This window comes from Phaethon aethereus (assembly GCF_964289735.1).
Source record: "Phaethon aethereus genome assembly, chromosome: 16".
Classification (NCBI taxonomy): Eukaryota; Metazoa; Chordata; class Aves; order Phaethontiformes; family Phaethontidae; genus Phaethon; species Phaethon aethereus.
Window position 1 is genome coordinate 11,413,058 of NC_138592.1, and position 60,275 is coordinate 11,473,332.

Consider the following 60,275-nt stretch of genomic DNA (forward strand, 5'->3'; position numbering starts at 1 on the left):
CACACACAGCTCAGATCAGGGTGAGGTAAGACATGAATCCACATGTCTACCACCCATTAGAAATGCTGCTGCGGGCTGCTGCTGTCTAGCTCCTTGATGCAGAGCCCCCGCAGCAAAACCGAACTCTAAAAAAGCTCAGCAGCAGTTACTACTCAGCCTTGAGGTGTTCAAACTGAACCTACAGCTCTGCAAGAGTTTAAGGAGATCCCTGTGCATCAGACTGAGCTGTCACTATGTTTGAATTCAATGTGCCATCCAGTGGCTCTGAACTCCACCATGGCTACAGTTACAACTGTAAATGTTTTCAAAGAAGTTATTAACCCAGTGATCTCATACAGCTTCATAGAATCATACAGAATTACAAAATGTTAGAATCTTTGGGTTGGAAGGGACCTTTTAAGGTCATCTAGTCCAACCCCTGCAATGAGCAGGAAGGGTACTTCCTTCCCTGTCACCCCAATTCTCCTATTGTTTGTGTAATAATTATGTCTTCAGAAATGTGAATAACGTCAGGATGGGGTCTGCTTTCCCATCATCAGTGGGAAATGAAAGTTGTTCTAAATAAACCTGTCCAACAGCAGGTCAAAATGGCTTGTTGTCTATTGAGATATTAGTTTCTCGATTCTGGGCCGAGAATGGAAGATGCTGCTCAAAGACAGCGGTCAAATGCACCAAGGACTCAGAGCTGTGCTAACAATGGCACCAGGTCCAATGCCAAGCAACTCAAGACCAGGCTGCAATACAGGGGCATGCAAACATATATTAAGGCCTATGAGATCATCCCTCCTTGTACCTGAACAATTCCTTAATAGTCTTCAGTAGGTACCACCTCATTTTTCCTCAGGTGACCATATTTTAGGACAGCTGGCTCCACGCATGTGTGGAAAAAGAGTTCATACTTGCACCAAATCCCTATGGATTACATTCTCTCTGTTCACATCTTACAATTTTAGTACTATGAAAATATTACTAACTGCCCAGCAGGATGGGAAAGCAACAAGGGGATGTTGAGGGAGACAGTGAAGCTGTCACAGCTGCAAGTGCACTAGTGGGTAATCTGTTACCCTTCCACAGGCAGGCAGCTGTCACAGTGAGACATAAGTCATCCTTCTGCTTCACAGTACAGCTGGACAGAAAACCTGCAAAAGATGACACCTCAGTAGGCCTGTTTCAAAATGTGTTTGTAAACCTGTTCTGTAACAACTAACATGCTTGAAGCCATTTGGACTTACTTGCTCCAAGGAAAGGAACTATAAAAAACAATCAGCTTCTTGAAGTAGTAAGTAAACATGGCAGCAAAAAAAAATTTAAAATTCTGTTAAGTGGCAAAAGAGCTATATACAAACACTACGTTAGATACACCAAATAAAATCAGAAAGACTTATCAAAAACACTTTGGAAAGACCTAAGTCTGTATGACTAAACAGCTGGGTGAATGAAGCTATTTCGTATAACTTTGAAAGTTCAGTTTGCATGAAAGTGAGGAAACAAATGCTCAAAGGCTGGGAGATTAAATATAAAAACAAATAAAGCAAACCAGATGTCTGAGGAATAAAAGGCCAAAAGAATAAAAATCTTTCCTAATGCATAGCCAAGGAGGTAGAAGATCAATAGCAACACGCACAGCTTAGAGAAGATACATCACAGTAGCACTCTTCGACTTTCTTTTTGCATCTGTGCTCTCCTTGGATAATGTGCCAAAGCTCTACAGGGAAAGTACTGGAGGATCTGTCCTAGCATAAAGCATCAGTAGAAAAATAAGTTATGAACCAAAGCTGATGAGTGAGCAGTAATAAAATATGAGGCTCAACAAGAACTGAGTGAAAAGGAGTTCCAGGGTAAAGTACTACAAATAGTAGCTTAACTATTTCTTGCTTAAAACTCCTTTAGTCCCAGAGGACTTTAATGCGGCATGAGATCAGGTTTTTGAAGGAGTACAGAGGAGGTTAAAGGAGTTCATTAAATCTCTATGGCATCCAGTACAATGTTCACAATGAACAAATGGGTAGGAACTATTATGAGGAACAGAAAAAGTGAGCTAAGTGTGAACAATTGCAGTGGAGAAGAGGAAAGATGGCTTTTATAAAGTGGAGTCATCTCTCACACATGTGAAGTTCTTTGGAGCATTTGGCTCCACACCCTTTATCCACATGCTTGCTGGCTGATATAATTTTCTTGGCTCTCCAGAAGACATTTGATAAAGTACCTTTGCCAAAAGGCCTTTAAAGAAGCTAGTCTGACATGGGACAAACAGGAGCCAACACAGATGCAGGGGAAGGAGCAGCCGTTAAGTTTCCCATGTGGAAGTTGCTCACCAGGAGGAGATTTTGGCCTTTGGTTATCATCATCAGTGTGTCCTTCAATAAAGCCCAAGTCTGCTGCTTCAACACTGCTTAGTGGTCTTGAAGGTAGTAATTAATTGAGAAGTTAAGAGCTCAGGTAACTCAAATGTGGCCACATGGCAACCAGCAGATTCCTGGCATTCGGTTTCATAGAAGAACAGAGAAAATAACCTCCTTATTTGGAGTGAAAAGGTTACTTTCAGAGGCTGGAGAGAAAGCGAATCAACTTGAGGGACGTGCCAAACCTGCCGGGGTCAGCCAGCCAGGCACACCAGCACCGCAGCTGGCTCCCCACAGAGGCCAGGCCCCAAGGACTCCTGCCTGAGCCCCAAGGGCCCACGGCAACTCAGCACAGCCCAGCCTGAAGTCAGAGAGAACAGCCATTACCAGAGTAATGCAGATGACAGTGTCACACAAGGGAACAGGCAGGAGTGGAAAATCCCCCCCAATAAACAAGTCCCTCTGGGAAAGGACATGAAAGAACAGGAAGCTTCACGTAGCAATGACTCATATACAAAATTACCCACCAGAAAAAGCTCTTTTCATTCTCATGTGGGCCCAACTTCCAATCACAGCCTCTGAGACAGCTAAGAAACAAAATTCAGGACCATTCTTTCCTTTTTATTCACAAATCACTTAAGATGAGGAGGGGGCACCTGGGGAAAGGCAGAATTATATTTTCTTTTTCCTCTTTTTCTAAAGGAAATTCACATGTCCTGGGATAAAAAGGGGGGAATATCCAGGGAAGAACAGATTTTCTGGACTCATATGAAAAGCACTCAAGTAGCAGGAACACAACGATGAAAATCATATTTTAAAAAAGTATAACTGGCACCCTTTTGACTTAAAGTCTGCTTCCGCCTTCCTTCTTCTGGTCTTTCAGTTAGTTATTCACTTCTGTTCTGAAGGCATTTGCTTTGTTTTTTCCCATTTCTTCCATTCTTCCAGTACTAGTGTGTCCTGGAAAGAAAAATCCAAAAAATTAACTCTTCCAGGCAACAAAGCACTTCCTTGCACAGTAGAAGTGTCCCCAAACCTCTCATTCTCTCTCAAAGGAACCCTGTCAGATAAGCTTCGCAAAGGAAGCTTTGGAGTGATAAAGGAGTGATAAAACCAGTACTGCAATGGAACAGAGGACTGAATTCAAGGAGGATGGAAATGGTCAGACAAAATGAAGGTTAATTTCTGGTGCAAAAGGGATGAGTGAGCCTTGTAAAATACAGAACTGAACAAAAAATCATGGCTGAACGCAAAGCCTGCAGGTACCTGAACTGATCTTCTACTTTAAACAGGGCAAATCTATCCCTTTGGAATCAGCTGGTCCATGTAAACACAAAGAAAAGATCTTCACGTCCCCAAGATGAAGTAATCTAATGTGGGCACAGCAGACCCATCTTTTCGGGCTCCTTCTCCCTTCTAAGACGGCAGACACAGGCATAGCTATGGATGCTGAGCGCTTGTCAGTCCAGCCCTACAAGCTGGTAACAATAAAAGTTGTAACTGACATATCCAGGGCATCAGAAATCCCAGCAATAAGGAAATGCTTGTGACTGCACAGGGCAGCAAAACCTAAGTTATGTTTGTGGATAATAAGTTATTTGCAGGATCTTCCAGGATTACTCACAGCCCAAAGGGGAATTAAAGAGTTAAAATACCAGGCTGAGAAAAAGAAAACATGCCAGCTGTGGAGAACACATTTGTGAGGCATTTGTTACCAGGCCAGTGAAAGCTGAAAACCACTGGCCCAAAGCTATGATAAAAAGCAGCATCCAGGGACCAGAACAGCACCACCAAATACAGCCAGGGTGTAGCCAGCATCCATCCACTAGAACAAGCAACAGCCATCTCCAGTTCCTCCCCGGTTACTTGTGATAGCTTGTCCTGTGCTCAAATACCTCAAAACACTGCAGGGAGAGAAGAGATAGTAACAGGGTACTTTTCTATGGGACACGATGCCAAATTCTCCATAGGTAATTTTCATGAAACCATCCTCCATACTATCTGATCTGCAGACAGGAGCTTATACCACAGTGCGCATCGTTTCTGCGACACAGCCATCTACACACTGGCTTTGTTTTGCGCCACAAAACTGAGCTCCAACGCACTGTGTGCATGTGCCTGGAGCACTGACTATGAACATGGGAGAAAGCAGATGCTCATGAGATGTATCAGTGCAGCACGTTGTGCAGTGATTTCAGTCTCATCACAGGACTTGTCCCAGATGCTCCATCCCTTCCCCAAAATAAAACGGCACCAAACAAGAAATGAAGCCACACACGCACATTCAGAACTGGGCAGCATGCAGAGCAGCAGGCAGTCCTGCCTCCTATGCCACCATGGATATAGCAAACTGGGACCTTACCTGCTCAGAATGAAGGAAACGGAGGCTTTTGCACTGGTAAATAGTAACAGGGACCTATCAGATGATTGTATTGAATGGAGGGGGCTGGCTGCTGCTGCCACCGCTGGCTGAGCCATCGTGACCAGTTCAGTCTAGTAAGAGGGTGAACCCTGGATGAGGTTGTGTTCTCATCCGAATGAGGTGGTGCTGACCTGGCTTCTGCTGCACATAGAGCTCTTGCCACCCCAAGCAAGGATGTAATTCAGCAATCAGAATGCCTGGCAGCTGAATAACCAGAATACTGCAGATGGGGACAGGGAGTACCAAGAGCAGGATGGGAACGGCTCAGGTATCAGCCATTTTCATCATCTCCTCCGGCCAACATTACTAATAATTTATTTACAGGAACAATACTGCTTAAACTAGGTTTATTTCATCACACGATAGCTGCTTGGTGCCCAAGACAGCATATTCACATGTGCATGTATTACAATACAGACTTCAGATGATTAAGGAAATCAGACAAAGGCAATGTAGTCTCAGAGGACACATACTGATTTAAAGCCCAATAAGCAATGCTGGAAGGAAGCAGCTTCAGGTCAGCTATCTTTTTGTATAAGGAACGAGTGATGAAGTGAAATGAAGCAGGCAGCATGCCCAGGAAAGGCAAATTCCAAAAAGGCCCTTACTTCTAGAAGAGATGGTCACTAGCAAAAACCACTTTTACCGCAGTGTTCTATACTTTGCCAACCTACTGCTTTGCTCTGCAGCGATCCTGCCAAAAGGAGAGAGGAAGAAAGGTTCAGAGAAGATAGGAAGGAGGAAAGCAGCCCTGCTCCAGGAACCAGAGCCAGTGACAGAAACACAAAAAGCAAAACCAGGCCTTCTGGTAACTTCTGTAAAAAGATCGTTTACGCAGTCCCCTTTCCCACCCCCACCAGCAGTCTCCATAGTGGAACAGCAGCTTTGCCTCAAAGTGCAATCTAGTTAATTATCACTGCACTTCAACATCTGAGACAGGCTGGCAGCACGTTAACAAAAAGATGTCTCTCTGAACTTTAAAGTCATGTACAAAGTGTTTAACTTTAGCCTAAGGTAGAAGTTTTACTTTCAAATTTGCCATTGTAGTTGTAGCTTCATGTCATCTACAGTGAAAAAGCATACAGACACCCCCTGCAGTGTTTTGAAGTAGGAACCAACCACCTGCATTTATGTGCTAACAGAAGCCCTGGTTGAGCAAAGACACTTAGAAGTAAGCTTCATTGTATTCTTTTTCCCCAAATCTGTATCCTAGGCAATCTGTAATCAATAATGATTTTATCATTACTCTTTTAATTTAAAGGGAAACATTATTAAATGACATAACAAAGCCCCACTGGCAACAAAATCCCAGTAGGAAGTGTTATGCTAACAAGAGAAAGTGCCACAGTGGAGAGGGCTGGACATCCAAGGCAGCGAGGCTGAGAAAGCTGGGAGGATGGTATGGAAAGGGTTGATTACAATAATCATCCTCCCTGCTACAGCCATTCAAGTAGAAATGTTTTAAAGACACAAATCAAAGCAAAATCCCTGAAAATTATATCCTTGTGGGGTTTTTTTAACAGCTCTTATCCTGATTTTAATACAGTGTAATAAAAAAAAAAAGTGAGAATCCAGGCATATCTATGCAAGTAGGTATGCAAGGATAAACAACCCCTAGTGGCTCAAAAAGGGGAAAGTAAGAAAAGCACAGGTTCGATGGCAAAGCAGGTCAGTAAAATCATCTTCGAAGCCAAACGACATTAGTACAAAAGGGCTAAAACTTAAGTCTCACATGGAAGCTCCATGTGGCAGAAGTGAAGGAGAGGGAATGGTTCAACCTCTAATTAATGCACTGTATTGGAAGCTTGGGTCAGCAAACTGTCTGAAGGTTGCCTAAGCCATGGCACGTTCACAAGACACTGCATGGCAGAAGAGAAAAGTGTGAAGAATCAGTCCAATGCCAGTACAGAAGTGAATGCTGTATCCCTATCATTTACCAGAATTTTCCCTGGTCTTGCTTACATGTGTTGTCCTTCATCTGTTGCTGCACACCTCTGATAAGCATCTTCCCTTGTCTCTATAATCCCCCGTTAGGTAGGGGAAGGAAGAAGTAAGATATCCCTGCCTTACCTTCCTCCTCTTAAAATTTCTCACAGGCTCAGCTACAGAAGAGTTGGGCCTCTTCTGCATTTATAGTGGCTTTCATTATCTAAGAATATTTTAAGAGCTTGATATACCATGTAGTAAACCAAATTTGTCAGCGAATGCATCTCGCCAAATGTGGGTTTCCCCTTGTCAAAGTGCACATACTTCCACTCTCTGCTTTCCCCGTGTGCCTGATCACTTCAGCAAGTAGCCACATGGACCACTCTTTCTGAAGGAGCAGTTAGCTGTACCTCAGTACCTAGCTGTACTGGCTCCTCGCCCTAGCCAGTTCAAGCCCTTACTCTGAAAAGAGGCACGAAAGGGGGACCAAGCAGTCCATCCCCACACACAAGATCCAAGAACCAAAAGCGGCGTTCATTACTGTATCAGTTACTGATGCACCATAGCATCAATGTCATCTCCTCACCTCTAATTTTAAAAGCAGCTCCCACCAATGCATCCGTCCCTGGCTTACCGTTTTACTGCTTTCTGAGCCAGCATCCTATTGCCTGCCAGGAATGTAACGCCACCCAAAATGGCCAAGTACTTCAGAGTCTGGAACATATTGAGCTGTGTCCAGTAGACATACATGAGTCCCAACATTGCTGTGAAAAAAAGACAGAGCCCATGGCTGAAATTGCATTTCAAAGACCAAACATTTGTTATCCTCAGAACAATTGTTACGTTGCACTGCCAGACCTAAGCATGGGGTTTCTATCCCATCTCTGAAGCTCTGAAATGGCAGGTCTAAAGATTATACATTATTTGCCAGGGGAAGAAGGTGTCCGGGTCTCCATACTGGAGAAAAATGTGAGACTGATGGCTTGCAACCAACCCTCTTGTGGCAGAATTACAGACATGTTATAGACATTGAAAGATATTAAAAGAAGGAGGATACTCTGGATTTCAATAGAGGATATTAACCCTTGCACATTTGTAGGAGCTTACAGCTTTACAAAGCTTCCAAGGAAACTGGCTTGTATTAAGCAACACACTGTCATTTGGGAAACAGTAGATCCAACGTTCTCCCAACCTGCTATGCTTTTGAAATTCTGTCAAGACAGTAAATAACAGTGCAACCAAGGGCACAATAAAATTGATGAAAAATTGGTCCAGCCAAAGAACAAAAGCAGCTTTCACAGGAAGAGCTTTAAAGAAAAGATGTAGATGGCAGTCCTGCAGGTTTCATCCCCACAGAAACTCCCTGCTTACAAAGGATAAACATGCAATCAAGAAAGCGTGACCTCTGGAAATAAGAAGTTCTATTAAGTATAGATAAATGGTGTGTGAGAGGAGTCCAGATAATGTCCGCTGTTATAAGCTGATGGCCAAAATAGGTTTATCACCATATTAACAATCATGAAAAGCAGGAAGGCAGATGAAAACAAGAGAACAAATGTTATGCTATTATGTCATTATAGTTAATAAGACTGCAAGCCCATTAACCACCAGGGCTCTCATCTGTAACTCCAAGGTGAGAAGGTCAAACAATGCAGAAAGCTTCTGACACTTACCAGCATGTCCCATGTGAAAAACAATAGTGCTGGGAGCAAAGCTGAAGTTAGAGATGTTGGCACCAATCTTTATCCACTAAAAGGAAAAGAAACAAACGTGAGTTACAACAGCCTCGTAAACACAAGCTTTTATTTTAAACTTCAGTATCTTTCAAGCCTGTTTAAGTTCTTCAATGAATACATGTAATCTCTACAGAGATTTTTCATTAGAGTGTCATCAGCATGTATACTGTGAACTCCAGAGACCAGTGGACACAGCTATCTGAATGCCAGCTTTCAGCGAGACTAGCTAATGGGAAATTACTGCCAAGGGATCAAGTCTCATCCTCCAAATAAGGAGCAATTTAACTTGCCTAGATGAGATTTTGTATTGCATTAAGTTAAAAAACACTGATTTGATGATACAGTGGGTAGCAGTAGATGTTTCAACTACAGACAAATACCAATTATGTCCATAAATAGGAATCACTCTGATAGAAGTAACACAGATGTTGCGATGGGATCTATTAAGTGCAGAATCACTTTTTTCCTTGTGGAAGTCTAATGTTAGTTGTCACTTAATCTGCCCACTGTTATTCAACATCCCTAGCAGAAGCACACTGAAGAAACTCACCCCACCTACTTCTACTTGGCAGCAGTGTTTTTCTGTTTTGACTATAAACTCAAAAAAATAAACCCCAGAGTTTAGGAAAGAGACCATACCAGACCAACACTCTGCACTGACATTTGCCAGCTACAACTGCAGCACTGCTGTGCTAGTCATTATCATCCTAGAGTTTTAACAGGAAGTTTAGCTGGACAACCTCCTCAGTGACCTTGCGAGTGGATGGGAAAAAGTTTTCTTCTTCTGTGGCCCAGTTCACTCACCAGAATGAGCAGCAAAAGCAGGGGGGAGAGAATCAATGCTGTGAAAGTGTTAGATACCACAGTGGGAGGCCTCTTCTCAGGTTCCCTGAAGAGGTGCTGCAAACAAACAAAACCACCTTATAAGTAGAAGTATTCCAACAGAGCAGCTTCTCTGCTCCCCAGAGGACCAGCTGCAGCCCTGCTGCTGTTCCCAGATGTTCCTTTGGATGATAAGCATTCCTCTTAAGGCAAAGACTGACTCTTTAAAGCAGTGTCTATTCCAGTCTCTGCACATTTGATCTCTTGCACAGTTAACTTCTCCTTGCACTCACAGAAGCACTCGTTAGCTTGCCATCAGCACAGATAGCTGGAATGAAGCAAAAGAAATCTTAAGCAGCAGAGAGCTTTCTCTGGTGCTTACCCTTGTCAAATTTATATGTTTGAATCTTCTCAGTGACACCAGTTGCTCTCTCATAGGTAGGACACACAGCTTATTTATTCATACTCCAGAGGACTGGAACAAATTTCTTTCCATTAAACAGTAACTCTGGTCTTCCTTTAATTACATTACCTACACAGTACTTTTTTTTTTCATGAGAGATGTCTTTTCAACAATTATGATGAGAATAAGTAGTACTAGTAGGACTAGCCCCCCATCTCCGCACATAATTTTTGGTTTTGACTGTACCTGGATTTCAGGTTTGGGAACAAAGAGGTTCTTGGACTGGACTGTGGATGGTGCATCCTCTTCTGGAAATTTGATCACAACATCAGCCTGAAATGAAATCGTGCAGCTTCATGAAGTTTGATCTTAATGTATTAAAAGTTTTATAAAACCTATTCCATTACTGTGGCCTATTTCCTTATTTGTCAATCTATGATTGACACTATTTTTAAAGGAAACTAAAAGCCACCTGATTTTCTTAAGTAGTATTTTCTCCTAAACAGAGACAATAATGCCATTCACCCATCACTACGAGTTGGACTTATTTCCACCATAGCAAGCACAGAAAGGCTAAACTTTGAAGTGCTTGCTGAGAAATTACAGTCAAACCCATAAATGTTCTGACATTTCTTTCCACCACATGATGAAATGAATGTTCATTTCAGTCTTGCTTTGATGCTTACTTAAAAACCTAAAATGAACAGCAAACCTCAGAGTCCATAAATGGCCAAAAGGATTCTAGTTCACTGCAAAGAACAGACATTTGAGCTTTTTTCTTCCAAGCCTGTACCATGCACTCCTGTTAGACTGTCAGTAATCTAAAAACCACATCACTACACTTCCAGTTACATACCACATTCCACAGGATTGGATTTTCCAGAGTGGCATCTCCAATTATCAAGTAAAGGGTGTAGGTACCAGACGCAGAGTCAAATTCAGTCTTTCTTTCAGAGGTATCCAGTTCAAACTTGTATATGTTCTTGCTATCTGGTTCTGCAACAAACACAACCTCCTGGCCAGTCTTTTGGTTGTGAAGTCGGACAAAAGTCTGAAAGGAAAGGTTGTAACATTTCTGGAATATCTCATTGTGTGTTTACAAATGCCAGCAAAATGAAAGATTTATCCCCGAAATCAAAAACCACAACATTAACAAAAGTTGGAGAATAAACTGGGAGCCTAGGTGTCTAGACCCCTGCACATCAGCAAAGTTCAATGTCTCCTCGACTAACTACATTAACACAGGACTAAGACCATCCAGTGGCCTACCTGGGTACAGGGCAATATATCGAATGTTACTTGGCAGTGTATATGGAACAGCACACAACAGGGATGTAGGCATATGTGGGTTTTCTCAGGGTTTTTTTCCCTTTATTTTCTATTTTGTAGAGAAAAAATAAAATTTTAAAGAAAGTCTACATTCAAGGACTTTTTCAGCAGACAATCTATATAAAAAGAAAAATCAAAGGTGTACTTTTTACAGTGCAGGCTACCTGCACTCATTTTGTTGAGTTAAATAAGACACAGTACCAGAGCCAGAAGAGGTTTCATTTAACATACAGCCAAACCAAATTAACTGAATCCATTTCCCATCTACCAAGATCAGTGATGTTTCACAGTCCATGTCAGAAACATAAGGCTTCTCAAAACCTACCAAATCTTTTCAAGAGCAACTGTCACCTCAGATGCTTCAAGATGGAACATCTCAGTGACACAGTAATGACAAAAATTTGTCCTAACCTGGTGAGGGATGAGTTCAGCTCCACTGTTCACGTCTATCAGCTGGAAGGATAAAGCAAAATTCTGATGGCTGTCAGCAGTGAATGAGCCCTTGGCTTTGGCTGGGTAAGCTACCCTAGGAGGAAAAAACCAAACAGAACTGAGGTGATCTTCCAAGAGAAGGTCTGGTGTTCAAAGAAACTGAGGCATGCAAGCCTGCTTAGCAATACTGCAGACTGCTCAGCATAGATGAGTTATTTTACCAAAAAGTCAGGTGAACTAACACATGTTTCTCTTCCACCATAAATTTAGTGAAATGAATGGAATTTTTAGTAGGATTTTTGAGCGCTATATACCTTGCCCATTTTCAGGTAAAACATTTGTTTGTTGTGAGGTTCAAAGGAACACCAGAAGATTTTGTAATACTACACCCCACATTCCATTTAGCCAAGGCTATTCTACAACTAAAGGTGTGATGGCAGCAGAACAGAAAAACCAGACACTCAGACTTCAGCACAGGAAGGCTGTATCAACACAGAGGGGCCTCAGTGAGGCTGTGCAACCTCAGTTAAATTCCATACAGTATATTCTAACTGATGTCAGTTAAAAACTCAATTACATTAAGTTCAAGTACACCCAGCAATGGTACAGCCACACCCCCCAAATATAGTGTACATGTTGCTTTAAGGCATCTCTACCAAAACCAAATAATACCAGAAACATTAACACAATTCTTTTAACTTGCTTTTGCTATGGAGAGGTGCCAACAAAGGAACAGAAGACTCAGGTTGCCTGGCTTCTGTTAGTACTTATTTCAGTATTAAGGAAAACGACCTATAAAAATAATCAGTATTCTCCCAATGAAGTCATAGGTTTAAGACAAACAGCATGGGTATAACTCTGTAGTTGGTCCAATACAAGATTCCTCTGGTTTAGCTGAAGTAGGCAAAGCTCAGAAGGGCTCCAGTCTAGAGCCAGAGTTGCCCCTTAAAGGATCACGTGTGATCAGAGTCATTTTACCTGGTCGTTTTTGGCGCAATGCTCTGATCTTTATCCACAGTAGAAAGATCGACATTAGTAATCCCAACTTCTGTGGAAACTTTCACTTTCAGCTGCAACAAAGTACAATACAAAATTACACAGAGCTCTACATGTACTAATTGTGGTCAAGTTCACTGCAGAAGCTTTACATCTTCTGTTCCCTTCTCCAAAGAGGGTCTTATGCTAAGCTAAAGATGGAACCTAAGCTGAACAGAAGGATCTACAGCAATTTACCTTCTGGCAAAGCTCCTGCATCAGTCACTAACACCAACCCATCCCCTTCCTCCCTGCACAAGCAGACAGCTCTGAAGACACCAGCTTCTCAGTCACGTTGGAGTTAGCTGCCCTTTGAAGAACTGTTTTTAATGAAACAGTCCAACTATTCAGATCCAACTAGTTTTCCTTTTAAAATAGCAGAAGCTAGCTATTAAAGATTACATCATATATGATAAAACTTCACATGCATATGTACTTCTGCTTACTGGATAGCAATTTGAGATGAGAAAGTCTCTGGACAGCAACCAGCTATGCTTTGCTTGGCTCCTAAAGCCTAACAGGTTTCTGTTGATTTTATTACCAGCAGGCAAAAGCCAAAGCATTCCTGCAGACCTGCACTTCGTTCAGCAAGCCTTCCTTCGGAGTCACAGCATTTATCACTTAGTGCAGGGCAGCCAATAAAGCCCTGCCATTTATCACTCTCCTCTGTGCTAAGTGCAGTATAAGCCCCGAGCAGAGAAATGACTTCCTGCCCTCTCCCCTGTCCAAACCACAGACCATCTAGGCAGTGAACCTCGGTGGGTTTGACTGATTTCAATCCTTCTCTCAAACACAAGCAGTTACTGCAGTCTGTAGTTTTTAATTAGCACATTTGTTCTCAGAGCTTACAAGTGCTCCCCTGGAGAATTAAAGTTTCATTGCCAAGGTATTTTTCATCATATACTACAATTTGTTATTACAGGTTTGCTCATGTGAACCAGCCCCACACCCTCATGCTGAAAAATAATTCACAGGCAACCTGTGGGAAAAATATGTAAAAACATAAATCAAACCATTCAGGTCAGACTTCAAACACAATAATCTTGGCAGTTCCTTTACAACAAAAAGTGTAATTTAACATAGAGGTTACCCTGAAAATGGATCCATTGACATGTAGATTATTCAGGCTAACTCTAGTAAAGCCTTAGTTTGCTCCAAGATGGGAGCAAAGACAGAATAATGAAATATGCTTTTTAAAAAAGTTACGTGAAGGCAGCTCAGAGCTGCTGCCCACAGCCCCTCCAGCTGAACGGTACACAAACATCTCTCAAATATTTTAATGCCAGGAAATGTAGTCTCTGCCTGGAGTAATAACCCACTGGTTTAGCTCATTACTGTCAAAACGATGGTGCATTAAGGACAATTAATGCTAATAGCAGTAAGGAAAAAAAGCAGTTCCCCCAGCAGTCCTCCCCCATAACAATGTGTCTTATTAGAAGCGGTTCACACAAAGCCACCCCAGCGTTAATGCATTCCTACCGGTACCTCTGTGTGCCAGCAGCGAGCTTAAGCAGGACCAATCAATCCCCTTTTGACACTCGTAAGTGCCATTACTACTACAACGACAACATCAATTTGACACACAGAGTAAAGGTCAGCAGTTGTAAATAAGTGTCTTCCTCCACTCCAAGCTGGCTATGTTGGAAGACTTCAAAAGCTAATCGTTTATATTTAAATAGGGGATTGAGAGCAAAAGCCGACCCTGGGAATAGACATCACTGGAGAAGAACATTCTCAGCTGTTAACACTGGGGCGACTATATGAATAGTCACAGAGGTCACATTCTCCTCACTGTAACAAACTTGAGGAAAGTCAAGCTCTGAGCGTTATATATAAAACTCTCCTTCAGAAAGGTGTGGTATAACAGTTTTTGCCATCAAAAAAGGGGTATGTATACATGAAATTAAGACTTCATTTGCATTTGCTTTGGTCACTGTTTCTCCATCACAAAAGCATCACCATATAAACAGTCAGGAGATGCCAAAAGACCCCTTTGACTCTTTCCTAGGGCTCTAGACCTGATATAAACAGACAACAAATGCTCAGCTTCCATACATGAGGCAATCACCAGAAAACTCCTAGCTAAGCCTTGACATTTACAGACTCAAATCTTGGAAGTCAGACTCAGAAGAACTAACATTCTTAGTAATCTTTTTGCATAGCTACTATATAAACACTTCCACTGTTAGCCTTATATGCCGACAGGTCAGTGTCTGAACAAAGTGATAAGTCAGTTTTTAAATTTACACAGATCTCTTATCATATATTAATCTGGTTACTTGTCATAATCCCAAGTCAAAGTCTACTTCATTACAGAAAACTGTGTGATAAAAACGCCATACAACTGGCAACATCCTCAACAGGTATAAATAAAAAGCAGTTTCAGTGAACAGGCACAGAATTAAAATGCCATCAAAAAGCATACCCACCTCAACTTTGTTAGCAATAAATCGCTTATCTCCATCAACACTGATAGAGAAATCATAATATCCACTGGCAGGTTTCACGTTCATGAAGTTCAGCTCAAAGGCATCTCTATAAAAGAAAAAAGAACATGTTAAGTATCCTCTAGGACACTAACAGCAGCCTACAAATAGGTAACATCTTGCTACCAAGAAGTCTCCAAAAACACTAGATTAAGCAGGCAAACAGACAAATGCAGCACAAAACTAGCATGGCTAAGTGTGGCAGGAAAAGAATTCTTCAAAGTGCCCCCGAAGTCAGAAGAACATTGCAATTCCTCACTCCCAATCAAAAGAAAAAGCAATAGAAATTCACCATCACTACCATACATGCTCAGTCACCCATTACCAACCAAAGACTACTACAGCATTTTGAATTTTCCATCATGCAAACATTTTTCTGGTGGAAGAACACATACGGAAAATAAGTCCAACACTGTTGAAGTAACAGCTGTTTGCCTTACAAACTGTAAAAATAAAATTATGTTCTTACCCTGACAGAGCAAATGCTGTCTGTTGAAGGATAGTGGCTTTGCTAGATGCAGACTTGGCGTAATCAAGCTTTACAGAAGCTTGAGTCAGTGGCTGGGACATAACATCGGTCACTTGTAGCTACAGGAGAAAAATAAGAATTTGTGAAACCTGTTGTCCCTGAAGGAATGCAGGAGCACAGACAACTCATGACCCCTCTGCATTATACACCCAGAATTCTCCCTGTTCAGCATCCCAGATTCACCTAGTTCTCTCTAAGATAACCGGGAAAGCTAAAGTTTGTAACCAGCAGAGCTGACTTCCACAAAGTGTCTTCTCAAGGTAGTGTCTGGTAAGCCCTGGGTAAGCAGAGTTTCCTTAGAATTCCTTCATAAAAGCACTAAAACCCCAGATCTACTGGAGCCTGAGTCCTGGCACAAAAAATGAAAGACATCACCTTACAGTCAGCCCAGACCTACAGCACTAAAGGCTGAGCCAAGAGGTAAGATTTGGGGTGAAGGACTCACCCTGAGTACGGGCTGATGGTGAGACACAGCTGCAGGCCCATCAGGGACAATCACGACAGGCAAGTGGTAGCGGTTCCGGGATAAAGAGCCTGCAGCACAAGCAACACTGAAGGCCTCTGAGAGTGTCTCGAAGTTTTTCTTGCTAAAAATTGCATTCATCAACTGGATAATTTGATCCTGAAAGAGGAAAAGCAAATCACATATAAGCACCAGCAGCTTACCACAACATTGCAAACTGGCTCAGTATAATATTATTAATAAAAACATCATTCATAAAGACACTTTAATTTCCCATTTGCTTTAAAAATAACTCAAGTTACGAGGTAACCCAAAATTAGCTACCTTTTGAACGTCACATTAGCATTCTTATTCTTGGCCAGGAGGTTCCAACCACAATCACTGTAATTGTGCTGAAAACTTGCAAAACCAGAATTTGGGTCTACCTCTTCAAACTATGTGTTTCAGAATGGAAGATGCCGTCAGCTCAACTATCCAGACTGCGTGCAGTTGCTAAAAGACAATTTGGCTCCAAGAGCCATACAATTGTCTTCACACAGTGGAGGAGGACTAGGCTAGATGTCCTGGCTGCCTGCCAAGCTGGGAAGGCCACGGAGAGGTGATGCAAAGCATTCTAATGGCTCTGGAAGGAGCCAGTCTAGGCCCATGCAGGCTTATACCCTCAGGCTCAGCAGTGTCCTCAAGCTAAGAGGATTAGCTTTAAAGCAGTACCACCAGGAGCACAGAGCCAGCTCTGGCTCTGGGATGTGCCAAAGCTAATTTGTTTTCTCCGAAGTAGGAGTGGGACTGCGTCCCCCAGCTGGTTTTGCAGTCTGACTTTGTAGGGTTGGTGTATCCGAGCCATACTCCGCAGGGTATGCCGTATTATTCAGATTCTTCCATTACTCCCTGCTAGTCTGGAAAACAGAGTTTGGTTACCTGTACTATGATCCAAGCAAAGCATTGTGGGCTAAATTCTAATCAGAAATTAGAATAATCAAAGACAATCCCAAATAAAACAATAGGCATAGAATTTAGTAACCTAGAAAGAAAACTTTCAATGAAATCAACTACATCTCAAATTTTCACCCTCCTACTTGTATTAATGAGCACCAACGTACATGACATAACTAGAGAAAGCATCCAGACGGATGCTACAAAACTCCCGTGTAGTGCAAATTCTGCAGTGTTTTTCATTTATATGGAGGGCATGGCATAACTCCAGACCTTAATCAGCAACTGACAGTCTCATTTAAATTGGAGGGGAGAAGCTATTTTTTCAAAACTACATGTTAATTTTTAAAGAGAGTTTTGTGGCATTCTGGAGGCACTCTCACGACTCACAAGAGACAAAGCTTTAAGCCCCAACAATAGCACTTCTGACAGCACAATTCTGAAACAACAGTAAACAATTTTCTTTAATTGGTCTTTTTTTTTTTAAACATCATTTGGACGCTGACAGTTTGAATTGTGTGTAGCAGAATCACCACCTCAAAAATGACATCAAAATTACTTTGCATTAGTTTGTTTGGCAGCAGCATGGAAGAGAGCCAGGAATTGAACTCAGATGTTTTACACTGGCTTCTGTGTCAATGCTGCCACTTTGGCTTGTGCTTTAGGGAGCTGCCATTCTCAATCAAAAGTACATCTACTTCAGTTAACTTGTTGTGGAAAAAAAATACTGAATGCATAGCTTGCAGTAATGATTTCTAGCTTAATTAAGCTCAAAAGGAATTTCCAACTGTCTTTCATTTTAGACAAGTTTTTGCATCTGGATTCATGTAGGCATACTGCACTGATGATGTCTCCTTTTCGGGCCCCCCAAACTAGGGTGCCTGCGCTTCCTCACAGGTAAATAATATTTGCAAAACACTTTGAAATGCTGGAAAGTGCTAGACAAGTGCCAAATACCAGAACAAACAAGAGGGTTTTTTCCCCACAGCTTGTCTCAATAAACAAAGAAAAACTAGGCCTCACTTGCAATTTCCTTCTGTACATATGAAAAAGTAAAAAACCGAACTAAATTCAGCCTGTGATCTTGAAGGTGGAATTTCCTCCTACATTCTGTTACTTAGCATTTCCTCTGAGATGTCCCTTTTCAATGAGTGTGCTCATTATTTTTCCAGTAGAAACTCTACCCAGTTATACTGGCTGCTTGCACTGCGCAACAGGGACTGGGCCAGTCCTATTTGTGAGCTACAGTGCGCAAGGGAGGAAAAGGCAGATACAGACCTCCTTCATTGCTGGCTCTGTACCCACGTGGTCTGACAGCTTATAGGCAGCAGCAACAAACAGTGCAGTAGTCTCAATTCCTTCTTCAAACTGCAGATAAATTCCACCCAAGTCATCTAGGCGAGCAACAAGATCCTGACAGAAAGAATTATCACAATTTAAATTACACACTAGTAGAGCCACAGAAGTTAATTCTGTTAGACTTACAATCAAGAGTATCTGCATGAGATCCCTGAAGTATTTTGTAACAGTCATTTAGAAGCAGGAAGAAAAAGAAACCTTCAGCCTTTAATGGATTTAATTCTATTTAAAAGTCACGACTTTCTGTGTCTCATTCCACTGTGAAATATTTCAAAATCCAGAAGAAATTTCTGCTTGAAGAGAGGAGCCAAGCCAACCCACTTCATGCAGGCATGGAATTAGCCAGGTTGGTTTTTCATTCTGTGTTTCACATTAATACATCTTTTAGTACTACAGAGGTCTAACAAATTCCTGAATAATTACAGAACATAGCATGTTCCTACCTCTATCTCTTCAACAATGCCACTTAGATCTGCCTGCTGGGACAAGTAAGAGGCCGTCTCCAAAGCCTGGATGGTTCTTAAAAAGAACAAACAAAACCAAACAATTGTATAATTTTCCTTCCTTAAAAGCCAAACATCATTCAAATCAAAGCAACTACAGTTTCTATTCTGAATGAAGTGTAAAACAGCTGTTACTGCATTCAGTTGACTCAAGGCAATGAATGTGAAATGATTTAGTGGAAACTTAGAATTCATTAGGGAACGCCACTTTAGCTGCATCAGTACTGCAATAAACTCATAGATTCAAAGGCAAACGAAAGAAACCAAGCTTTGGTCCCTGCACAGCACAGATCCTCAGACTTGCTACTGAGGCTTCCAGGAATCCATTTTTTTCATCAACAAAGCAAGTTTTAAAGTTTCCCTTTCTTCCCTAGCTTCTAAGGAAATCTCTATTCTCCCTTTTCACAGTAAAACTACTTAATTCTTTGGTGATAAACGCCAACATTCCTTCTGCTTACTGGCATGTTTTTTTCCACCTCACAGTACAGGTATCCCAACCTACAAACAACAGGGCTGAGGAAGAGCAACAAGTCTATTGAAACTGTAAATGACAAGGAATCATGGCTGGGATTTCAGGCAAAAATTTGTTGCAAGTCTTTTAAAAAGAGGAGGCTTCTTCGGGACACGTCCTGTTTACTGATCATTGTTCTTGAACTAAACAGAATACATAAGCTCATTTGCAAAATCACACAGAAAAAGTGTATTTTTCATTCCCCCAGAGGGACAATAATGAACTGGACAAATACATCAAATGAGAACACAGCAGCTAAGTGTTAAAATACCCTTTACTCCCAAAACTGCCTAGACGATAAACATGCAACAGTGCATCATTTCCATCTGAAAGACTTACGCCAGCACGTTTTCTTCTTTGCTAAGACGAGCAGTAAGAGCACTAAGTGCTTCCTGAGATGCTAACGGAAGGCCAAAGCCACTCAGGGCCCCAACGGCGTGGAAGATCTGGGCGACTGAGGAATCCTCACTGACAGCTGCAAGCAGCAGCTCCCTGGTCTCATTTGAAATGGTAACCTAAAGAAGAACACAGGGAACAAACACACTGATTCACACTTGAGAAAACAAGGCCTTCTAGTCACCACTGATTTCTTCCTGGAGGAACACACTTGACTGGTGAAGTACTATAAGCTTTTGTGAAAAAGCCCTTTCTCCTCCATTACCTTTTATTTTAATTAATTTGCTGTCAACTATCAACTAGTCAGAATAATGCACAATTCAGATTTATCCTGATAACCTGCTACTGCTTTTTATGTGGCCCATCACTGTGCAGCAGCCAGTGGCACTGATGAAAACTGGGGCTTGGATAACACACCCAGAATTCAGCACGGGTGGCCTGCGTTCGTATCACTGCAGTGTTTCCACACAGGTTTTACATCCAAACAGTTTATCATCTGCCTGAAGAGGTTTCAATTGACAGAGCTGCTGTGAATTCTATTAAAATGTGCTGGCTCCTTTTTTCTTAGCCCCCAATGTTTAATCAAGAAACATCTCCTCAGAATTACTCTGGACCAAGCACTTGCTTTATATCTTTATACTTTGCCTGCATAGAGTAGTCCCGGACACTTACGTTATTTACCTAAGTCACAACAGAGTACAATCCACTAAGAGAAAGTAAAAGTAGAAGTTATACATAAAATAAAACCAAGAAAAAGATGAAAGCAAATGTTTCCTTTGGTAACATCTGTCTTCAGAGCTCAGGGCTCCAAACTGACCTCACAGCCAGAGAGGACCCGGATGGACTGTGCAGCATAGAAGAGGGAATCAACACTGCTGGAGTCCACGTGAGATTTGATGAAATTGCATGCAGCCTGTGAAGAAAGAGATGTTAACTTACAGCAGCAGTCTTGACTTAAGCCACTGAGAGGAGACTTAAATGATACTCTAAGACAATTTCATGTACACCGCTGTGCGTTTTTATACTAAAAAAAGGCAAACGAGACCCCTAGTAATACTTCCAATGCAGCAGATCCTAGAACCCCTCAGATCCTACTCTGCTAAGTGCTGCACAGAAACAGAGTTGGTTCCTGCTAAAGGAGATAAGCGATTTTCACGTAAACTCAACTGCAACCAGAATTCAAATTTAAATTTAAATTGAGTATAATTACAAAACCTATCAAAATAGAAGTCCCAAGGACATATTTAGTAGGAATAATCTCCCAGGATAGAGAACAGATGAGCAGAAATTCTGTGGGTGAGCTTGCTTCCCAGCTGTATATCACACACAATCATTAATGGATGCAGAATATATTATTTAAAAGCATACAGAGAGAGAAGTTGGGTAAACAGCTACAGTATGAGGCCAAGCAATGAGACTGCTCATTAATCTGTAGCCAGTTTACTGTTAATGATCCATCTATCTAGTTGTCAGTGAAGACTCCATTTTAACCAGAAAATACCAAGAATTTAACTGTTCATTGTCAAAGACCAGTGATTTATGTATGTGCAGAATAGGCCTATACAAGTAGGATAGGATTTTAATGCTACAGTTACCTAGGAATACTGATATATGTTCAACAGTTATGCCTAGCTATCACTTTTACTACCTCTACCTTTTACGTAGTCTCACCCTGTGAAGAGGTACACTGTTGAGAAAAAAAAGCCGCATCACAAACCTCAAGGAACAAATAATTACCGTTTATCTGCAGAAGCAAAGGCTGTATTATCACCGCAAAAACAAGGAACTATTAAAAAAATCCATCCACACTGACATAAATAAAAGCAGCAATTCTCAGACTAGCCCACAGAAAGGTGTGCAGTGTGGTGAAAAGCAACATCTTCAGGAGCCTCAGTTAAGGATTCGCATTGCAAATGCACAAAACTCAAACAGAGACTAAGTCCAAATGATTTAGAACCATTGAACCAGCTGAATTTATGAGGAAAGAATAAACTTATGTTTACAGCTTAGGTGCATAGGTAAGCATGCATGTGCACATAAGCAGGCATGCCTATGTAAGCAGGTTATTACAAGGAAAACCTGCAACATTTAAACTAGAAATGCTTAAAGACATGAAAGGGCAGTGGCCTGGTTTCAGCAGTAAGCATCATACTGATACCACAAGCCTTTGTTTCTAGTCTGCACACAAGGGAACATATTTTATGCACAAAAATAGCAAGACAATGTGACCTAGCTGAATTTGGTGTTGGAACTGAAACGCAGTGATGAGAGCTTCATTTAACAGGACAGCGAAGCAAATATGCCACAGGCAGAAATCTTTTGCACAAAACAGTGAAACAAATTGATAGCTACAGTAATACCACAACAGGCCATGGAGGAGCCAGCCCTGACACCACCATTTAGAAGCACTAAGAGAGCTTGTGGCACGGACAAAGATGCAATTCATTCAATTAGCACACATGAGGGATTGTCAGTAATTACCAGTGATTTGTGCTAACATTGCTAGGAACATACCACACGTATGCTTTACATCTGCCCCACAGTCCTGCCAAAGTGCAGCTCGCTAGATAAACTCATAATACCTCATCTTCCCCTGCTGTGCTGCGCCTGCAGCTCCTCAGCCCAGAAAAAGGCCCTTGTGCGGAGCCGCCCGGCCGCGAGCGCGCAGGGCAGCCGGCGGGGCGGGGGCTGGCGGGCGGCAGCGCCGGCAGCCCCGCGAGGCCCTCAACCACTCACCTTTTCGTCCGCCACCCGCACCCCCAGGCTGCCGAGGCCCACGATGGAGTAGAAAGCGGCCTGCAGGTCGGCGAAGGGCCGCTCCAGCGACGCCCTCAGCCGGGCCAGGTCGCGGGCCGTGAGGCGGTGGCTGGGGGCCAGGGCCTGAGCACCGGCGAGGAGAAGGAGGCTGAGGGCCGCTGCCAGACGCAGCCGCGGGCCTGCAGAGAGACAAGCGAGTTACCCCCTGGCGCTTCCCCACTGCAGCGGAGGTCGCACCGCCGCCTACACCACCCCCAACCCCCTCCAGGCCGCGGTCCGCGCCTCACCCGGCGCCGCCATGATGCCGCCTGCGCCACGGCGCCGCTTCCGCCCCGCGCCCCGCCCCTGCCAGCACCATCGCACCCTCACCATGGGGGAGGCGGGAGGGAAGGCGTATTTTGCGAGGGGCCGCCCAGCCTCACGGGCGCCCACTGTGGACACCCAGCCGCGTGAGAAGCAACGGACTGCGGGGGCCGGTAAGGAAGCGGGCGGCGGCGAAGCCGCCCGTGAAGAGCCAGCGGAGGCTCCCCTGGGCGGCGGGAGTGGTACGGGCCTCCCGGCGGCGGGCGGGGGCGGCCCCCGGCGAGGATGTGGGCTGCATTGATTGGCCGAGCCGCCCGCCCGCTCAGCGCGCCACGGCGCCTTAAAGGGGAAGCGGCGGGAAGGCGCGCCGGGTGCTGTGTTCGTGCCCGTGCCACGGCATGTTATGCCATGGCGTTTTATATCACGCCATATACTGTCATGCCAAGCTGTGCCACACCATGGTGTGCCGTGTCACGCCATGTCACGTTGTGTGGTGCTGTGCCACACCACGGTGTGCCATGCGACGTCCTGCCATGCTGTTCCGTGTTGCACCATGCCGTCCTGCGCCGTGCCGTGCCATGTGCTGTGCCGTGCCACGTGCCGTGCAGTGTCCTGCCATGCCTCACCCCGCCTTGGGGAGCTCCCCACGCCGCTGGTCTCAGAGCCCCAGTGCACCATTCCCCCCTGGCCCACCAGCCCCGCATGTCTCAGCATCCTCCCCCCAGCCGTGGTGGGAAGGCGCTCGCACCCCCAGGGAAGGGCAATGGTCTCCTAGGGGGTCAGCAAACCCCCAAACACCCCGGGACTACACAGAGCAGCCACCGAGCAACACGGGGCTGCTAATCCACCCGGGATGCAGTTACCTCTGCCACCGCCGAGTGACCGGCAGCGGGTGCCAGCCTCTGCCGTCACCCCCCGCAGTAACCTCCTGCTCTTAATTACAGCTGACCACCCCAGCCAGACTCTGGCAAAGCCACCCGCTCCTCGGCTGCCGCTTGCCAAAAAGCCTTCCCTTTCCAGCAAAGCAGGGGCAGAAAGGGCAGCTCCCCGCTGCACGCTTCCCGGCCGGGGTGGGCCACCTCCCACAGCCTGGAGGGGGCATTTCTTGCGAGCTTCATCGGCGAGTCCTCGGGAGCGGTGCCCTCGTTCCTGGCGTGGGGTTCGCGGTGAGGAGGGAGCTCCCCGAGGCAGCAGCGAGGCTTCAGGAAGGGTGTTTGCAAGTGAACAAGTAAATCTGTGCAATGCTGCTCTCTCGGATGCCTCGATGGAGGCAGGTTAAGGGATCGTTTCAGCAATCCCTGATTTAAGGGAGCCTTATTTTGTCACCTCTTCATTTTTTCCCTTGGTTTTCTCAAAGTACAAAATGAAAAAAAGAAATAAAAAAGCAAGTGTAAGGTTAAGTGTAAGGTTTCGCTCTGCTGCAAAAGACAAACCTCTCAGTTAACCAAGCTGGATTTCCCCACGGTGTATAACTAGCACCACCTATTTGCCTTGTTTTGATTATTTCAGGTGACCCTTGGGAATGGCCACGGCCATGCTATCGGGAACCCCAAGGGACAGGCAGGTGTGCCGCCGGGTCCCTGTCCCGCAGGGGACACAGCAAGCCACGTGTGACAGACGCCCGTCCTGCTGCTCACTGCCCTCCTGGAAGGCCCCAAAATCTGGGGAAAGGGGCTGTGCTTCCTCCTGCAGAGGGCACTGGGAACTTGTGCTTTTTGCTTTCCAGGGAAGATCCCCTGCAGCCGGTGCAGCTCCAGCTCACGCACCCGTCCCGCCGCCGCTCTGCCTCTGCTCTCCCCAGGTTTTGGGGTGCTTGGTGTAACGTGGACAAGGCTTTTGGTCTCTCTGGGGGAAAGCAAGATGCTGCAGAGCTGCTTAATGTGGAAAGCCACCGCCGAGAAGGCAGCCTGCTGCCCGCTCTGCCTAGCTGCCCTTGCTTCTCCCTCTGTGCCGGAGCCCTGACTTGATGTTGGCTCCTCTTTGGGTGGCACCGAGGTGTGGTTGGGACAGCTTCGCCAGTGGTTTATAAAGCCCAGCTGATATGTGCTGCCCACCACCTCTGTTTCAACAGCACCGAACCAACCAATTTTACCTAAATCCCTTAATCATTAAGCCTGAATGTATCTGACTGCCTCAATGCGAGTGATGGTCACGGCCCGGATGGGTACCCGACTGAGGATACAGGCACCCATCCGTCACAGATGGGCATGATGGGGTGAGGATGCAGACACCCATCTGTGCCGTGAGCATCTCGCGCTGAGGATGCCGCCTGGCACTGCGTTATTCCTCTCCCATTTTCCTTTGGGAGATGTAGCTCCTCTGAAGTGTGTTGCAAAATCCTGTCACTGTAGCTTTCCTGGGGGAAAGAAAAAATGTTCTGATTTTGATATTCTGTCCCAGAAAGGGCTTTTGCTTTGCTGAGTTAGGTTTGCATCACCTTGCATTTTGTAGTAACCAACATGTTACTGTGATGGCATTTCCCATCCTGGAAATCCCATCCCATCCATTGTTGCCCTTCCTGGAGAGAAACTAGAGGAAGGGGAAGATTCTTCTTTTTGCCCAGGATTGGAGCCAAGCCAAACTAAAATGATCTCAAAATCCCTTGTGAGATGGCATTTCTCTTCTGTTCAGGTCTGTGACCTTGCTCTAGTCCATCACAGGAGATGACCACGCAATCCCCAGGGATGCTGGGGACCCCACCACCCCACTACCCCCAGGGCTGAAACACCCCACATGCACCAGGCCAACCTCGAGAGGAGGCTAGAGACCCACAGCCGAGCTCCTCTGCTGTGACAGATGGAAATGGAAAGGAGCTTTTTTTTTCTATGAGATGAGAGAGAAAAAGCTAAAGGCCACTTGTGCAATTAAGTGCCTTAAATGTGGATTTTATTTCGATGTAATGGGATGGTTACTGCATGTAAAAAGTGCCAGATGGTTGTTAGAACCACATTTACTAAGTTCTAATAACGGTGCATTTGACCTGTAGCCCATCGAGAGCTGCAATCCCCCACTGTAAAATAGCTTAGGAGCCCTTGCCCCAGGCAGAGCCTCTGGCTGGTCCTTGCTGGGACCTCTGCACGGCAGCAGCACTTGCTGTTCACCACGACTTGGCCTCGTGGTACAGCTCTCCAGCTGCAGGATGCTTTGCCCATCTCTTTGGTGGGCAAGGTTGGTTGGTGATGGTGACAGGGACAGAGGGATGAGTAGGTATGAAATAAATCTGCCAGCCTGGGGAGAGCCCCCCTCCCATGGGGTGCAGGGCAGTGGAAGGTCTCTGCATGCCCCAGGGCAGAGCTCTCCGCTGCTGCCCTACCTGGTACCAAGCGGCTTGGAGGAGGGAGGGTGGAGGAAGGCCCTCGGAGGAGCACGAAGCTGGGGTACGGCGCTTTCTCCTCCCCCCGTGGGAGCCTTGATTAAACACGTGCAGGAGGGAAGGTGCATTTACAGAAGGGACTGCAGGTCTCATCCCTGCCGCTGCCACCCCACAGCCGCTGCGTGGGGTGCACAGGATCCGGGCAGCTCAGCCCTTCAGCCCGGAGGAGGGAAGTGCACAGCACCAGCCTCCGCAGCACGGCTGGGCTGGATCTGGCCCCCATGCATTCGAGGGGACAAGGAGGGGAGCGAGCCCCCAAACCTGCGGGCTGTGCCGTGGCATCCGTCCCCCCAGCTCTGCCTGCCGGCGGCGCAGCCAGCCTTCCTTCTTTGGTAAAGACTCCAACAATTCCCTTTTTAGGCTCAATACCACCAGTCCTGGGAAGGAACAGGAGCCCGTTCCCCAGCTCTGCTGGGGGGGGGGCTCTGAGCAGCTGCCTGCAAATGGCTTTTCAAGACAGCCCTTCTTCAGGGTGCTCCCTGCCCCGGCAGCTCCCGCCTTGCTGGAGAGGCAGCACCGGTCCCCACGCCGCGGGAGCTCGGCCGCCCAACCTGCTTTCCCAGGAGAACACCTCGCCCCAGCCAGCACGAAGGTATTATTGCACTGGCTGGGGTCTGCTTCCCTTATTATTACTGCCAGTAATCTCGCCCTGATGACTCCCAGCTGGGAGGCTTATTAAATTGTTGATATGTATTCTTCTGCAGTGCTGTTTGTCCTCCCCATCCCACTCTGTGCCTCACCAGACCCACCCGCTCCCCGGCAGGACAGGAGGAAGAGCTGCCAGGCTGCTTGGACCCAAACCCAGCCCTTACCCCTGGGTGTCACACTCATGGGCTCCCCAGGCACGCCATCTCCAGGGGCCCTCCCAGTTAGCCCAGTCCCTACACCGGCAGGGGCTGGCAGTGCCTCCAGCATCCCATGTCCTCCTGACAGCAACCCCAGGGCACAGCCCCCACAGCATCATCCCCCGTTAGCAAAGTGATTTACCGAATTCCCTGCTCCATGCCACCCCAGCGATGCGACCTGCATCCCAGTGCTGCCCAGCCCCAGACAGAATGGGGAGCTGGGAGCAGGATGAGAACTCACTGAAAGGCTCCAACAGATGGGTTGTGTTTGCACCATTCTCATCATACATGTTGAAACTCTCCTGTTCTTTTGCAGGATGATGTCAGATCTGGGCTCCTTGGCTAAATTCCCTCCACTGCAGGAGAGGGAGTGGAGGAGGTGGGAACAGAGGCCATGGGGAAAGGGAGGACCCGGCCGGGACACCCCACGGGGTCATACACTTCCATCTCCATTGATGAGGTGAAACGCCGCTGCTCAACCAGCTGCTTTTCCTGGCTCCTGTTGGCTCTGGCATGCCAAGACCAGGTATCTTCCCAGCAGCTGCACCCACCCACAGACCCCACTGGGGCAGAGGACTCATGTAAAAACCCAGCTGAAGGCGCCGGCGCCGAAACCCACCTAGCTGGGGGTCTGGAGTGATAGAAGGGAAAATGTGTCCCAACCCATCTGGAGGCACTGGCAGGCAGGAGTGGCTGGGAAAGCGCTTGGCAAAGGGAGCGGCAAGTCCTGCCTGTGCAAACCCATGGGAGAGATGCTGCTGGGAGCTGCTCTATCCAAAAGCCACACCTCCAGCTGGGCCACCCCTCAGCCCCAGGGAAGCCCCTTTCCACACACCCCTCCCCGGCAGCACCCAAGGATGTATCCCACCCGCAGGCCTGAAGATGTTTCCCAGATGTTTGGTATGATGAGCTGCACAAAACTCTTGTTATTACCTCCTTTGGAGCTGGTGCAAGCAGCACAAAACCGTGCCCCTGGCACAGGGCGGGTTTGCCCATCTTCCCCGATGTCCCTGGGGACCAGCGCTGGGCAGGGTCACGGGAGTTGTCAGAAACTTGTCCCAGCAAACCGCTCCCCCGACGGTCTGGAAATCCCACCAAGAGATAGCGCTGGGGTTTGTGCTGGATCCACTGAAACTCTGGGAGCAGCAGCTGCTGAGGTGGCATCCCGGCCAGGGCCGTGGGTACCACTGCTGAGCGGCAAGCATCCCTCCGTCCTCCACGCTGCTAGAGACAAGGAGCTTTAATAGATGTTCTCTGCTCCTGCAGCACTTTCCAGTAATGAAATCCCCAAGGGTGAGACTTTCTGGCACATCCCTAAGCAACTCAAAGCCTTTTGGAAAGCCCCGCTCAGCAAGCAGGGGAGGTGGACCAGTAGCCTTGGGGGACAGCGATGGTTTAGCGCAGGCTCTGTCTGGAGGCAGCAGCGATGCTGTATCACTGGGGGGTGAGTCTTGTCAGCCTTGGGGATGGCAGGACATTACCAGGGTGGGTCCGAAACCATCAGCATGGAGAAGCCTGGAGGACACCGCAGCACCAGAAAACATGGGATACTTGAGCTCGAGGTCCTCTCTGCTGTAGAATGGAATAAAGTCAGCACTACCCGTTGCACTGCCTCCTGCAATGGGTGGGCAGGTCCTTAACCAGTCTCCTCTTCGTAGCCCCAGAGCAGGGACACAGGCAAGTCACTGGCAAAGCTTTAGCGGTCACACAGAGGTAGCAGTCAGGCCAGGGAAAGGACAGGCTGCTAGCTGTGCTCCCCAGGGCTGAGTGACCAGAGAAAACCCTTTTCTTGGCTTTGGCAGCATGTGAGTGTGGGTGGAGGGTGGTGACGGGCACAAGGGAGTGAAACTCCTGCATGTGGTAGAAATCCCAGCTTGGCTGATAATATTTCCCTTCTGCTCCAGCTTTCCTCAAGTCCCTAAATAAGAAGAAAAAAAAGCCCCAGGGAGCACTCAGAGAAACTATTAAAAAGAATTAATATAAAACAAAATAAATAAATGCAGAGAGACTGAAGAAATAAACCCTGGCCGCACGAGCCCCGGCCTCCCGCGCTGCGTGTGCTGATGCTGCTGGCGAGGTAGTCGCCGGCTGGGGCACGGGGCTCCCAGCGTTTCCAAGCCCATTTGGGAACAGCTGCCTGGAGGTTTCCTCCTTTCCCAGCAGGGATTTACCGACACCCCTGGCAGCAGCGGCTCTCCCCGAGCCCCAGCTGCCTGCAGGCAGGGGAGCAACAGCTATTTCTTTGTGCCAGACCCGTGCAGAGAGAGCACAGAGTTTTCCAAAAAGACCTTAGGAGCAGGATCCTGCTGAAGGAAGTTAACATTTCGGGGCTGGAGCAGCAGCAGGGGCATAAATCAGCACGGCTCCAGGCTACACCACCATGGCTTGGCCGTGCTGGGATGGAGCTGGCTGATGGGTTTGTCTGCTGCCTCCCGCCCCACTGTCCTGGGTGGACACGCTGCTCCTGCCCCACAGCTGTGGGGAAGAAACCAGTTCCTGACCCTTTTAGCAACTGCAAGTGTCAGGCTTGGTTCCCTTTGATTCCCGGTGTTTGGTTTGCTCTCCTACTTCATAAATATTCAACCACCAGATGCTTGAAAAAGCGCCTGTGAATCCCCCCGGCCCCCGCGTGTCAGTGGGAGCAGTGCCCGTGGCCCCCAGCTCCATCCCGCCGGGGTCCGGCCCCATGGCCAACGCACAGCGGAGAGCCCACGGCCAAAGCCAACAGCTCGTAAACAAGCCCTGCGCCGAAACACGCTCTCCCGGCGTGCGGGTACCAGGCGCGTGATGCGAAACAGCTTGAGGGGGTGCAGGCTGGGAACTGATGCCCTAAACCATCTGTCCAAGGGACAGCCCTGGAGAGCGATGGGGATGCAGCTGCTCCCTGGGAATTCGGGGTTTGTGTGCGCTTGCTTCCCTGAGCATGCGGGGGTGCGATGCACTGCCTCGTCCAAGGGCGAAACCCATGGGGTGATGGGGTTAGAGGGAGGCTTTTTGCAGGGGAGCCTGATGGACAGCCCTGTCGCTGGCTGGGGACACAGACCTGCACCACAAAGCTCTGGGCTGCTGGAGACCCCCACACCGATGGCTTAGCTTGGGACGGAGGGACAGAGGTGAGAGAAAGAGGGGGGTGAAATAAAACCCCAAAAGTTTGCATTAGAGTTCCCTTTTCAGCAGGGCAGTGCCCCGGCGAGGTCAGCACCGAGGATGAGCAGCAGCTTTGGGCAAGAAGGTGTGGGAGCAGGAGCACAGCAGCCCTGCAGCCCCCCCAGCCCCCCGGGTGCCTGCACAATCCTGCAAACCCCAGCTCCTGCTTAGCTTTCCCGTTTCTTGCCAAAATCACTCTGGAGCATGTCAGCACACTGTCATGTAAGGAATCTCATTTCAGAGAGGCTTTTTCTCTCCTCTCTTTTCCCCTTTAGATACAAACCAGACACAGCTACACTTTATTGGGTGTGAGGGCAGGGCTACCCGCACCCAGCCATGCTCTGCTCCCTCCCCAAAATGATGCTGGAGTGGATTTGGAGGGCTTGCGCTGTTTAAGATACTCTTTGCTGTGGATGCAGGGACTATCTGCACACAGGTACCTGTGTGCAGGGCCCCCCTCCCCACGCTGCAGAAGCCCTGCATGGAAACCACAGGAGAAAGAGCCAGATGGCTCCGTGAGGTGGCTTCGGGGCTGGCTGGGTGCGGGCCACTGAGCCCCGGGACTGGGCAAGCCTCAGAGGAGAGGGATGCTGCATCATTATTTCGATGACTGACACCCCATCGCCAGAGGAGCACTGCTCCCCATAAAGCCCCTGGGAGGTACTTGCACCTTCCTCTCAACCCCCACCACCCCAAACCCCCTCAGCGAGGCCGCAGTCCCCGCACATTCCTCCCCCTCTTATTCCGGGTGACTGCGCAGAGCCCGGAGCCCTTTACCTGCCTGACCCCGGGCTCGGCTCCCCTGCGCGGGGGTGGATAGTGACAGGCAAGTCCTGGCCTGGATTCCCCGTGCCCCCCCCCCAGCCCCGCAGCAAAACAGGGATTTCCCTTCTCTGAATAACTCCCTGTGTTTCTGGATGCCTGGGGGAGGCACGGAGCAGCTCCCCTTGGCCCCACATACAGAGCAGTGGTGATCAGCAAGATAATTAATTGGTTTGGGTGGTATTTATGGGAGTGGGGGTAATTTCACTGGTGATTTGCTGATTTTAGCACTGCTCCATGCCCAGGGCTGGCTCACACCGGTGCCATTTGCTGAGACCAGGTGGGATCGGGGCTCCCAGCTTAGTCCCGCAGCTTTGTGCCAGGATGGAAAATGCCCGGGTGGTGCTGGTGGTTCACGCATGGCGGGGGGGTGGTGGTGGGGGGGGGGGTCAGGCCCTGCCATGCCAGCAACTTTCTGGGTGCTTTCTGCATGCTGTCACATCTGGGATGGGGCAGAGGCTCCCCAGCAGTGCTAACACCTCTGCAGAGACCTGTGTTCTCCAGGCATGCACCTTGCCCTATCCCACCACCACCTCCGGACCAGCTGTCTCTAGCCCACCAAAAAACGACTGGACTGAGTGACAGTTACTGGGAGGGAAAATATTTGGGATGCCTAGTGGGTCAGGGAATGGGAAAGTCAGAGCATCTCCCCAACCCCTTCCCCACCACTGCCTTCAGTCAGGCAAGGCAGGAATAGCCAGGTCTGACCCATGCAGACATCAGGAAATATATTTTCTTAGGAAAGATTATATTTCCTACTCTGCTGTTATTCTGTCACTCCTCACCTCATGCTCCCCTTGCTGCCAAGGAGCCGCTGTCCATCCGCAGCGGAGCACCGCGGCCAGGCGCAGCCTGCTTTGCACACCCGCTGTCATCCTTCCTTTCCGTGATGCTTGACCTGGAAAGCAAGAATAATCTGCGTAGGTCAGTGAAGGATTAAAACCCTCTCTTGGTCTTTTGAGCTGTCTACCTGCAGCCCGGCAGAAGGGATTTTGGAGCCAGGGGCTCTGACCAGATGTGCAGAATTTGCCTGAAAAGGGCTGTGAGAAGCAGCGAGCCACGATGCCCCTGCGACAGAGGCACAGCACCAAGGGGCTCCAGCCCCAGCCAGCCCCGCTGCTCTACTTCTGCACTGGGAAAGCCGCCCTGCTGCCCGGCCATGAGGGAGCTGGGGCTTCCCAGGACAGCTCAGCCCCACGGCCAAGCCAAGGGTGCTGACATCAAGTAGGGGCTTTACAAGGCTGCGTGCACTGAAGTTCCCAGGAGGTGCCCCAAATCGCACCCGAGCCCGCTTCCAGCCCTGCTCATAGCCTGTGCAGTGCCAGCTGGGACAGGGAGCTCTGCTCCACCACTGCCTGGGACCAGAGAGGTGATGGATGTTGAGTCCACAAAGACCTGGAGCACGGTTGGTGCCTCTGATTTTACTGGCAGTAGCCTGGGAGTAGCTTTTGCCTCTTCCTCTAGGTTTAAAGCTCATTCTTATATTATATTTCAGCTTTCATCATGCAAGGCAGGTGTTCTGGGGAACATTTTGGATGTGAAGACTGTTGCACTCAGTGAAGCATCCTGCCAGCAAGGCCAGGGCCGGACCCGCTCCCTGCCAGGTGTGGTCCCGAGTGCCCCCCGGAATAACAGGGAGCTGAGGCAGCACGTCTCTGCGCACAGCATCCAGCACCTCTGCTCCCTCCTGTGCTCCTGCATCAGCTCAGCCACCCCTGACCTCACCTCTCCCCATCTGTAGCACTGGCCTAAGGTGTCCTGAGCAGGTTCTGCATCCCCGGGGGGGAACCACCCCCCTCTTCGGGGAGCCCTGGCCCATATGGAGCGCAGCTTTGCAAACGCACAAGAATTTGTTCAAGAGTTCACCAAAGTTTAAAGTGAGAGCTCGTCTCAGACGCACCCTCCGTGATGCTTTTCCATCTTAACTTGCATCAAATCATCACTGGACATTTATTGTTTCTGGGCATGCTCCAGTTCCTCCAGGAGACAGCAATCAGAGGGCCCCTCGCCTCCTTTTTCTCCTGCCATCCCCAGGCTCGGCCCCATCCCCCTTAGTTTCCATCCCTCAAAGCCTCCAAACTCAACACTCCCAAAGCCCTGACAAGGAGCTGGACTGGACCAAGCCCCAGAGGGGCAAGGGCTCTGCATGTGCCTGGGGCAGCCAGTCCAGACCATGGAGCTCACTCCAGATGGTGGAAACAAGAGGGTAAGTGGTACTGGAAGGGCTGGCCGCAATCTGGGGAGACAGAGGCGGTGAGGAGATGCTGGAAGATGCCAGGATCCCTGCTGACCGGTGGTTGATGCTCCCTGTTGCACTTTGAAAGCTGCTGCAGCTTCAGGATAAGGTTTCCAGTACAAACACTTGGAGGTTTTCGCTCCAAGTTTAGGTTCCAAGACTAATTTCTCAATATTCATTTAGGGAGCCTGCCTTTCTGTGGGTGTAAATTGGTGTACCTCCACAGCCTTGGAGAAGCCTGCACTTATTTATATCAGCTGAGATGCTGACCCCAAATTTGCCATTTGCACAAATGTTCCTGCCAATAAAACTGTTATTTAAAGCATTTGTGAAAGTGAACCCAGGAGGCATGTGAACATGGTCCAAACAAATCTAATTAGAGCTTTCATCCAGAAAATTCTTCCTTGCTGTAGAACAAGAATCCATACATTAATACTTGTCCTCACTTCACTGGGGCTAAAAAACTCCATTTGGAGGCCCAGGGTAACTGATATTTGCATCGGGCCGAGCACTCACAAACCCTGCGGGCTCCAGGACACCTCAGAGCTCCTTTGGTCTCCCCCTGCGTCCCCATCCCTGCAGTATCTTTCTGGATGGCTCTTAGCTTCGCGGAGCAGCTCACTGCTTAATTCAGCCCAGCCGGGCTGCAGTAGAGCAGAGCCCCGTGCTCTAGAAAGAAAACCTTCTGGCAGGGGCTGACAGGAGCCGGGGAGGACAGAGGTGCATCAGAGAAACTTGGGTGCTACCAGCTTGCAGAGACATGGTGGAGCTGATCCAGCTGCTGCATCTCAGCTGGCCCAGGGGTTGGGGTGCTGGCTTAGCAATGTGAATTCAAGCCCTTTCTTTGGGCAGATCCTCTCTGATTTTAATTGCTGATCACTTGATCTGCACAAACTATCACAGTAAACCTACCTGGGATAAATCCAGCCCTTGCAGCAGTATTTCAGAAAGCTCCGTGTTACCCACGTACTCCCCAAGAAGCTGGCTGCATAAATACAGACACATCATGGCCCACACAGCTGCGGCATCTGCGACGAGCATCACTGTTTCACTGCCTCAGTATGTAAACTATTAATGGTGCCGGTACACGAACCCTCTCGCCTTTCAACGCCTGCACAGCCACCCTCACCTGCCACCTCAGCCCATGCTGCTGAGAGGCAAAAATCCACCATCAGCCTTGCTAGCAGATGAAATATTTCTCCTCTGGCTTGGAAAACAGACGGGTAGAAACTCCCCTCCCCTCTTCCAGTGCTACCATTGAGGGGTTCAAACAAGCTGTGAGCTCAGCAAGGGACAAGACATGGCAGGGATTGCGTTTGCATCAAATTCAGGGCACACAAGGGCAGGAAGAACCTGCTGTGGCTGCTGGGTAGCCCACAGGGTATGGGCATGCAGTGGCCCAAGTCCCAGGCTGGGCTCTCCGAGAGCGGCACCCCCAGGACTGATCCTCACGTCATGGCGATGGCGCACGCTGTACTGGTGCACCTCATGGTCACAAGTGGGAGCCAAGGACAAGGTCTGCAGGAGGCATCTCTGGCCCACTGAAGTCCAAGGATTGGGGGCACATAATCCCTTGCTGGTCTAATCTATTCACATTTTCTCTTCTTTCTGTATTTTTCTCCTTTTGAGCTTGCATTAAGTAGGAACCACCCTGTCGCTCACCTTTTTCTTCCTCACTGCCTCTCCAAGAAGCTAAACAAACAAATCGAAACCCCCCCAAACCACCTTCAGTTCATCTGCCCTCCCAAAGCCCTGTGTTTTTCTGCAGGATTCCAGCAAGATGGCCCCGAAGGCGTTTTCCAAGACAGGAGAAACTTCAGACAGCAACAAAAATGCTTAGAATTTGGCCTATTCTGGTCTCTTACCTTTCAGTGACCTCCTGGGAGCTTTAGACAGGCAGCATCTTCCCTTGTTGCCTGGTATGTCCCAGAGCAGCTCCTGCCAGCCAGCCCAAGCTGCCTGCTGAGGAACAAGCCACAGAATTGGAAAAAGAGAAAGAATGAGACAGGTGGGGAGAAAAAGATGAGTTGACTTGCTAATGTAAGAACTATTTCCATGCACATTCCTTGTGCAGCCAAATAGCTGGAGCAAGAGCTTCCAGTGCAAGGTGTGCTCCTCAGCCCTGCTCCCACCCCACCTGGCCCAGGGCTCTGCATGGGCCTTTCAGAGATGCACCAAGATGGGCATTATTGACAAGTCTGTGGTGGGAGCCAAAAGCTTCACACCCTTCAGGGCGTTGCTCTTCGGGCATGCACAGATGCTGAGGGAGTCTGGCTGCTCAAGGGGACTCCTGCGTTTTAGGTCTGCATTCATTGTATTCACCTAGGAGGTTTTGGCCACTGTACAGCTGGAGAAATCCAAGATAAAGTCTGAAACAAAAGGACTGACCTTTTTTAACAAAAACTGATCACCAAGCCTACTGCTGCAGCTCACCAGGAAAATCCAGTATTTGGAACAAGGGCTAAAAAACAAAGGGATATCTTGTGCCTGACATTACAGAAGGAGGCTGGGGCAACAGAAACTGCTCAGACATGGAGGACACTCTTCCCCTGACTCCCTAGCTGGGGAAGCAGCCAGCTTTTGCCCAGACACCATTGGTTTCATGTGTCCGAGAAGAGCAGCAAGGATCCCTCAGGATGGTCCATGGAGTCATGGCTGGTCTGTCTGGGCAATGAGGTCTCTGAGGGGTGCAAAGCCCAGGGCAGGGCCAGCTGAGGGACAGATGCTCCCAGAGCAGATTTCATGGCATTCCCACCCTGGCCATGACTTCAACCTTGATCCGGAGGGCTCATACAGCAGGAGCCAATTCATTCCCTGTGCTCAGCCTGAGGGACAGGGTACACTACAGAAGGGTCACTCAAAGCCACTCAGGGGCTGTGGGGGACACCTGCACATGCCACAGCCACTCAGCACTGCCAAGCATGCCATGGGGCTCCCCCAGACAAGCAGGAAGTGTTCTTCCTGCTGTTGCAGGACTCACACACACTGACACCTCCTTTGAGTGTTTTACAAGCATGGCAGATGAAGTGAGAGCAGGAGAGCTGTAAATAAGCTAATTTGAGTGTCTCCCTGGGGTCTTGTCAAGTCTGCGTCAGCTCCAGTCAACACCTCTCACATCAGCCTGAGCCCAGCCCGGCCAGGCTGCCCCGAGGGACCAGTGCACTAATGGCTTTCAGGTTCTCCAGCAAGGCACAGAGGAAGAGCACAGGGAAGGCTCTCCCTCCTTCCCACCCTTGTCCCTCATGAATTCCTCTCAGCTGGCTCCTGGCTCTGCTCTCAAATATACTTTTCACTGCATGAATCTGATTTCTAGGCTATGCAACATGCATCTCTAAGGAATGGTTCTTGTCACAGTGGAAAAATACTCTTTCATCCCAAATTTAAAGTTAGATGAGGGCCAAAGGCAAACAAAAGAGCATGTAGACTGCCTGTCAAAATCAACTGAGCTTTTTAATAGACTTCCAGGGATCATTTCCTGCCCAGGTCTCTTCTCTGTTCTCCTTGTTTCCCTCCCCTTTCCCCACTCAAGCTGGAGCCTCCCTCTGAGCCAGCATCCCACCTGTTTCTAACCCAAAGGCTCCTGTGCCACATTTCCCAGCAGAAGTGAGGAGGAATTCAATGGAAAAAGTAAAAAGGTCAGGATGGAGCTATGCCAGGGCTGCAGAACACAGCTACAGCTGGGAATGGACTTCCAGAAAACGTCCATTCTTCCTGGTGACAATCCTCAGACGTCCTAGAGATGATGCACTGAATGCAGCTTGCCAAGGAGACCTCACTGCAGCTCAGGAGCCCAAGCATCATGGAAGAGGCAATGGCAACCACAAATGGCAACCATAAAAAGCAAGAACCCAGTTTGCAAGTGCAAAGGAGCAGGAAATTAGGTAGGCAAGCATCCAATCCGTGACAAACTGGGCCACTGACACATCAGACAGGCAATGAAACAAAGAGCCAGTGATGAACCCAGCAAGCCACGGTACAGCCAACAGCAGATGTGTTCAATTAGCCCAAGAGCCAATATCCAACCAAACACCAACCTAGCCAGCAAAAAATAGACAATAGACTACTTGTTCCATCAAACAGCTAAGTTAATAGCAAAAACGTGCAGGGAGTGAGCAAGCAGCCAAAAACCCACGCCAACCACTCAATAAGTCAATTAACCAAAGACCCACATAATCAACCACTTAAGTAGAGCTGAGCAAATAACTCACAATGAGTTATTTATCCATTGAATTTAGCCTCTAGTTTTGCTTGGGCCATCTCTGTGAGCACATGTCAAGTCCCTTCAATTGATTTTCAATTAATCTCATTTTGGCTCGTTTACTCTATGCATGGCTGGCCAAAAGTTAACTTTTGAACTGCACTCATTAGCTGTGATTGCCCAGGAAAATTACATGTTGCTCTCTAGTCTCAGATTAGATAAGCACAGTTTTGCCAGTGAATCTCAGTCCCCAAAACACTCAAACAAGGCTGCTGTTAAACAGCCAGGATGCGGGTGATCACATATTCAAAGAGCACACTGGACAAGCTGATATCGAGCATTTATCCAGCCATCCAAGAAGTTCAACTAAATAGTCCTGCAGGAAGAAGTCTAGTGATGCTGCTCAAACAAGATTGAGGAAATGAAGGGTTTGGGTTTAGTGCCCTAAGGTTGGGTCCCATTTCTGGGGATCTTTTTCATCACTGCAGGACAGTTGCTGAGGACATAGCTCCATGAGCAGGCAAGGATGGTCCAGCTCTGCAACTACAGACCCTTGTCTGGGGGGTCCTCAGACCCTGCCTGAGGTACTGCAGTACCTTCTGCAGGAGTTCCCAGCAGACCTCAGCTCCTGATTTATTGTCAGTTTGAGAAGTGCCTCCATGGTGGCAAGCACAGGGACACAGCCAGGCCAGCTCCTTCTGGCAAGGGCTGGGACATGCAAGGCTCTGATTGCATCTGGATGCTCTAGGCATCACCACAACATTAAAATAACAGCAACACCACACTGAAATAACCAACCACCTGACTGGGAGCTTCTCAGAGGAGATGAGATCCCCTCAGATGTGATCCCCATCCCACAAGCCTTTGAGGGAAGGGCTGCATGGTGGCATGGAGTCCAGGGCTGTTACTGTCCTTCTGGTGCAGAAATGCCTCCTTCCTTTGCCCCACACCAGGCTTTTTCACTTGCTGCCAAGAGACCACAGGTGGTCTCATGCAGATGGTCAAGCACAAGCCCAGACAAAGCCCTTGCTCCTGTGGAGCCATGCCACAGCGGGGTTTTGCTCATGCCGTAGGTCACACTGCCCTTCATGGAGCCAGATACTACCAAGCCATGGCCATTTCTACATCAACACTACAAATGATGTAGGGGAAGGTACCATTCCTGGCCTTCTTCACCCCAAATTGTCCATGAAAAGAAACAAGCCAGGCAGACTGAGCCAGTTCCAAGCATGGCCCCACACAGCTAAGGGAGCTTTATATCCTCTCCTCCCGGGGCTGCCGCGAGGAGGCATGTGCTGCCGGCTCAGTGCTGCCAAACCACATTGTCAACTGCTTCACTGCTGCCTGTGAATCTTAATCCCACAGGCAATATATAACCAGCAGGAGCTACACCATCTTTGAAGTGCAAAGTGGGACATCAGAAGAACACTGCTATCTCCTGCCTCTCCAAGAGGCAGTCGCAGGGACTGTCAGAGATTAGGACCAACGGTACTCAGCAATCTTCAGCAGCCAGATGAACCAAATGTTCCTTACATGCCGTCATGTCCTAAGGAATCGCATCCGATCTTTTGCCCAGCTCCTCGAGCATGGAGCAGCAGCACAGCTCAGACCTTGCTGCTTTCATACTCAGAGGGCTGTGCAAAAAAATCACCACCCTTATTACCCTTGCAAATCCAGCCTGTGTTTTTAATCTAGGCAGCATCTCCTACAGCTCCCACTGCAGATTTAGGTTTGAGCTTGACTTTCAAAGAGAATTGACCTCTTGAAAGCCAAGCTCGGCTGCAAGCATCGAGCTTCGGCTTCAAGACCAAATAAAAACCACTGATTTCACATTATTTCCATGCAAAGCTATAAATCAGCTCAGGCTTGGCTTGACTCTAGGCCAAGGCTTGACTGAAAGGTTCATGAACCTTAAGGAATCTTTTGACAACCTCAGTCTGAGATTCAAATTTGTAATGAAACCCCGAAACAGTGAAGCTCTGCTAGCTTCACGTAATTTCAGGTTTTGTTGTAAACATTTCATGCAGCTCTGGGGACATAGTTACACCAGCATAAACCCAGTTACTCCTTAAAAATCAATAGAGCTGGCCTGGATTTATGCCGGTGTAAGAGCAATCAACCCAGCCCAGAAAGAGAGTTATTTTTATTCCTTGCCTTCTGTTTTGCTAGAATTCCTCCAGTAAAAGTTCCCAGCCTAAGTCCAGACTGTAGAAATGCAAATGCCAGTAGAGCATAAACCCCAGTGTGCGTCTGGAGGAATTCATGTAGATCAACAGGGTTACTCCAGCTGCACGAGGCTGCTTGTCTCATGTGCAAGTTGATCAAGCTGGATGAAAACCAACAAGAACTCAGGGACCCCCCTCCCCATCCAAATCTGCTAGTGCCCCAAGGAGCTTCTGTGAGAAGAGACATTTACTGGGCTGTTGCCCTAAGTGGTCACGGTTTCTGAAGGGTAGAGAAGCCACCATGCCCCACCAGACTGACCTCAGGAGAGCCCCAGGAGGGCTGGCTCCTGCTCCCGCAGTGTGGTGCTGGGCTCTCAGCTGGTTGGTCAGGCTTATTCCCACTGATTTTTCACAGACCCCCAGCTCTAATAAGGCAAACTGAGTTTGTGGTCTGGAAGGAAAATGCTGTGGGGCTTAGGGGATACCGTCCTCCACCCATGCTCTAGTTTAATAGCGTAGCTGCAGTGGTGGGTCAACATCAAATTGCTCCAAATGGGACAACTGATGCAGAGGTGCTGGGCCAAAGCCCGTTTAGCTCCTTTCTGTCCCAGCCCGGGAACCCATCTCCACAGGTTCAGCTGGACGGCTGCTGGGGTAAGGTACTTCTGCTCCTCTGCTCCCCAGCCTCACGCTTGCACAGCGGGGAAATCCCGGGGTCCAACACGGTGTGCGCAAGCAGCGCAGAGCGCGGCAGCAGGCGACGAGCTCCACGACCCTGCAGTAACACCGGCCCTTCCAACGGAGCCGCCCCGGGAGCGCTGGGCCTGGCCCCAGCTGCTGCTCCTGCCTATGCCACGCGTTTCCGGCAGTGAGACAGGAAACGGCAGGAATTCCCTGTATTTGCTTATTTTAAAAAGTTTCTTCTTGCAAAGGTTTAAGACCTGGCAGGAAGCTGGAGCTGTTTATTTACCCAGGGGCTCACAACCGCCCCAGAGACGCAACGCAAGGAAGAGCCCTCGCTCGCCGGCTCCCCAGCCCTCCCCAAAGGCTGGCGGGCAGCTCTCCTTTCACAACTCATTTATGTACCCAGAAAGCCACTGCCTATCTAGTCCTAAGGGCAGGATTAGATTCCTGCTAACCTCAGTCTGCCAGATCCTCCTACCCTTGTTTTCATCCCACACCCGCTCCCTCGTGCTGAGGAGCTTCGACGCATGCTCCCTTCCATGCCTTGGGAAGGGAGGTCCTGTAAGGCAGCCGGGCCATTGCTTTGGCAGTCATTGTCATCCGACCAGTACTGCCGAGAAGCTGGCTTGGCCTTCTGCCTTCCCTGCTAGGCTCTTCAGAGGTGTTAAGAGGGAATTCCTCACTCCCTGGCAACATCTTGCTGACCCTTCAGTGCAGATGTCCTGAGATTTAAGTGTTTGTCCACATAAGAAAATCCATCATTGATTTGCTGTCCCTTGATCTGAATAAGAATGGTGCCCATCTCAGAGGGGTTTGATGCGTGATTTTGGGTGCTGGTTGTGCCAGACTGGCTCCCTCCCAGATGACCTGGACAGGCTTGAGTAAGGTTTTGGAAGGGCTCCCTGCAGTGACCTGGGTGTGGGTCTCATTCCCACAAACACTGGGTTGTCCCAGTGGCCATGTTTCCTAAGATATGGCCTTTATGTTCTTGGGGATGCTGCTGGGGTGAAGGGGCCAACACCATTGAGGGTCTGGTGTTCCCAGCGGTATTAGCCATGTGCTGAAGGCACCACACACGGAGTCTGACATCTCCCAGGAGGACCAGGCTAAGTCTTCTGTGGTCTTGCAGCACCTGCCCAACAAGGCCATCATAAGCCTTAATGCACAGGCATAGTTTATTCCTTATGTCAGTAGTATCACCCCAACAACCAATCCCAACCGCTGTGGTACCTCTCTGCTGTCTATTTTGGAGCTCCCCTGTGGAAAGCAGAAAACCTGCTGCACTAGCAAAGATAGGGTTCCAAACCTTGAATGCCAACTTGAGCTTTAAAGGATCTTGGTCCTACATCTGAACCCATCTTTAAATAGACAGAAACCTTAATGCTAAGGGGTACCACCTTGTTTATCATTAATACTACTACTCATTGTACTTCCATTACAGTTTTCAGCAAAAACCACAACAATAAGGAAAATATTAGCTGTTGTCCTACCAGGAGTGAAGTCCAGGAGCAAGATGAGCAACCACAGAAGAAGCCACACATTTGCCAAGGTATAGCAAGAGCAGGACTGGGGTGCAGGATGAGCCAGGAGCCAAGGGTAATGGCAGCACAGGGGGTACCTGCACTGATGGGGTGGAACCCTACAGGCACCAAACACAGCAGGTAGAGCTGGATGCTGATAACAGGGCACACCAAGAGTCCCAGGGAGTGATGACCCATAGCCAAGGGTCCATCCAGGGAGCCCAGCCACCAGCAAAGGCAGCCAGAAAGAGAACTGGAGACAACCTTTAGCACATGGCTAAGGTCCATCCAGAGGCCAGAACAGGAGACATGCACCCAGCCCAGGGAAGGAAAGGGAGCCAAAGGACTGAGCTTAAATAGAGCCCAGGGTCCATGGGCAGGAGTGTGGGTGGGGTCCCAGGTGAGGCTGGTCAAGGCAAGTGATGTGCATTAAGGTGCACCTGAAGGTGCTTCAGGGCACCTGGCAGATGTGGGTGCAATACTGCGGTGCTATGGGGAGGCTAGCCCAGATGTTTAGAGGTGCCAAGTATTTGAAGGTCCCTCTCCCCCGCCCTGTCACTAGCGCAGAAAAAAATCAGAGTTTCCAGCACTGGCCCAGCTTCTTCTCAGGGATGTGAACTGGTGTTGGGAAGGTGGTTTCACGGCTCTGCTGTCGGCAGGGAGCAAGGCCAGCCTCTCTCCCTGCAGCAACGCCGAGCGTCCGCCGCAGTAGGCCAGGGTTCCCCCAGCAGCGATTCTGGCAGGAACCCGGACCAACGATCCCCGAATTCACGGGAGGGACTGCGGATCGAACGCCTTGCAGCACACACCAGGATTTGGCCCCTGAGCACTGCACACGAGGGGAGAGAGCCCGCTGGGGAACACAGAGTTATTCAAATTGGATGCGAGCTACATTTTATCTTATTGGAGTGGGTTCGGAGGTGATGTAATCACTCAGTGTGCTTGTACGTTTGGGATCGGGGCGAAATGCTGTTTATCATGAGCTGACAAGTCAAGGAAGGATGCGAGAAAATGATCTGGGACTTCCCATGCAGGACCTGCTGGAGCTGCGAACCAGGGGAGACGTGACTGGAAGCTGTAAGGATTAATGGCCCCTCTGCTGCTGTACAAGGCGCGAATGAATGAAATTCTGTTCCCCTTACAAAGGAATGCCATTAATTCAAGGGGAGATAGTCCAGATTTTCTCCAGTGCGATGAAAGCAGAATTTGGCCCTTGATCTTGCACAGAAAATGCCTGTCTAGCAACTTTTGAGGCGCTTCTTTCCATTTCTCTTTTGATTTGATTGCATTTTCTTCTGTAGAATGTTTTTTTTTTTCCCCAGCACTTGCAGAAAGGAATAGAGACAGGCAGGCAGGCGAGTAGAGGCACCGGCAGTCAGGAGGGAAGGAAAAATGACTGAGCAGAGGGGAGCTGTGCCTGGGACACGGGGAGCTGCTCCCCACCCTGAGCAGTGTGGGGAGATGCTGGGGTGTGAGGGGTGAAAAGCCTGGGGAGTGGGAGGTCTCTGGCACCTTTGTCGCCTCTTTGGCTGGAATTCATAAGTAAATACGGAGTAGACTGAAACTGCTCCTGCTCGCCAGCAGCCCCTCTTCGGTGCTCGGTGGAATTTGGGGCGGGAGGGGGCCAGGTGGGGTCCGTGTTTGCTCACATTCCTCTCCGTGCGCTGGTTTCGGGATGCTGGTGCGAAGCGGGGGACGGTGGCGGGGCGGCGTGTGTGGCCAGGAGGGGTGACGGGCTCCCTTGGCTTCTGGTGGCTTCACGCCCCGGTAGCTGGTCCGGGAGGGGGAGGCGATGCCGCGCGGCTGATGGGGAGCAGAGCGCAGGGACAGGGTTTGTAGTGCAGAGGACCGGCGGGGGTGAGCTGGGAGCGCTGGGGCTGGCACTAGAAGCCGGCAGGGATGGGAGCCCCAGCAGATGAGGTTGTGCCATCTCCCGGCAAGGCACCGGTCCCCGGGGAGCAGGAGGAAGCAGTGCCCTCGCTGAAATCCTGTGGGCACGCTAATGCAAAGGGTCCTCTGCCCCACATGTGCCCGGTCCCAAGCAGATAAGCATCCAGGAGGGACTACAGGGCACACGGCCGCCCGCCAGCCCAGCTGCGCCCAGCTCCTCTGGGCTGTGGTCCCACCAAGTTTCGAGGCGTGGGGTGCTCTGGGACCTCACCAGGCCACGCTTCCCGAGCTATTCCTGCTCAAGCTCTCTAACCTGCAGCTTTGCTATCCATCACAGCAGGGAGCTTCACCTAATTCCCTAAATGGAGCCCTCGCTGCCTTTCCTTACAGAGCAGCTGAGATGGAGCCTCTTTGCTGTGTGTCACCCAGAACAGTGGCAGGCTGAGCTCTCGCCGAGCTCCACCGCCTACCATGTAGCATCACGTTTGCCACCCACGTCCTGCTTGGAGCTTCTCCCCGCTGGCAGGACGCAGTGGTACGGTAATCTACAAGCAGAAGCAGCAGATGTTTGTTAAAAAAAAAAAAACAAGCCACAAAAGAGGGAATAATCCAGAATTTTGCTGATATAAACACAATACCAGCGCTGAATACAACTGAAGGAAGACAAAAACATCCCAAAGACATAAAACATCAGGCCCCTTGGAGAACCTCCAGGCTACATGCACCAAACTCCGTCAGCCTCGGAAAAATGAGTGCTTAACCCCTTTTCGATCTCTTTGGCAGTCCAGCTCTCGAAGATCTACAGTGGACTCTGCTTGAATGAGAGATCTTCCTTGACATGTCCTGCTCCTTTAATTACGGGTGAGAAAACTAACAGCCGCCCTGCAGACACCCATCTGACGGCCCCATTCCCCTCCCCGTGGGACGCATGGGCCCTTCCTCGCCGTCAATCCCCACCGCCTCCGCAGCCCCGCCGGCACCTCGGGGCCTTGCCACGGCACGGGGATGCTGGTCTGCCTAACACCCGGCACTCAAATACCCGCTGGTCCCCATGCGCCGTGCCGACAGCCAGCGCATCCCGGGATGCTCTTTTAGGAGGCGTGCGCCCTGCGGCCGTGCTCCCCCGCCAGCACCGGTGACGCGCCGCAGGGCAGGCAACGCGACCAAGCGGTGTTGCACATTCCCCTCTGCTGGTGCCGCTCATTCCCAAGCCCTAATTACGGCGGTGCCGCAGGGACCAGCCTGGCGCGGCTGGATCCCGGGGTCAGGCCAGGCTCTGAGGGCCAGCCACGCTCCAAAGACAGAGCTGATGTATTTTGACAGGACTTAAGGACACCTGCTACTTTTGGAGATTTTTCTTTTTTGCTAGCGAGCTTTTGAATAAGTGTGTGTGTGTTGACAGGGGCAGATATCACTGGAGGGTGTTGAGGAGGGAGCAGGAGGGAAATCTCCGGAGAACGTGTCAGGAAGGATTTTTCTCGGCTGCTCACCCTGCAGTGAGCGATGGGCACCGACATCCTTTGGACCTAGCTCCTGTGTGCCAGCTTCGGTTATGAGGCCATACCATATTCTTTTTAACGGCACTTTAAAGCCAATTAGTAGCTTTAATTTATGGAGACCACACGCATGTCCAACCCTTGTATTTGTGCTGGATGGCTTCCATCTTGGAAACTTTCTTGGCTTTCTGTCCACCCCCAGGGTGTTTCCAGGACTCCACCTTCCCCTGCCCAGCCCCACGGCCACGGGGAAGCCGAGAGAATTCATGGCCAAAGCAGCAAACTGAGCTGCCAACCTTTCCCATCCATCGAAGACATCTCAAGCTGAGCAGACCACGTGCTCCAGGTGCGGGAAGGGGGACGGCATTAACTCATGAAATAGAGAGACTCATAGCGTGTTCTGCTATGCGGGTGCAACACAGAGAAGGACGAGCTGCTTTCGTGCTGGTGTCAAGCCTCGTGAGCTCCAGCTGAGACACTGCATGCCGATGGATCTGGTGGTCTTGATAGATTTGCTCCAAGCAGACATTGGAAAGCAAAACCAAAGCTGTATATTCGTATCACCAGCTCCAGTAATGACCCTCTGTCCTCTCCCCACCTTTTGTCCCGGTGTCTGTAGTCCCCTCACCTAAGGGACTGCCAGCCCAGTAACCGTTGAGGCCAGACTCGACTATCCCAGCCGTAGTTCTCCTGCTGGGCACATTATCGGGGTGACTCTGCACGGTCCCTGCTGCACAGCAGGTCTGCGCTTCCCCTGCCCGTGCAGGAGTTGGGCATGGAAGATCAGCTGCCTGCTTCAGCACAGACAGGTCCTTGGTGGGAATGACTGGGAGCCCAGTGAGGGCCAAAAGGTGTTTTTCATCCTGGGAGCCACCGTCTCAGCCCACGTGGTGTTGCAGTGCAGAGCTCCCTCCTTAAAATGTCTGCTGAAGTGATGTAGAGCCATGTTGGCCAGATCTCCCTCTGAGTTTCCAGACACATTTTATATATATATGTACACAAACATATATATAGAGCTGCCGTTTTGCAGCCAGTGGGAAATGAAGGCTGTTCTCAGCCTTTTTCCCTTCCTGCACATTACCCGCACTCCCCCTTGCTGGCATTCGCTGGACCCGTTCTTAGTGTGTATCAGAGGAGAAGCCAGGAATTCAAGAGGCAGTGAAGGTGGTTGATGTCTTCTCAAAATGTTCCCCTGCCTCTCCAGGAGTGTTTCGCTGGGCCGGAGTGGTGGGATCCTGTCAGGAGGGCTGGAACGAGCATGGCTGCACATCTCCCCTGGCGTTGGAGCCTCTCCATCTGACTGCTTTCATGTGCAAAAGGCAAAACAGAAATGCAGCTGACCTCTGAACTTTGGATGGGGCCTTTCACCACCTCAAAGCAGTTGACATTATCTCTGTTTTACCTCCTTCCTCTCTTTGCTCCAAAGCCTGGACACTTATGCCAAGTCCGGTTCTCATCACATCTGCTCTTTCGAAGAGTTGGGAGGTCCCAAGACCAGTCAATCCCAGAGTCCGGACTCTGACATCTGGTCCAGCCTTCTCTATGAGTCACTTGGGGAGCTTGGGAAAGTCACGTAATGGTTCCCAGCCAGCGCAGCTGACTGCTGGGGCGGCGTGAGTCCCACCCCGGCGGGTCCCAGTTGGCTGCCCTTCTCCAAGGCTTCACCTCCGAGCACAGGCCAAGCGCCTTGAGTTCTTCGGATGGAAAAGGCTTCGCAAACGCCCCATAGACTGACGTCCCATGATGGGAATATAGGTGTCCTATGCCAGCGTCCCTCTGCCAGCCCATCTCCAGAAGAGGAAGCTGCAGAGATGCTATGCGTAGTCTTGCATCAGCCATCAAGACTTCAACAGGCACATTGATGTTATGCCATTTTGTGGGATTTACCTGCGGCTCCCCTCTGGCCATCAGTCCACTCCCTCCCACCATTTTAGAGAGATTTCAACTATTTTATTGCATTTGCTTCTCAGGACCAAAGCCTGCTCGCAGCCTCCCTGGTATTGAGCTGGAGAAACACTGCCAGTCCCAGCTTTACGCCAAGGTTAACTGGCCCCGTGTGTGTTAATTGTCCGCAAACTCATTACTGCCCTTCCTGGTCTTTGTTGTTTCCTTGGAGGGGCTGGGAGCCACGGACCTCATGCGCGCCAGGTCCTGAGCAGAATCGCGCTGCAGGAATGGGAGCTGGCAGCTCCCGGCCAGGGGTTGTTGTGGGGGATTTTGTTCCACCGCCTCTGCCGGGTCTTTGTTTTTCCATCTCCATCCAATGAAATAAACACTTTCACATGTCGCGAAGTCCTGCGGACGGATCTTGGGAGCTTTGCTTTTGCTTTCCATGTCCTTGTGGAGCGGCTACCCCCGCCGGCCTCCCCACCAGCCCCACTCGCCGGGATGCTGCCTCCACCACCCTCCGCTGAGCGGGACCTCGCTGCTCTCCTCCCGGGAGCTCTGGTGGCACTCTTCCCCAAGGACACTTTTCCCCTGGAGGGACAAGAACCTGGTGGCTCTGGGCCGTCATGCAGGACTGTCCCCGCTGTGTGTGGCTGGGAGCGGAAGGGAGCCTGCTGCCTGGCTGGAGCTGCGGCGGGGGGACGAGGAGCCCAAGCATAGCAGGAGGAGGGGACCTTGCAGGGACACCCCCGGGGCTCCCCGCTCCTCTCACAAGCCGTGGGACCCCAACCATCCACGCCGGCTCCTTGGCCAAGCTCGAGGCTTCGTGCCCCTGGGATTCATCCAGCCCTTTCCCCAAGACCTCCCCTCCCCTTTCCTGCGAGCCCGGGGGCCGAATGGGGAAGGAGGAGAGGGGGGCAAGGGGGAGGGAGCATATTTAGGCCCCGTTGTTTCTGCTCACAGACGTGGCAGTCCCCGCGCACGCTGCAGCTCCAGCACTGGCAAGCACAGCCCAGCCTGCTTTTATGTTTCCTGCCTCCGCTCCCAGGCAGCCCCGGGACAGCCCAGCACCAAGGCGCCGGGCTGGATGGGACCCCTGCCCAGCTGGCTGCCCTGGGGGGCATCTGACCCCCGGGGGAACTGCGAGCCCCTCTGAGCATCGCGGGATGTGGGCGGTGTGGGGCAAGGGCAGAGAGGAAGGGCAAGCCAGCCCCGGGAAGAAGAAAATCTGATGTGCTCTCCCAGCGTGGGTCTGGTGTGGGTCAGGAGATGCTCACCAGCCGGGGTGGTGCCACCGCCCGCATTAACCCCTTCCACGGAGAGAGCCCAGGAGCGCGGCTGGGGCTTACGTTGGCCTCCCTGGCCCCTCTGCCATGATGATTTTACATCAACACAGCCCAGATCCATCCCTGACCCCATGGGGAAGGTCTTGCCCCTTCTGTCTTCCCCACTTGTGCTTGGAGAAGGCAGGGGTCCTGGGGAAGGCTGCAGACCCCAGCAGAGACATGGGAGCTGTGACCGAGGCCGCGTGGGGCATCATGCCTACAGGAGCATCCCACTGATCCCCAAAGCGATTAGCCATCCTCCAGAGCAAGCTGGGGGTTTGGCTCTCCTGGGACATCCAGATTAGTGTCACCATCTGCAGTGGGTCACAAATCAGGCAGCCCTCCACTGCTGCCACCACAGAGGTCAAGGTCCAACCTGCACCATAGCAGAGAGGGTCAAATTCTCCTGAAAGCTGGGTCTGTCGTGACCCGTCTTCCTGGGACCTTTTCTGCATCCCAGGCAGAACAGCTGCACTTGCGTTTTGGGGGGTTCCTGCAGAATTGGGACCGGGGTATCACATAGGACACCCGGAGCAGGGAGAAGGCAGCCCCCCAGCAAGGAAGAGGCTGGGCTGGGAAACTGTGGAGCAGGAGGCAAAGAGAATCAGTAGTCCAATGTCCCCAGTCAGAGGCAGGCTGGTCCTTTTTTGGGTGCTCAGCCTTGGACCCCAGTTTCTTGGAAAACCAGTTTTTGCAGCATCCCCACCAGGCAGCGGGGAAGCAGACTGGGGCCCAGGTGGAAGCATGCCGGCTCCTCTCCTTCCCTCCGCATCCCCAAATCTGGCAAGTGCCACCGCTGAGATACAAAGAACAGACATTTCGTGGCAGAGACACACTCACGTCCCCACCGTGTTTGCAGCCTGGCTGCTTTTGCTCCCCGAAACAAGCGGCCTGAAGCTTCCCCTCCGCCTCTGCTGCCCTTTGCCTCTGCTTCTCTGATGCCATAAATAAAAGGCGGGATGCAAAAAACCCAAAAAACAAACAAAAAAAATTAATAATAATAAAAAAAGAATCCCCGCACAAACACGTAACAAATCAAAACGACCCCGTCTGTGAATGAAGGGAAAGAAAAGGCGGGTCCCTCCCTGGAAGTCTCGAGAGCTTCCAAAAATAGGCTGCAGCCCCAGCCAAGGCGAGCGCAGCCAGGGTCTGCCTGGTCAGCGCCAGCACCGGAGGGGAGCCGTGGCTTCCCAGCCGCTCCTGCCCTGCTCCAGAGCCCGTGGAAGGATGGGCTACGTCCCCCTCGCGAGGGTACGGCGGCTGATGGCCTCGTGGTGCAGCAAACGGCAGTGAGAAATCCTTCCAAAACTCAGGGAGAAATTTTATTTTGCTGCTTACGACCCGAGCAACCCACGGGCCGCAAAACACCTCGCCCCGACACGTGTGCCGAAGGCGGGCATGGTTGGTGCCGTAGCTGGGATGGTAAAAGGGTCCCATGAGTGTCCACGCCCCAAACGTCAGCACCCAGCTGCCTTCCAGCCCTTGCGACGGCTGTTACACAGACCTGGAGGATTTTCCCCATTTTCCCAGGAGCTTCCATGCTGTGCTTGGTACACGCGATCGGACGCTTTCTACGTCCGGACACCCCCGAGAGCGGCGGCTGCTGGGGGTGGGAGGGTGCTGGGTGGCTGGGGATGGCGGAGGGGCCACGCCGTCCCCACAGCACTGGGGCGATGCCAGCAGCGGCCCCCTCCCCGCTACGCGTTCCCCAGGCTTTGGGCTTCTCCCAAGCCTTGCTGCAGGAACGCTCCTCATGCCGGCCGCTGCCTCCCACATCTGGGAACCGTGAGTGGAGCCACAGGGCTGGGGATGGAAATTTGGGCTTCACCCCGCTGGCTCACCTGTCTCGGCCCTGCACCCGGCCCGGGGGCTGCACAAAACCCCCAGCAGACCCGGGCACCCCTCCCCTTGTCGGAGGCACCCCAGGCCTCCCGTGTCTGGGCAGAACCTGCCATCCCGCTGGGCGGGGGCTGGAGAGGGAGCGACGGAGCCGAAACTCCTGCCGAGCCGGTGGCTGCTGCGCACGGGCGGCACAGCTTCCCCGCTCCTCCGGCCGGCATCGCATTCCTCCCTTAGCCCGGCGTGCCGCAGTTCAGAGCGTGTGTGCACGAGCTCACACGTCCTCCAAGAGCCCCAGCCGGTGGCCAAGAGACTCCAGATGTTGGAGGAGCTGTACACAGCTGCCGGCCAGCAGCGGCAGAGGGGGAAATAAAGAAATACAGAATTGAGACCCTTTCCTTTCTCTTTCCCTTTCCTTTCCAACCCAGGACAGAAAGGAAAAGCAGCCCCCGAGTCCAGGATCCCCCCGCCGGCATCGTCCCTCTCCCCCAGCTCTCCACCCAGCAGCGGCGATGCCTGACCCCCGCGCAGCAGCGGGACACTCCTCTGTCCCCTCCACCCTCCTCGGTCCAGCCTCCTGCTGCCCAAGGCTGGGCCGTGCCCGCGAGGTCTCCCCGGGCAGCGCTGCCTGCCTGGCTCAGCGAGGGCAACCAGCGGAGACCGGGGTGTTACTGGAAAGAGAAAATCTCCCTGAATAATCGCACGGGAGCTCGGTGAGCTCAGCTGTGTGAGGCCTGCCTGAGAAATGAGAGCATGGAGCAGGAATGTCAGGTATTTCCTTCTGCTCCCCAGCGCTAGAGCAGCCCCAGGTAACGGGCAAGGGCAGAGGAAGGGACCGGTGCTGCTTCCCCGCATCCCTTTGCCGCTGGGGAGCTCTGGGGCAACCTCTGAGCCATAAGCAAAGCTGCAGGGCTGGAAATGAGACTGTGTCCCACCGGTGAGGTACAGATCTCATGCTGTCAGCTCGAACGGGAAAGGGAACGGAGAAAAGGCCTGCAAGAATCGCAGGAGGTTTTATTTGGAGATCAGCTCGATCGAAGCCTTTCTGCGGTGTGGGAGCTGGGAAGGAAGCTGCCTCAGAGGGGGCCAAGCTCCGTATTTAAAATGAAAGCGTTTCTTGGGCCATCAGCCCAGCGTGCCTGCGGAGCCCACAGGCCCTCCCGTACCCCCTCCTCCTCGGCAGGGCTGAACACGCCCCGCGGGGGGTTCAGCGGGGATGCAGAGGAATCACCCCTCGAAAGCGAGGGGCGGATGCAGGAACGGAGAGACACCAGCTCCCCAGAGGTGAATTCAGGTCACAGCCTCACTGCCCCTTGGTTTTGTTTCTTCCTTTGCGTGGCCTGAGGATGAAACTCTAAACCGGCTCATCTGGCCGGCCGGGAGCGGGGCTGCAAAGCTGGATCTTGGCACAAGCCTCCCACCGGCGCCGCATAACCCCCAGCCATTTGTACACGGTGCAAAAGCACAGTAAAGCTTTTGCTTCCTAGTTTGCATAAGCATCGCTGCCATTTCCCGAGAGGAGGGGGCGGATAGCGGGCGGCCGGCAGCTTCGAAGGCCGGGGAGGGGCTGGCGCCGAGGGTAACGGCAGCTACAGCGAGGGGCTGCGCGCGCAGCGGGGCGGTGGGTTTTCATCCCGCCCAGAGCCGGGACCGGTGCGTTTTGCAGGCGCAAGCACGGCCGACGCGGGGCTGGGCTCAGACGGTTCGAGCACCAAAGACACGGGCGTTCTCATGCCTGCGCAGGGTCCCCCGCTGCAGAGCGCAGCCAGTGTGGGCTGCAGCCTGAAAATGCCCCCCAGCTCCCCCAGTCCTCCCAGTTTTCCCAGAGCAGCATTTCCAAGTGTTAGGTATGCAAGTCGAGCGCTTCCCTGCAGCTGCGCAGCAGATGAGCAGCTTGCTCCCTTGTCTAGCAATGCTCTGCTCCCCGATAACACGTGCTCTTCTGAAGTGCAACCAAGCAGCCAAAGAAACGAGCAGCTCCGTCCTTCGCTAAATTGAGGCTGAAACATCATCACCTCCATGCTCTCATCCAGGGATGGGGGCGGGTCCCTGCTTCACCAGCTCCCAGAAGAAGATTATGAAATGGAAATGAAAGGGAATAGAGCAAAACAAGAAGCTGACCTCAAACTTAAAATCTGTTGTTTTGCTTTTACCTTCTGCTTCCTCCTTATGTTTGTGTCTAGGCATCAGTAGGAGGACTGGCCATACCAGCTATCCCACATGAGAGGTTTGGCTTAAATCAACAGAAATCCAGCTGCTTTCCGTGAAGAATATTAAGTGTTTCTTAAAGAACTGCAGCTGAAGCTTTTGCATTCGGGACAATCTCCAAATCCCTCCTGACGGCTCTGCAGGCCAGGGCACCCTTACCTCTTCCTGGGAAGGTCTCGCTGGATGAGTCCTGCCCTGCCATCTCCTCCTGGGTTGCATGGAAAGGGGGGAGAAGCCTTGTTGGGGTCACGAGGAGCTGTGATGCCTGCAGGTGCTCTGCACGTTGCAAAGCCCTGCAGCGACGGTGCCGGAGCTGTCTGCCCAGGACGTGGCTCCCGCCTTCCGCTCTCTCTAACCTCGTGCTGTACAACTCAATAATTCCCATTTTTTACCCTTTTGCGGACTTATTCCTTCCTGGGTGCCAATCCTGCCCATTGCAGGATGTGCCCGTGTCCCCTGTGCTTTTATCAAGCTCCTCCCCACAAGGCAGATGCTGGTGGGGCTGGTCCAACCTGGGACCTGGGGTCCCGCTGCCTCCCCCTTCCCAGACTCTCCTGCTCCTGCTCCCCGATATTGCCGTCTCTGCTCCGGGCTCCTCAAAGGCCGTTTTCTGCCGCTTGTCTCTTCTAATTTGGGTCTTCAGCGGGACAGGTCTGTCTCCTCAACGGGTGTGGATCCAGCCCGTGCTCGTGGATGTGGCTTGGACCCATCTGCATGTGGCTGGGCTGCCTGGCAGCGGCCCCGGCCGGGGATGCTCTCGGTCCTTCCCAGGGAGAGCCACACAGTTTGGCAGGGCTTCAAACCCCACGGAGGTGGCAATTCAGCACCCTGCACGCGGGCCCGAGCCGGGCATGGTCATCCTGTTTGGCTCTTTGGGACCCTGGGGGAGAGAGGGAGCCCCCAGTGCACCCACTGTGCCCTGACCCCCAGACCCATGCTCCAGCAGGCTATTGGGGTGTCCACGTTGCCCACCCACCTTTTTGGCATGAAAACCCTTCCCCTCCTTGCAGCTGAGCAAAGATCGTCCCTTGCGAGCCAGCATCGACTCCCCTCGTGAGCAGGGCATCTCAGCAGGGACAGGATCGGGCCCCTCTGCGATCGAGCACTGTGGGGATGCCCGGTAATTATACATCCTGCAGAAGTGTTGTAATGAGGGGATCAGATCGTTGGCAGCAGGAAAATGAGGACGAAAAGCAGAGGAGGAGGCGCTGGCGGTGCAAGTGGACACGTAGGTCCAGCGGTGCGGGAGCCGGGGGGGGGGGTGTCACCATGGCTCTTGCCTTTGGGGGTCTCTGTGTCCCCCCATGGGGTTGTGAGGTCTTCCTTTAGCGGGAGCACGCATTTTGCTCTCTTTTTTGACCTGGCCGAAGGTACGCAGGAGTTTTATCTTCCTGAGATCTCTGCCCCGCTCCCGAGCTGGGCTGGGATGGCGTGTCGTGATGCTGACACCCTGGCTGCTCCCAACGGGTAGGCAGAATGAGATAAAATTAATTACCCGGGATGATCTCATTAAAGAAGGGGGGGTAGGGAAAAGAAAGGCCCTGGTTCTGGCTGGGAGCCCCCTCTCTACCCACCAGGTCCTGCTGCCTCCCTCAAGAAACAAGCAGTGCTCACCTCCCTCCCACAGATCCCAGCTCTCGCCAGCCTTTGGCTCCTCGGAGGAGCCGTGCGGTGCCGCCGCTGCCGGGGCAGGGAGCCACGCCTGGATGAACACGGGGCAGACCGGGACCACTGTTGCATTTCTGGGAGGAAGGGATGGTGGCTTTTTTTAAAAAACAGAAATCGGGTACCTGCCAGGAAAAAAAAAAAATCAAACATATTTTTCCGTCGTGTCTTGGCTGTGGAAGTGGGGTTGTGACAGCCATGGAAAATGGGAGGGATTAGGTAATGTGCCGGGATGTAAAATAAATAAATAAGCGAGGGAGTGGAGGTGGGGAGAGATCCCGGAGCAAAACCCACCCCCCGCCCTGCCACCCTCTTCCAGGCCCAGCACCCCTCACCCCGCCCCGAAGCCCCCGCGACGCCGTAGGGAAGTGGCTGCTCCGGAGGCGTGCTGTCCCGCTGTGTACTGGCACGAGGAGCACGTTTCGAACCACGGCAAGAGATTCTGGGAGCAATAAAAACCAGCTTCATTTTTTTCTTTTTTTTCCCCTCCGCTCCCCCTTCTTTTTTTTCATGCACTGCATTTCCTACAATCTGATTTTCTTCTCTCCAGCAAATACAGGTTTCAGGTTCCTGAGCATGGGGCTGCGGTTTGAGAGGAGCAATGGAAACTCCCTTGCGGTGGGAAGGGGCCGAAGGCGCAGGGGTGCAAGAGGGGAAGGCAAATGGGGCTGTTCTCACTGGGTGGGGATGCTCACAGGGGCAAGGAGCTGAAAACCCTGTGCTCTGCTCCACACCGGGCACGTTTTTCATTTAGTCCGTCGGGTCTGAGGCTGAGGGTGATGCATCTGGAGCTGGTGGCATCTCCCGTGCTGGAAGAGCAGACCTCGGAGGCTCCCATCACCCCAAAGCCACGCTGAGCCCCACGGGGGACCCACAAAGAGGGCCAGAGCTGGGTTTGCCGGTGCCCCTTACCCACCGCCACCTCCAACCCCTGCCCATGGACATCCCACGAGGCAGCTCCCTGCCTGGCTGGTGGCCAGCGCGTTCGCCTTTCCCAGACAGCTGGGGGAGAAGCGAAAGTGCTTCTCCCTGTTCCTGAGCAAGATTTTTATTTACGAGGACTTCAAATATTTATCTAAAGCGCAGGGCTGCGGCGGGGACGTCGGCGTGCGGCAGCCGGGCTCTCCTGCACAGTCCTCGCTGGGCTCCGCAGCTCTTTGTCATCCCTCCTCACCCTTGGGCCATCTCCTGCTCTTTATTTATTTCCTTGAGGGTTCTTCCCTGCAGTAAATCACTGCTGGTGGGGTTGGTCTGGGGGTGACGGGATTCAGCTGCCAACTGGGATTTTGGCTGCAAGCTGCAGGAGCACCTCTCCTTCCCCTTCGGGGGCTGGATTAACCCTCCAAAGAAGGAAAAGCAATGGGATCTCCGGAGGCTACTTCCCTGGATCAGGGAGCTTTGAGGCAACTTGGACAAAAGCTGGAAAGCTGTCCTCTTTCCTCTGCCTCTCACTGCCCGGGCATTTAGCTCGCTACCTGCCATGAAAGTACGATCACACGGGTTGGGGCAGCCCCCTCCTTGCCCGGTATCATCTCCAGGCTCCTTCACACTCCTCATGCTGGCTCCCGAGGAAGATGTTTCAACCCAGGGCTTGCTTTCCAATCAGCAAAGTATTATTTCCAGCCCTTTGCAGTGCCAAAACAAGCTGGGCTTTTCCCATCGCTGCTCCCTCGGTGGCAGCTGCCAGGGCTGTGTTTCCTGACAGCTTCAGCAGGGGATGAGTTTGTAACCCGGGGTCCGACCGCTGGCTCTGCGGCTGGAAACGGCATCCCTGGTCCCACGCGTGAGGGAGCGTTGGGCGAGAGGGGGGGTTCGCACTTTATCCCAGCACCCCCTTAGCCCACCCTCCACCCCAGTTCCTCAGCACCATCGCCCTCAATTGGGGTGTCCTCCCTGGGTGAGCACCCCACACGGGAGCCGGTGGATGGAGACTCCTTCCCAGCTCCAGCCTCAGCTTAACGGCACTTAACGGTTTTCTTGCTTTCTCTGTTTTTGGTTCCCTCCTCTTCGAACGCTTCTCTTCACAACCGCAAAGGCCACGGGCAGAGGAGCGCGGGCAGGAGGGGCAGGAGGGTGTGCTGGGATGGACGCAGCCCGAGAGGGGAACGCTGCCCGCGTGGGGGGTCAGGGGCAAAGGTGCTCCGTGCAGACAGACCCTCCCGCAGCGCCTACTCGGAGGGTGGGGTTCGGTTCAGATCTGCCCTGCAATTTGCCAGAACCCTGTAGAAGAGACCCTGAGAAAACTGTGTTTTTCAGAAGGTTCCAGGTTCCCGGGGTGCAGCTGCAACTCACCCCCCCGGCCCAGCCCCGGCAGCGGTGCCTGGTCCAGATGGTGCAGCCCCAGACTGCAAAACCACCCAATGTGCCTCAGTAAAACAGGGTGGGCTTCAGGAAAACGGTCTTGGTGGAAGCCCCAAGAGGCACTGTGGCCTCCATCCCGGTGAGGTTGCCCAGGGCACATCAGGGAGCATCTTCCAGTGGCCCATTGCTGTTGGTGGTCATCAGCTGGGAGATGGCAGGGACAGGACCAGGGTAGATCCAGAGCTGGTTGTGGGCTTGTTGGGAATTAATTCCCAAATGAGTTTCTGAATGTGTTTCCATTTCCATCACCCGCACAGGCTCCTCCAGCAGGTAGGTTGTCCGAGAGCAGCTCAGCCTGCGAGGACTGGGCTCTGACTGCTCACCACAGCCCGTGCTCTCATCAGATAAACTCTCCACCAAGAAAGAAAAATGAGTTTCTGGATTAGCTTCTGGCATGAATAAACACTCATGCTAGAATTTGCCAGTCTTTCAGGAACTGCAAGTATTTTCCCAGTGTCAAATGTTCATGCAGATAATGTATAAATAATGACCTCGATTATGTCAGATATTACAATGAGCAGAGCTCTGGGCTTTGGTTCACAACAGTATCTGCAAATTGGTGTCTTAACTTTTTGCTCTTCTTGGTAGATGCCTCGTGCTCCAGCGCTTTGAGGCCAAACACCTGTGTTTTTGGCCAGGGCTGCAGCAGCCTGCCAGCACCTTCCTTGCAGTGGGGCCAAGCACTACGTCCCCATGACATGGCAGAGGGGCACCGGGCGGTTTCGGGAGAGGTGTGGGGTGTGTGAATTCCTGGGGGGCATCTGGCGACGCAGCCCCGTCCGAGGCACCTCCTGCATCTCTCCGGGATGGAGAGCCCCGGCTGATCGGCAGCCCGGGAGTCACAGCAGAGGATGCGGGAACACCCAAAAGGGAGCTGGGTGCGAGGGGGTCGTGCTGTGATCGGTCCGGGAGCGTTTCCCTGCGGGCCCAAGCAGAGCAGGAGGAATGTGGCAGCCAGCGCTTGCGCCTTCGGAGAGAGCAATGGTGTCCCTGGGGCTGGGGGATGTGGGGGCTCCTCCTGCCCCCCGCGTCTCTGGGGGGATGGACCTGAGACAGGAGGGCGGGAGGCACCCGGGGAGCTGGGGACCTCCTGGGTGTGCTGAGCAGTGAACGATCCCTGCTTCCCCTCGGAGGCATCCAGGGATCAGCCCCTGCCCCAACCCCGCGGCCCACGGGAGCTTCGGGCACTTGCAGAAATAGCTCTTCGTCCCTCACCCTGCTCCCAGGAGCTGCTCCCCAGAGACACAGGTGACCAGGGAGGAACCAGCAGCACAGAAAACACCTGATCCAGGACCTTTGCTACTTCTCCAGCTGGAGAAATGGCATCCACAGGCTGTGGGTGGGGAGAGCACCGGTGGGAACTAGCGAGGCAAATGCCAACGGAAGCTAATCTGAGCCTCTGTTTTTTTCCTCCAGGTTGCTCTGTTTATTCACAGTTTTTCTTTGATAAAATTGGTAGAAAATCAGAGGCAGCGTACACTGCCTTCCAAACGCAAAGGGAGGGATAGGAAGAGTGCCAGAGGGAGAGGGCAGCTCCAGCAAAGGGTGCAGTGCAGGGGGGCATCTAAGGGGCACGGACAGAGTAACTGCACTCAGTTCCAGAGCCCGTCTCTCAGCAGCCTCCATCTGCTACTCCTTCCATGCAGGACTTGCCCATTTATGTCCCATGTTTGAATCTGCCCATGAAAAAAAGAAAGAGATGGAAGATAAAGACCTTTTGTTTTCAAAGCTTGAAGCAGCTGGACAACATCTCCCAAGGTGATGGCTGCAAAGGTGAAACCAAAAGCTGGTACCAGGTTCGCATCAGCCTGGAGCTGCGTTCTGCAACTTGTCCTTGGCTCGTCTCCCACTGTCCCTTCTTCCTCCTGCCCTCAGCTTGTCAGAAGCTGGCTGTGCGTTGCCCACTCGGGATGCTTACAGGATACAGGAGGGAGTTAATAGCAGGTGGGAAATGAGAATGATATTAGGATTGCGTCGATTTTAGCCGGAGACTGCAGAGTGGGAGAGAGTCTCCAAAAGAAAGAAAGGAGAAAAGAAAAAAAAAAAAAGAAAAATCGCATTCTTACAAATTTCCAGCAGTTTTTATTGTAGGTGGAACTAGAAACCCCACATGTAATGAAAGTAGCCCGACACTTCCACTTAGAAGGCTTTGATTTCATTTGCCTTTAATTTTGTCAGACTCTTGGCCTGAACTTCTCTAGGCTGCCTGCACGTTAATCAAAATAACACCACCATTTGCAAGGACATAGTTAAGGAAAAAGAAAAGTATTTTCTGCACGAGAGCTCTAGCAGCCTTCGGCTCCATCAGGGAGATGCACTTCACCCAAAGATGCATCTGCTGGCGATGAGATGAAAAGCTACCCAGGCTATAACCTCTGGAAAACTGAAGTCTGGCTGGTACATATGGCAGAAAAAAGGAGAGGCTGGGTTTAAATTCATGTCTTTTATAGCCCGATGTGAAAGGAAATGGCACAGTCTTGCTCTGAGGCACTGAAGGTGTTAACGCCAAGCCCCAGCCCTTGTACAGAAAGCAGAGCTTCCACTGCGATGTGGCGACACAATCGCTAAAATCCACACAGAAATTTACCCTTCCAGTCCAAAAAGGGGATCTGCTTTCTTTCTCCTCGCTCTCTCACTTTGGGGACTTACTTGCCAGGAGCGAGCCCAGCCGACATCGCGGGGAGCAGCCGGGACCCAGCGCTGCGTACCCAGGCTGTCCCGAGGACAGCAAAGTGTCCTTTCCTGCCGAAAGCTTGTAGGAAAGTGTTTGCAATAATCAGTCACTGCTCTTCTATTACTTGCCAGAAGAGTTTTATCACGTGGCATTGCGTGGATTTGTGTTTCAGACATGTCCAGGTATCGTTTAAAGCCCTGCTCCCGTGCCTGGCCACCTCAGCGTCAGCGCGGGCTGGGGGAGATGTAAGGACTCGGCCCTGGTCCAGGGCTCCCCGCTCGGCTGCTCTCCATGGCGGGGGGAGGAGGAGGTTTTTCTCAATGTCCTTGGGGCTGGCATGGAAACCCCAAAGCTTTTCTTCCAGCAGGTGAGGACCTGCCAGGCAGCAGATGTGGCTGGGGCTAGATGCTAGCCAGGTAGCTGTGGCCACGCTGGAGATGGAGATGGCTCTCAGCATCGAAAGGCAGCAGCAGGCACAGAGTTTGGGATGAAGGTGGCGGAGCAGGGAATGAAGGTCAAGGATTAGCCACTGGCCAAGAGCGGCTGGGGCTGGCCTGGCTGTGCCTTCTGCCTGCCCAACAAGTCCCAGTACAGCTGCTGGTGGGACCAGTGACATAGGCTTGCTGGCTGTGAGGAGCCAGACCTTGCTGCGATGGGGTCTCAGGCTGCAGCGGGTTCACCCTGGGGGTCCTCCCACAGCCCTGCTCTCTCCTGATGTCTCAGAGCAGGGGAAGCAGCTGAATGGTCTCCGCGCTGGTGTGCAGCACCGTGTGCCCGGGCAAGAGGATGGGCAGTGCTGCACGGCCCCCCGCCAGGCACCCTTCCTCCGTGGGTGCCCCCCAGGAGCACGGGGCAGGGGGTGCCTATGTGAGAAGTGCAGCCTCGCTGGGCCCCGGGGAGGGGGCTCCGGAGGGTCGGGAGCATTCAGCTGGTGCGTCAGACGTCCCATTTCTCCTTGTGCCAGGGCTCGGCCAGCCATGCATCGGAGAGAGGAGCACGTAGCACCCCCGGCCCATTCGCAGCGGGTCCTCAGGACTGGCATCTTGATGCAGCAACGAAAGATCCTGTCTTATTTGGATGTCCCGACTCCAGCAGCTGGGATCCGTCCCGATCCAGTTCCACCCATCATTTAAGAAACTTGCTCACTTTCTTGCAGATAGCTCAACAGTAAGGAAGGGAGTTTCCATCATTCGTGTGCTGGTCCAACTCTGACCCGCGGACGAGACTGATTATTTGTGCCTGGGTAGCCAAAC

The 60,275-nt window shown here is 51.1% G+C and overlaps 1 protein-coding gene across 1 annotated transcript; it reads right to left on the reverse strand.

Annotated features, from left to right (window-relative positions):
• Positions 1-7,320: 7,320 nt before the first annotated feature.
• On the reverse strand, positions 7,321-22,756 carry RPN2 (ribophorin II; the record flags this gene model as incomplete). The annotated part of the gene is made up of 16 exons (XM_082007171.1): positions 7,321-7,454; positions 8,364-8,439; positions 9,231-9,326; positions 9,898-9,984; positions 10,508-10,702; positions 11,392-11,506; positions 12,391-12,482; positions 14,877-14,982; positions 15,403-15,521; positions 15,908-16,084; positions 18,137-18,271; positions 18,661-18,736; positions 19,571-19,746; positions 20,445-20,540; positions 22,364-22,563; positions 22,672-22,756. 16 exons carry the CDS (start codon positions 22,754-22,756, stop codon positions 7,321-7,323), a joined length of 1,965 nt encoding a protein of 654 aa, XP_081863297.1.
• Between the last annotated feature and the right edge of the window lie 37,519 nt (positions 22,757-60,275).